Below are 72,089 nucleotides of genomic sequence, written 5' to 3'. Positions count from 1 at the left end.
AAATTTAAGGGCTCGGAAAGGATTCTACTATCCAGTTTAGTAGAATTCAAGTTCCTAGAGGCTAGAATATTATTTCAAAGTTTTTAATTGGTTTAGGGCTTGATGGATGTATATTATTATTTCATTGTGATAGGTTTTACCGCCAAGGGTCGGGTTTAGGGGATCGCACTAGTTAGTCAGCTCGGGACACAGGTAAGAAAATTGTTGTGCCCGTAGAGTAAGGCATGGCCCGATTATCTATGTCTAATGCTATGTGTGAATGCTTATAATTGTTATGTATGTTTGTATGATTATGATTGATCGACTAAGGTCAGGATCGATGAAGGCCGGGAACGACGATAAGCACGTTGAATGCAGGCAGAACGGAAACAAGCATGTTGAATGCAGGCCACCAGCATGGCCCTCTAGAGTGCTATACTCACCCGTTCGGTGAAGATTGTGAACCCAGTGCCTGGTAATGCACCTAGGTCAGGATAGGCCATTATGTGAATAGTCTGTTATCTGTTTAAATTTATGCATTTACTGGAATGAATTGTTATATGCTATGTGCGTGAGTTTCCTTGTTGGGCCTTGGCTAACGGTTGCTCTATGGTGCATGTAACGGCAAGGGAAATGTCGACCAAGCATGAGTAGGAGGGCATGGAGCGGTGTGTACATGTTTGGTGTAAACCATGTATCACTTTTATAACTTTAATGGATGTCCAAACCTTTTATACTTAATTTTCAGTAAATGATTCTTTATTCCGATTTAATCAAACTTTTCAGTCTAAAACCTAGATTAGCGAGCTAATGGCACATTTTACAATCATATGGTAACGAATCTAGGGTAGTAGGGTGTTACAGAAGGGTCCAGCTCGCTGCCAGGGAATGCTATAGCATTTCCATGGAAGATAATCACAGCCCGGGCAGTGGCCATTGTGATAATCAAAGAAAATTAGGATCCTTAGGCAATGGTAGTTGTTGAAGAGGCAGAAGAACCTTAGATAGAAGAAAATGAGGTCGCCCATCCAGAGGAAATAGACCCAAGGATAGGTGAGGACCGATCTGAACTCCAGGCGTTAGAGGAGAAAAAATAGGTAATCCTCGTTCCAGAAATACCTTCGAGAATTGTGAAGATTGAAAATAATCTAAATGTTGAATGAAAAAAGGATCTAGCCGAGTTTCTGTGGAAAAACCTCGACGTCTTCGCCTGGTCACATGTAGATATGGTACGAATCAGTCTAAATGTTATTATGCACACGTTGAATTTGGACAGAAATATGCCTGCAAAGCCACAAAAATGGAGAATTATTGGAAAAGAGTGCAGAGAAGCTCTAGAAGAAGAAGTAGCTACCCTACAAAAATGTGGATAGGGAGGAAAAATATCTGACCTGGATAGCCAACCCCATTCTCATTCTAAAACCAAATATAAAATTGACTACCTTCATTGATTTCTGCAACCTCAACAAAGCCTTTCCAAAAGACTATTTTCTCCTTCTAAGAATAGATCAGCAAGTTGACACCACGGCTAGCCATGAGCTCATGTCATTCATGGATGCATATTTTGTATACAACCAAATTGTGATGAACCTTGTGGACCAAGAGCACATTAGCTTCATGACTGAGCACAATGTGTACTACTACAAAGTCATGCCATTCGGGCTGAATAATGCTGGAGCAACATATCAGAGGCTGGTCAAAAAAATATTCGTTGACTAGATTGGAAAGAATATGGAAGTGCATGTCAATGACATCCTTGTCAAATTTAAAATTTTCAGTAACCATCTATCCGATCTGGAAGAATGTTGCAGCCTGCTGAGGAAGTACAATATCAAGTTAAATGCCCAGAAATGTACTTTCGAGGTCTCGTCGGGGGGGTTTTTGGGATTCATAGTAAACTCCAGGGAGATTGACGCAAATCTTTAAAAGATCAGATTTTTGTTGGAGATGCCATCAGTAAGATTGCATAAAGAAGTCCATGGCCTAACTAGAAAATTTGCGACACTAATCGGTTTGTATCCAAATCCATGGACAAATGTCTCCCCTTCTATAATATGCTCAAGGAACTGGACGATTTCAATGGACAGAGAAATGGGAACATGCATTTGAAGATCTAAAAAAGCATCTAGCTAAACCCCCAATCTATCAAAACCAGTTGTTGGGGAGTGTATATATCTATACCTAGCAATAGCGGAGAATGCAGTTAGCACCGTATTAGTCCGTGAAGAAAATCAGGCATATAAACTAGTGTACTACATAAGCAAGAGCCTTTTGTGAGATGAATCTCGGTATCCTCTGATTGAGAAGCTCGCGTTCTACCTGATTTTGGCCTCAAGGAAGCTTAGGTCGTATTTTTAGTCCCACACCATTTACATCCTAAACGATCAACCTTTAAGCCAGGTCTTCCAGAAGCCTGAAGAATCAGGATGTCTGTTGAGGTGGGCTATCGAACTCAGTCAGTTGGAGATAGTATATATGTAACTGTTTACCGAGTTTTTCGAAAACGAATACAAACAGAATAACAAAAAGATAAGAACTGTAGAAGTGCAGGAATATAATTAGACAAACAGGTTTTTTACGTGGTTCAGGCGTTAACGAGCCCTAGTCCACGAGTCGATGTTATTATACTTGTAGAGAATTACAGTAAGATGGCTGGTGTATAAGAACTTCACACGCTCACAATGTTTCTCTCGGGTTCTCTTGAAGAAGATGAAGCTAGAGAGATTTTGGTAGAGTTCTTGCTATGTAATTTGTTGGCCGTCCCCTCTATCGTAAAATGAGGGGGTTTTTATAGCTAGGGTTTTTTATTAGGGTTTTACTCTGTCCCATTAGTCTTAATTACACCAGCCACAAATAGGGGATACAATTACTGTAGTAGCATGGCTACAAGACTCTATGTGGGTATATTTACGTGAAAGTATGGGGAATACACAAAGTCAGCCGTCTTTTCCAAGTTGTCAGCGGAACAGTAGGCGAAATGGTACTTTTAGGCGTGCTGGGATGTGTGCGGCCTTGACCTGTCGGGCGTGTCAGGCGGGATCCTGTGTCAGGCGGATATCATTCCAACTATACCTCCTCCATGACTTGACCGCTTGGTCTTGTTCCGTGCGAGGCACGGAACTGTTTCCGTGAAGGCAACCTGAAGAGCTTCTCCTGGAAGGGGCTTCCTCGAAGGATATCCCTTCGGGATTCCGGGAGAGTTGACGAGCTTCCATGTCTTGTTTGCTTGAAAGAGTAAGCCGGACACTAAACGGGAGAGGTGAAGCCTTTCTGTCCATCCGCGAGCTCTGGTCACCTTCTGTGAAAGACTTTGATAATTCTGCTTCCCCGAGGATATCCATCTAACGCTATCCGGAAATCTGGATAACATTTACCCCCCAAGGTCACGGAGCTTTGATAGATCCGGGAGCTTGTACAGTCCTCCGGGTATTCTGGTTTCTAGATTAGGCGAGGGGTCACCTCCTGTGTTTCTGGAATGGTTCCTTTCTCCCGCCTGAGTGTTAGTATGAAAAAGAAAGGAAATTTCTTCAGTTTGAACTCAAGTACTCAAGTGTGGCAAGGGCCACGCGTCATGCCGGGAATGGCTCTGTGATCAAGACGTGTGCGTGAGGCGACTGGCTCAGTATGCGTGCGTCAGGCATCTGAGTAATGATTTGACGGTTTTTAATGGTACACCGGGCCCGAGGTGGTATAATGATGGGAAATAAATACTTTATTCCCATCCGAGGAGTCATAAATAGGATCGTCGCTTCATCTCCAGCCGTTGGATCTGATGCACACGGAATGGGAAGATCGGGACCGTCCCTTTGAGGAATTCGAAACGACTTCTTTCCTACTATAAAAACGAGGGAACGGACCTTTCTTCCTCTTTACGCTTTCAAATTCTCTATCCTTCGGATTTTCAGATTCCCAAACCTTCGAACTCTCAGGCTTCTAAGCTTCCATTCCTTCGCACTTGCCACTTCTCTTGGTAAGGAATCTAGAAACTTTTCTTTTGATTTGGCAGTGGGTTTATTCGCCGAAGTTCAGGGTTTGAAACGTCGTTCGTCTTTGCAGCTTTTACTTCTCGCGATCGTTCTGTGCAGTGATCCGGTTACTCCTTCAACCTTCAACTACCCGAATACCAGTAAGTATTTCTACTTTGCTCTTTCCTCCCAAACCTTAGGTTGTTGGTAGTTGTTAGAGTTGAGTTTTCTGCCAGTATCGCCTATGTGCATGCGTGAATAGGGCTTTGATAGGCATGCGATTGATGTGAGTCGATAAGTAATCTCTTTTGCATGCTTTGACGATTTGCGTTTGGAAAGTCGTTCCTTGTCTTGCTTGCGCTGTTCTGGTTTGCTGTTTTAGGGCATAAGCATGAACGCCTTTAGGGTGTCTTTCTCTGGAAAAACACTTCTCTCGGCGGGCTTAGGCTCGGAGTCTGAGTTTGGTTCCTTGCTGTCCTTCGGGTGGCATGGTGCCAACCCCTCGGCAAGCTCGGTGGGAGCCTCTCCAAGCAGTTTTCGGGGAGGGTCTCCCCGACGCCTTTGATACCGCTAGGGTGTGACAAGGGTGCTGACTTCATAGAGTGTTTTCTTCTTTGTTTCTTTTGTTCAGTGACGAACATCTCAAAGGAACAACTCATCGCTGCGGCAGAGGCTGATTCTGCCCAGGAGAAGGGTTCCCCTGTCGCCGGCGCAAAGGGGAAAGGAAAGGCAAAAGTGGTCGCGGCTAGCCCACCGACTACCAATAGTTCAATCTGGGAGATGGACCAGAAGCCGAACCTGTTCAGGAACTACGGCATGCTGGAGCTGTACTCCTCAGAGGCAGGCCTGAAGAACATCCCAAGCCTGATGTGGCACCATCTGTCCGTGCTGGGCGAGTCGGCTAGTCAGAGCCACGAGGGTTTTGGTGCCTAGAGCTGGGCACACATAGTGTGTGGGGCGCACTTGCCCCTAAGAAGTTACTTTGCCAATTTCTGTGTGAAGGCGGGGATTGCCCCCTTCCAGTTGATTCCCCCCAGCTACAAGCTCCTAGCGGGGTGGTTCATCTTTTGCAAGTCCCGGAACCTGGAGGCTCCTACGCCGGAGGAGGTGCTGTACTTCTACGGGTTGAAGTCTCAACCAATGAGAGGTCATCCAGACAAGGTGGGATTTTACAGGCTGGAGAGGCACCCGGACGTGATGTGTCCCACCTGTCATACCGCGAGGGTTCCGGACCTCCGGGAGTACTGGTTCCTGACGACTGGCTTCCCACTGAAGAGGGTGCCAGCCCTATCTTTGGACTTCAAAGTCCCTGGTAAGAGCTCCTTCCTCTCCTTCTCAACTTTGTTCTTTTACGTTTGATTTGCCTTCCAGGAGGATCTCTAATACTCATGTTTGAATTTTGCAGAAGCCATCCTGCGGACGCCTCGCTGTGCGGAGATGATAAGGAGGTCGCAATTCTACGAGGGGTTCTCGGAGGAAGAGCTGAAGGTGGAAGGACTTGTGACCACCGAATCTCTGAGAGAGTATGGGCTGCTCGCCTCCTTCCAAAATATTGGGCCAGTGAGTGGCAGGGGGCAAAGTCAGGTGTCCGCTGACGTCCGGGAGCAGATTGCCCTGGAACTGTCCATGGTGATCTGTCAGGCAGTCCAGGACGAGAATAATTTGTCCCCCAGTTGGGCGGAGAGGTTCCCCGACCCCCAGTCGGAGGAAGAAGAAATTGAGGCTCGCTACGCCGTGGCTTACCCCAATGAAGGGACTCCGGGAGCTGGCACCTCCGGGATAGGTAAGGCTAGCTTTCGATTGATTCACACCCCCAGCCTATCTGAGGTTTCTCGGACCTCTCAGATGGGGTTCGATCCCCGCTTCCTTAGGCTAGATCCGCGTAGGGTACCCTTTGACAGATATTGCGATAGGGTAGATGAGCTCCTCGGGTTTTTGAGTGACGGTAGTCTGTCAGAAGGTGTCATCATGGTTGACCCTTCTTCCCTCAGCATGTCATTGCCGGACTTCAAGGAGTACGGGAGCTTCCTGGAGCAGGAAGCGGTGTCTTGTTTCGCTCGGGGAAGGCCATCCACGTTTCTCGTGCATGGTCGTCCTTCTCAAACGTTTCTCTTTTTTATTCCTTGTTCTCTGCTGGCGGACTTGCTTGTGCTTTTATGTTGTTGGTTGCCTTGTCTTCTGCTTATCTTCTTTCGCATTGCTTGCTGGTTCGTTAACCTTGTTTCGTACGTTTCTTGCAGAACATCCCGAAGCAAAAATGTTGGGGAGAGCTACCTCGCTTATTAAGAAGGCTGCCACTAGCCAAGACCCGTCCAAGGGGAAAGGACGAAAGCTGCCACTCCCAAGAAGACAAGTGGCGAAGCGCAAGTGTCTCCGGGGGTAGAAAAGTCTCCTGCTGATGGGCCTTCCGAGACCATGATGGTCTCGAGTAGCAGCAGCGATGGGGAAGGACTTGTGTTTCCCGCGAAGAAGGCCGGGGTGAGCAAATGACCCGGAGGGGAGGCTGAGGGCGACAAGAGAAAACGCCTTAGACATTCTCCACCTGGAGGTGATGGAGATCTCCGGACTGCGCGCAGTCACCACCAGACTACCCCCACTCAGCAGGAAAAACAGCCCCAACAGCAACAACAACAACAACAACAACACAAGCAACTAACACCGCCACAACAGCAGCAAAATCAACAGCAACATCAGCTGCAACAACAGACCGGGGCGGTACTATCTTCGCTACCGTCCCTAGTACCCCGTCTTCCTCCTCCTCCAGCCCAAAGGGAGTCCACCCTTTCGGGGTCTCCTTCTTCTCAGCAAACAAACCTCCCTCTGCCTGGCCTGAAGTTCCACTTCCCTCAGAAACCAACCCGTTTCCCCGTTGCCCTCCTAGAGGGTGTAAGACGGGCCGATAATTTTTTGAAGAGGCGGTTGGAGGCCGAGAAGGCTGTTACTCAGGGAAGGGCAGACAACTTGTCTGCCGTGAAGAGAGCTGAGCTGGCCGAAGGGGTGAGATCCCTTCACCCGGCTGGAGCGGTTTTGGATGGCCCAGCCTTGGAGAAGAGGCTGGTGCCTAGGCTCGGACGTGCATTGGCGCCGTTCGGAGCGGAGATGATGGAGGACATGGCCCTGAGCTTGTGCGAGCTCAATTATGAGAAATGGGCCATCAGTAGCAGTAAGGATCCGCTGTTGCTAACACATGCCGTGAAGCAGCAATTGTCCGGGGTAAGCCGTCAGTTGTGTCTTGGGATCATCTGTCTTAGTGCATTTGGTTCTGCTTAACTTATTCTGTTGTCTTTCCTTGCAGGCCTCTCTCATCGCGGCACGCTCGTTCCGGGAGGTGGGTGCAGTTCTGGTTCAACTGGAGGAGAGCCAGGTGGCTCGCCAGGCCTTGGAGGCGGAGAAGCTGAAACTGACCCAACAGGTCGAGAGCATAAGGGGGGAGGCTTCGGAGAAGGCTGACCGGGCCCGGCGCACAGCTGAGGAAGTGGCGGACAAGAAATATCTTGCCAAATATCGAGAGTACCGGGCCAGCGCAGAGAATGACTTCAAACAGCGGTCGGACGACTTGAAGGCCGAAAACTCCAAGCTCCGGGAAGGGCTATCCCAAGCCAGGGTGGAGAAGGATACCTTGGAAGCCCGCTTGCAATCGAAAAATGATCTCCTCCTTAAGCAGCAAGAGGAATATTCCACTCTTCAGAATAAGCTGCGCGAGGAGGAGCAACTTCATAAGAGGAGCAGGGATCTCGTGTCTATGCTGGAGTTGGGGCTCGCCGAGAAGGATAAAGAGATCGGAGCCTTGCAATTCACTGCCAGGGGACATGTGACCGAGAAGCAATCCGTGCTGAAACAAAATAAGGAGCAGCGCAAGGAGATTGATTCTCTTAAGGGAGAGCGGGACGCCTCCAAGGCCGAGATAGAAAAATTGAGGGCTCAACTAGCTGTCGCGGAGGCACAACTGGCAACCTCCGAGGCCGAGCGCTTGAAGGAGAAGGAGGATGCCGAGGTGGTACTGAACAGGACGATTAATATATCGCATGTGGTCCTCATGCATCAACTCTGGAAAGCGAACCCGGAGGTATTAGGCTATTTGGGAGAGGATGCCGACGCCATGAGGGAGAAGCTACAGGTGTGGGATCAAGGCCCAGAGGTGTACGTCCAAACTTACAACATTGACGAGCCTGCTGGAGCCCCTGAGGCAGAAGTCCTTGAAGAGGCGGGGACCTCTGAACTTGCCACCGATGACGTTCCATCTTCCAATGAGCCGACTCCGCTAGCCCCAGTTGAAACTGCTGTCTCCGAGACCCCGGTCGAGGATGCCACTGCCACCCCAGTGCCTGAAGGGCTCTTATTTTCCGTGAAAAATATTCTTTGCTGATTATTATTTTTCATTTGTGTTTTTCTTTGGGGCGAAGCTCCCTGTACTCTTTTCTCATTGCAGACATATTTGCCATAATTATAGCATTCTCTTTTGTTTTCTGCTGAGTTCTCTGTTTAACTTTGCGTTTAGGGTAGACTTTTATACGGTAGAAACTGCTGTAGGGGCGCATGAGGTTTTGGTTCCAACGGCCAGAACCTATGCACTTCCAATTTGAAGCTCTACGGCTGATGTCTTTTCCCACGTAGTTTCTAGGTTACGAACGTTTCCTGGCTCCAACGGCCAGACTCCTTTCACCGTATTTCAGCTTTCCTAAGGCAAATAGCCAATCCCGGGACTTGCAGTTATACTGTTCGCTGGGATTGCTAAGGTGAGCCGTTCCATGGTGCTGGAACGGGAGTTCTCTTGGTGAGCGTCGCTAGACTTGAGGTTAGATCTTTGCGAAGCAAAACTAACTGTCGTTGCGGACCTCATGGTGGCTGACTTCAAGGGACCTGGCATGGAGCCCTGCGAGGCAGGGCTCGTTGCGGTCGGGGAAATTGCCACGCCCACCATGTGCGATCCTGGAGCAGGGGCTTTGCGAAGCAAGGCCTGCTGTGAATGGGGGATCGACCATATCTGCTCCTGGAGCTGAAGCTTGCAGTGGTCGAGGAGCTCGCCATGCATTATTTTGTGAGATCCGGAGTTGAAGCCTGCGAAGCAAGGCTTACAACGGTCGCGGATCTTGCCATCTTTCGCCTTGCGGGACCCGGAGCTGGAGCTTGCGAAGCAAAGCTCTATAGCGGTCACGGAGTATTTTTTGAAGGGCTTGCCCGGAGGTTGGGGGTGTTTCGGCGTAGCTCTCTGAATGTGCCCCAACCCCCAGTCCTGTTCATTGCTGGGCTACACAGGAGATAATTTTCATGATGCATAATGGCAGGCATTTCAATGGCAATTTTCACATAAACACATAATGCACACATGACATGTAATGCAAGCATGTTCATGGCAACAAATTAACCTAGGCTTAACAATTTAAAAATCTCAAACACAATGCTAGCACATAAGTGGTGTTCTATGTATGTTTTGTTCAAGGGGCGTATGGCTATGCCTTAGCCATGTATACCCCCCCAAGTGAGCGTGGGGTCCGGACGTCTCCAGACCGCGTGGTCACTTGTTAAAACGCAGCTTTGAACACAGGGATAAAAATTGCAGTAAATGCAGAGTGAATCTCTCCGTGTTTCATTAGATTAGCCTGTTAGGCACGTGTTTTACAGCAGAGAGGATTATTTCCACATTTTACACTTTTGCTACATCCACCAAGGACTTTCGACTAGATAGTCCGGGGCTTATTGGTAGTAACGGCGGAGGTGCTCCGCGTTCCAGGCGCGGGGGACTTTAGATCCGTCGAGTCTCTTTAAGTGATACGTCCCATGGCCCACTTTTTCTTGTACTTCATAGGGGCCTTCCCAGTTGGGTCCGAGGACTCCCACTCCCGGGTCCTGCGTAGCAGGAAATACTCTTCGCAGGACAAGGTCTCCAACTTCGAATGTACGGCTCTTGACTCTTGTGTTGAAGTGTCGGGCTATCTTGCCTTGGTACATTTTGAGTTGGACCTGTGACTGCTCCCGGAGCTCTTCGATCATATCCAGGGACTCCTGGAGAAGGGCGTGGTTCCGGGCAGGGTCGTAGGTGTCCTGCCTGTGAGATGGGATCATTGTTTCTACTGGGATGACGGCCTCGCAACCGAAGGTCATGGAATAAGGTGTGTGCCCCGTCGAAGTCCTCTCTGTCGTGCGATAGGCCCAAAGTACTCGCGGAAGCTCTTCCGGCCAGTGAGCCTTGCATGCTTGGAGTTTTTTCTTCAACGTGGTCTTTAAGATTTTGTTTACTGCTTCCACTTGCCCATTAGCTTGAGGTCTGGCGACTGCGGAAAAGCTTTTGATGATTCCATGCGAGGCACAGAAGTCCGTGAAATGTTTACTATCAAATTGCGTCCCGTTGTCGGACACAATTTTTCGTGGAAGCCCAAAACGACACACTATATTCCTGATGACAAAGTCCAGTGCTTTCTTAGACGTGACCGTGTTCATAGGTTCGGCTTCAGCCCATTTGGTGAAGTAGTCTACCGTGACTATGGCATACTTCACTCCACCCCTTCCAGTCGGAAGGGAACCTACTAGGTCAATGCCCCAAACGGCGAACGGCCAGGGGCTGGTCATTAAGGTAATTTCTGTAGGCGGCGCTCGCGGAACCTTTGCGTACCTCTGGCACTGCTCACACTTTCTGACATAATCCACACAATCCTTCTTCATGGTGGGCCAGAAGTATCCTTGTCGAAGGATCTTTTTGGAGAGGCTCAGCCCGGAGGTATGGTCGCCACAGAAGCCTCCGTGAATCTCATGGATGATGGTGCTGATTTCGGTTCCGGCAACACACCTAAGGAAGGGTATGGACAACCCCCTGCAGTAAAGCTTTCCATCCATAACCACGTATCGGGGAGCTTGATACTGGAGCTTTCTTGCGTCAGCTTTATCAGTGGGGAGTTCTCCGGTGGTGAGAAATCTGAGGATGGGTCCTATCCAGGAATGGGAATGGTCGATGATGGCATTTACCCTCTGTGTCTCGGTACTAGGTGCTTCTAAGTGCCAGATGGGCACCAGGCCATATTGCTCAATCTCCGGGTCTGTTGCAAGCTTGGCCAGTGTGTCCGCGAGTGAGTTCTGGTCTCGGGGGATCTGGCGGATTTGGTAGCCTTTGAAATGCTGCAGGAGGCCGCGGGAGAGAGACACGTAGGCAGCCATTTTTTCTCCTTTCGTCTGGTATTCCCCGGATATTTGGTTTACCACAAGTAGAGAGTCGCTGTATACCTCGATTTTTTGGGCTCCGACTTCCCTGGCCAGTTGCAATCCAGCTAGCATGGCCTCGTGTTCTGCCTCGTTGTTGGATGCTGGGAACGCGAAACGGATGGCGCTCTGGAGCTGATGCCCTTGGGGAGATACTAGGATGACCCCTGCTCCAGCTCCTTTTTCATTTGAGGCTCCGTCTACATAGACCTTCCATGTGGGAAGTTCCGGGACAGGATCTTCCGGGAGGTCATTCATTCCCGAGCATTCCACAATAAAGTCCGCGAGAGCTTGTCCTTTTATGGAAACACGTGGCTGGTAGTGGATGTCAAACTGGCTCAGTTCCATGGCCCATTTAAGCAATCTGCCAGAAGACTCGGGCTTCTGCAAGACTTGTCGGAGAGGGTGGTTGGTGAGTACTCTGATGGTGTGCGCCTGGAAATAGGGCCTTAGCTTCCGCGAAGCGATTAGCAAGCAGAGGAAGAGTTTCTCGATCATTGAATATCTGGACTCGGCGCCCAGTAACCTCTTGCTTACGTAATACACAGGGAGCTGGATACGCCCTTCTTCCCGGACGAGAGCGGCACTCACGGCGTGCTTTGTCATAGCTAAATACAAGAACAACGCCTCTCCTTCGACAGGTTTGGACAGAATGGGAGCTCGGGTTAGATGTTCCTTGAGGTGTTGGAAGGCTGCTTCGCATTCGGGGGTCCATTCGAACTTCTTGTTTCCTCGCAACACATTGAAGAAGGGGATACATTTGTCAGTGGCCTTAGATACGAAGCGGCTGAGAGCAGCTATCCTTCCGGTAACGCTTTGGACATCCTTATGCTTCCGGGGAGAAGGCATATCTATGAAAGCCTTAATTTTTTCAGGGTTGGCTTCCACTCCGCGGGAGCTGACAATGAAACCGAGGAACTTCCCAGACAAGACCCCGAAAGTACATTTCTTCGGATTCAGTTTCATCCCGTACTTTCGGATCACGGCGAAAGCTTCCTCGAGGTCGTCACTGTGGTCCCCGGAGGTCTTGGACTTTACCAACATGTCGTCTACGTACACCTCCATGTTCCTCCCTAGATGGTCCTTGAACATCTTGTTTACTAGACGCTGGTACGTCGCCCCAGCATTCTTCAATCCGAAAGGCATGACCACGTAACAGTAGACACCCTTGTCCGTGAGGAAGCTGGTGTGTTCCTGGTCCGCGACATGCATCTTGATCTGGTTGTATCCGGAGTACGCATCCATGAAGGATAAGAGTTCATACCCGGAAGTAGCGTCTACCATCTGATCGATTCGCGGAAGAGGGAAACAATCTTTCGGGCAGGCTTTGTTTAGTTCTGTGAAGTCAATGCACATTATCCAGGACCCATCGGGTTTCGGGACAAGAACTAGGTTGGCCAACCACATGGGATAGTGTGACTCCTGGAGAAAGCCTATGGACCTCAGCTTGTCCACTTCAGCTTTGACGGCTTCGGCCCTCACTGGGTCTAACGGCCTCCTCTTTTGGCGAACTGGAGTTGCAGATGGGTCTATGTTGAGTGCGTGGCACGCAACATTAGGATTAATCCCCGTCATATCAGCGTGGCACCATGCCAGGATATCCTGATTATTTCTCACAGTGGCCACGATCTTTTCTCGAATGGCCGACGGCAGGTTTTTCCCCACCTGAATGACTTTGGTTGGATCTCCCGGGTTGAGGATCACCTCTTCGACTTCCTCCATCGGTTCTATCGCTTTCTCGATCCCCACTCTAGGGTCGAGTTCGTCAAAGCATGCCCTTTGGGCACCCCCAGTTTCTGGTAATTCTTCCGCCAAAGGAACGGCTGCAACCGTCTCCTGGACCGTGTAGACGGATCGGACGGAGACGTTATAACAGCTTCGTGCACTTCGTTGGTCTCCTCGGAGGGTGCCGATACGCCCATCGTCGCATGGAAACTTCAAGCATAAGTGGCGTATCGAGGTTATGGCCCCACACTCTATTAGGACCGGTCGGCCTAGGATGGCATTATACGCCGTGGGGCAGTCGACCACCACGAATGTGCTGTGCTTGAAGGCACAAGCGTCGCTTTCTCCTCTGAGGGTGACCGGAAGTTGAATTTTGCCTAATGGCATGAGTGCATCCCCATTGAACCCTTGAAGCTGGATGGGGCATGGGGTCAGGTCTGTCTCGGTTAATCCGATCGCGTGGAAGGCCGCTTTGAAGAGGATGTTTACGGAGCTTCCGTTATCGACCAAGATCCGTGAGACCTTCTTATTGGCAATCTGGGCTTCCACCACGAGGGGATCGTTGTGGGGGAAGTGCACATGTCGGGCGTCGTCCTCCGTGAAGGTGATGGGAAGCTCCATCATTCGGGGACGTTGAGCAGGTGATTGAACCAAGGCGCACATCTCCCCGGTGTGTTCTAACTCCTTCAAGTACCTTTTCTGGGAGGTGCGCGTGCTTCCGGCAAGGTGCGGTCCTCTGGAAATGGTGGCTACGTGTCCGTCAATGAGTGGCGGAGCAAGGCCGGGCGGATATGGGTTGCCAGGTCCTGGAGCCAACAAGGCAATGGGTGCCGGAGAGGTTGGAGCAGGAAGCGCTGGGAACTGAGACCCAGGAGCTTGGGGGTGACCGGCTCCAGGAGCGCTAGTGGTCCCCCTCTGTCCCAGGGAATATGCAGCTCCGTGAACTACTCCCTGTCTGGGATAGATTATGGGTATCCTCACCCATTGACCGAGGTGTCCCACTCTTGCCAGGGACTCGATCTCATCCTTCAGCTGAAGGCATTCGTTTGTGGTGTACCCCACATCTCTGTGGAACTCACACCTCTTATTGGAGTCTCACGGACGCCTTCCTCCGTGAGACACTTTCGGGGGTTTCCTATAGTTGACCATATTACAGGTCGCCCGATAGACATTCTCTCGTGAATCTATCAAACTGGTGTACTCCGTGAACTTGGGTTCGTAGTTCTTCCGGGGTTTCTTTGAATGGTCCCCCCGGTTGGAGTTTCTTCTGCCTCGTTTATTCCGCGATTGGCTCAGATTTTGTTCTGGGCCTTCCGCTTGCGGTTGCGGCGGTCCGGGAGTGATACTACATCCGGTTTGTACAGCTCCGTACCCAGAGAAATGGGTTTGACTTGGCATCTGAGCAGACGCGGAAGGCCCATACACGCTTGGAGTGAACTGGGCTCCTGGAAGCGTGAGGGCTGGCGCGGGAGCTTGCGAAGCAAAGCTCGGCGCTGTCACGGAAGGCGTCGGAGCTGGAGGAACTCCAAAGGCCTGTTGGTAGGCATCCTCAAGGTTGATGATTCCCTGAGCTTTTGACATGAATTCGGACAAGGTTTCTGCCCGTCTCCGTTGCATTTCCCCCCACAGTAGGGAGCCGACGGTAAGCCCTGATTGAAGGGCGATCAACTTCATATCATCGCTGACTTTGGTCTTAGCAGCAGCTTCCATCATTCTTTGAATGAAAGCTTTGAGGTTCTCATTGGGTTGCTGCTTGATGTTGGTTAAGGAACCAACCTCCATGTCGTGGTCGCGGGCAGCAATGAACTGCCTCCTGAATGCGGACTGTAGCTCCTTCCAACTGTGGATTGATCCGGGAGCTAATCTTTTCCACCAGTCTTCCGCGGACTTGGTAAGGGTGAGTGAGAAGCACATGCATTTGGCGTCTTCACTGACGCGCGCTACTTGCATCATTTTGTTGTATTTAGCTAGATGGGTACGCGGGTCTGTCCTCCCCTCATATAATTCTATGTGAGGCATTTTGAAGTTATCCGGGAGGGACGTTTCCGCGATCCTCCGAATACATGGTTCCGGGTCTTCCTCCTCAGAGTCTGACAGGGCCCCACTTTTCTTCCGGACCAGCTTGGTCAAGGCAGCAATTTGTTCCTCGAGCCTCTTTGTATCACTCTCCGGGAGGTCACGTCCCCGGAGCTTGTCATTAAGATGATTTCGGAGGTCATCTCCGCGAGGCCGGGCCTTTTCTCCTTTGGCCTTTTCATACTTGGCCTCCAACCTTCTTCTTAGGTCCACCGTGGACCAGCTATCTTCGGAGTGCGAGTCCGCAGCCTGACCGTCCTGGTTGACGGAATCACTGGGGCGGTTGTTCCTTCCCCTAGGCCTTGGTGCCTTAACACCGGGCCCTTTAGGCACAGAGTGCCCCCTTGGGGCTGAAGGACGTCTGGGCTTAGGAGCGCCAGAGACCTTCTGCGCGCGGGGGGGGCAGTCGGCCTGGTGATTCACGCCTTTAGGAGGTGCAGGGGCGTCAGCGCGCACAGGCTCTCCAACTTTTTCTTTGCCCTTGTTAGGGGCGGCTTTGGATGGTCCAGCAGCGGCTGGATCCGGCATAGTGGCATCAGCACCACCTAAAAGAAAGGCGTCCTTGTCCGAGTCGCCTAGATCTCCGAACTTGCTTTGGAGGCGCTCCATCATGCGCTGCATTTTTTCGGAGATGCGCTCCTGCTCAGCAAGCTTGGCTTTAGTGACCGCCAGTTCTTCGGCTACTTGGACCAGTTCTGGATCCTTCTCGTAGTAGCAGCCGTCTTTGTAGTAACCGTCTTGGACATACTCTTCTTCGTCTTCTAAGTATGTCGTATCTTTAGTACTGACCCGATCCTGGCGGGATGTTGGGTCTTCACCTTGGTAGTCCGAGGGTTCGTTTTGTACCGTATCTTCCATCACAGTATCGGGGTTGACCCTAGCATTTTTGTCAACCGCGGATTTTCTCGTAGTCACCATCTTTTTAGCACGAAGTGAATACAAAAACGTACACAGAAAAAGAGCTGACTAACAACTTCCTATAGCTCTCAATGAAAGCACCAAAATGTTTACCGACTTTTTCGGAAACGAATACAAACAGAATAACAAAAAGATAAGAACTGTAGAAGTGTAGGAATATAATTAGACAAACAGGTTTTTTACGTGGTTCAGGCGTTAACGAGCCCTAGTCCACGAGTCGATGTTATTATACTTGTAGAGAATTACAGTAAGATGGCTGGTGTATAAGAACTTCACACACTCACAGTGTTTCTCTCGGGTTCTCTTGAAGAAGATGAAGCTAGAGAGATTTTGGTAGAGTTCTTGCTATGTAATTTGTTGGCCGTCCCCTCTATCGTAAAATGAGGGGGTTTTTATAGCTAGGGTTTTTTATTAGGGTTTTACTCTGTCCCATTAGTCTTAATTACACCAGCCACAAATAGGGGATACAATTACTGTAGTAGCATGGCTACAAGACTCTATGTGGGTATATTTACGTGAAAGTATGGGGAATACACAAAGTCAGCCGTCTTTTCCAAGTTGTCAGCGGAACAGTAGGCGAAATGGTACTTTTAGGCGTGCTGGGATGTGTGCGGCCTTGACCTGTCGGGCGTGTCAGGCGGGATCCTGTGTCAGGCGGATATCATTCCAACTATGCCTCCTCCATGACTTGACCGCTTAGTCTTGTTCCGTGCGAGGCACGGAACTATTTCCGCGAAGGCAACCTGAAGAGCTTCTCCTGGAAGGGGCTTCCTCGAAGGATATCCCTTCGGGATTCCGGGAGAGTTGACGAGCTTCCGTGTCTCGTTTGCTTGAAAGAGTAAGCCGGACATTAAACTGGAGAGGTGAAGCCTTTCTGTCCATCCGCGAGCTTTGGTCACCTTCCGTGAAAGACTTTGATAATTCTGCTTCCCCGAGGATATCCATCTAACGCTATCCGGAAATTTGGATAACAGTAACGAACAACAATAAATTACCAAGCGCTCGCTAATTTTGTAGCGGAATGTACCGAGTTTCAGGAAGAGCCTTTAAGGGAACCGATACAAGAGTTGTGGAAACTCTTCGTTGATAAATCATCTGACGAACATGGATCTCAAGCTAGAATAAACCTTATCACACATAAAGGGCATCACTTCCATACAACTCTCAGACTCAATTTCAATGCATCTAATAATGAAGCAGAGTATGAGGCTTTGTTGGCTGAAGTTGGGTAGCAAAGGAGCTGAAGGCAAAATCAATCCAATGCATTAGCAATTCTCAGGTAATAGTTAATCAAGTGTAAAGGGAGTCTCACGCTTGAGGAATCAAAATGGTAGCCCATCTAGAAAAAGTAAAAATCAAGCAGTCAGAATGTGAATTCTATTCGATCCAGCAAGTCCCTCGTAAGCAAAACACCAACGCAGATGCTCTAGCCCGACTCGCCACAACCAAAGAAGTGAACACATTGAACGTAGTCCCATTGGAGTTCTTAGGCAATCCAAGCATAGAAGAAGAGTAAAAAAAGGTCGGAATGATTTTTGAAGGACCAAATTGGATGACCCTAATAGTGGAATACCTCACGTTTGGAAAATTTCCTGAAGATCTCCAGAACGCTCGAAAGTTGTTGTACCAAGTCCCAAGGTATATTATGGTCGAGGGGATTTTATACAGATGAGGACATTCCATGCCTCATCTAAGATGTCTTTTTCTTGAAGAAGCACATGTTATCCTTTAATAGATCCACGAGGGATTCTATGGAGGCCAAGCTGGCGGGCAAAGCTTGGCCTTCAAGGTACTAAGGAAGGGCTTTTTTTCCTCCACTAAATGAGGACTCGACGTCATATGTTCTAAAGTGCAACAAGTGTCAGTACTTTTCCCCTATTGCCAGAGCTGCACCAATGGAGTTAACCATGATCTCCTCTCTCTGACCATTTTTCATCTTGGTAACCATGACCCAGGTTGGTTGCAACCTCTTTCTATAGTATGTTGCAGGTGGGGGAGACTAGTAAAATTACTTCACGGGATTCACTAGGTTCGATTTCTTCATCCGAGATGGGATAATACTCAGCCTGCCAAATGCCTAGGGAAAGGATTTGGCCTTCTCAAGTATAACAAGGTCGGAAATTTGTACTATACTGTTCAAAAATACTGGACCTAAAATGAAAGGTATTGTCTACTGCTACGATATATTTGGGGTACGCTAAGTCGTTGCGAACAATAAGGTGGTCAACACACAACTGCAATGTTACATCAAAAATCATGATCTTCAGGATGTCTACTCATGACTTCCCTTGGATTGAATCGGTTTAATAGAAAACTGGTAGCAGCTTGGTTTATTTCACTATCCTAATTACCTTGCCCGGAGGTGCTAGCAAAATGCCCCCAATACGACATGACCTTTGTCATTATACTACCCGCCTTCAACAGTGTTTCTCCTACACACCAACAACGCAACCTCCTAATCTTTCTCGACCTCCTCAATGACTTGAAGAGGCCTATTGAGAGGGCCTCAAGTCTTGATGCCCAAGTATTGACCTTCCTTGATCAGCTTGCAGGCCACCATGGTGGCATCATTCACCACTGCCCTGAACTCAAACTCTTTCTCCAAGGTAGGAGCATTGGCCAGAGTAGCACATTGACCCAAGACGGACTAAGATGCTTTCGACCTCGCGTAAATAGCTGCACAATACAGTAATTCAAACAAAATAAGTAAAACTTAGCAAAAAAGTAATTCATATAAGGATTTTAGGCGAAGATACTCATGAGGTCGGTTGAAGTAGCGATGTTTGCTAGTCTGAAACCCATTTGACATAAAGAACTGGTCCTTGTAGTCGATTCGGTGGCTTGAGAGGTCGATGATACTGGAATATTTTTGGAACAGGGTGAGGTAGTAAAAACCATCACCATCGATTTCAGTGTGTGGATTAGCCTTCAGACGAAAAAAATATAAAATATCCTCTGGAGTGGGTGTTAGGAGTGTGTCCTAAAAGCATGTAAAAGACATTTGTTTTTTCTGTGAATAAATAAATACAATGGTTTATTATTATTGTTATATTTAGATTGTTAAATTATTGTTTAAATAATTTTGTAAATATCAGAAAAATTCCATATTCATTATTGAGGATGTGATCTTGTATTAGTACGAGAGAATTAAGATCACATGAATGAATAAAAATAGTCAACAACGACAAATTAAAGTTATGGAATTCTTTAATTGGAGTTGTAAGTACGGTTTACTGAGTATCATAATGATACAAATAATCTAGATTCGAATTATTGATGTGGTAAGACATCTCGGTAAAGGTGCTTTATATAATATGATTATATATGACATGGACCGATATGAATTTAAGTCTTTATCCAAAAACCATTTAATAATAAAGACTTGTAATTCATATCATAACTAATGATCATTTATAGATCAACCTAAATCCTAAGTGTTCATGAACTCCTGTTCATGTTTATTAAATCTTTTGATTCATTCGTTAAGGTCTCTTCAAAGAATGAGGCTAATGACTTTTGTTTTGGAGATTTAATATCATGGATGGCTGGGAACATGTATCAACAATACGGAATCTAATCTTTTCTAATGGATCGTATATTAGTTCCCTTAAGGGTTAATTCTGGAACTGAATGATTTTGAGCTCAAATCTATAATTAGATTATAGATTAATTATTCACTAGTGAATTAATGGTACTTAAGGAATAAGAAGTAAATTAGAAAGGTTAAATGGTAATTCTTCCATTCTAATTTATGAACTAATTAATTAGAGGGTTGAACTATTGTAAGATGGTTATATCAATGGATGACTTAAGAAAAAGATTTCTGTAAAAGTATATCTATAACATAAAGAGTGCAATTCTGAATTTATAGTGGAGTAATATCATAATTAATAAATTAAATATTATAATTAAAGAGTTTTATTATTTAGTTTCAATTTATTGGAGCTTAATGTTATAGGTCCATGGTCCCCGAAATAGCTCAAACAAACACTGTCAAAGGCAAATACAAAAATGGGCAAAAGGACTTATGTGATAAGTAAAATATTTTTCTATGTATCAAACATAATTATTGTTTAATTATGTGTAATTAATTAATTAAGAATTAATTAATTATTTGATTTAACAAAAATATAATTAATTTTGAATTAATTTATTTTTGGGATTTTTGGTATTTAAATAATAATAAAAATTGGGAAAAATCACATGCCTGCACAGCCATGTGGTACACGTGTGGCACAGTGCACATGCACTGTGCTACACGCATAAGAGATGTACTGAGTCTCTTGATTCCACAATTTTAGTTATTTAAATATTAAATAAATAATGAGATATTTTAATATGATTAAAATATTATTATTTAACAAAAATCTGATAACTGATCAGTTATTTTGAATTTGTTTAAAATAACAAATATTTTAATATATTGGATATTATTAAATATTGGATATCAGTTTTTCACAGAACGTAACTTTTCAGGGATAGAAAAATATCTAGGAATCTCTCTCAGAGAAAGAGAACAGTGACAAAAACAAAGGTCATTGTTCTTTACAAAACCTAGGTCCAAACTTTATCAGATCTCATGTGTTGAGAACATCTTATAAATAGTTATTGCCTATTATTTGTATAGCGAGCCCACACTCGTTCTTTGTGTGCCTGAGAACATTTTGGAAGATCTTGGTGTGAGATCTCAAGGATTCAGCCATACGAAAAGATAGCAGCAAGGAAGGACCTGAGGTAATTTTTCTATTCATGTCCTTGATTCAATATATATATGAGTGTGAAGAAGTAAATCTAGAAATCTTATGGGATTAATCTGACAATTTGATTGTTGTTCCACTGTGCATAATCTCTGATTTGATCAATAATAACCAACAGTGGGGTCCTCCCACTCATTCTTGAGGAACAAATAATTTAGCCCCGCGAGGAGGCAATAGGAATTTCGCAGGAACTGGAATGGGGCAAGCTTTATGTAGTTCAAAAAATTTATGAAGTATGAATCCAGCGATAGGAAGGCACCTAACTGTAGGTGTTCATCACTCCAAGCTTTGAAGTCATCTTCCAATGACATTCAACTTCGCTCGCCCTCCATCGTAGGTCGAACTCAGAAGTTGGAGTTTGTCTCGATCCTGTGACTCCTCATTATTCCTTTCATGACATGATCCTCTCGGACTCGAAGAAACTATCAGGTTTCACCTCGACCTCATTCTCCACCAACAGACCAAAGTGGGAATAGGAGTCTTGGCGGCCTATTTATCTTTCTTCTACGAAGAGAAGCCTACGACGATCGTTTTCTTGAATTTTTCCATGATTAATGATGTCAGTTCGCCTGGTTACAAAATGACTCATTAGAGGGGACATAGGGATGTAATCTAGTAATAAGAACATCTTAAATGGCAACCTAAGATTCAAAGACTTCATTGATCAATATATTGTTTATATGGGTTGGATGCGTATTTTAAACCCCAATATGTGTTCCCACGCATGTCCCTAAGTCACTCACCCTAATCTCATAAAGGTACTGAAACCTAAGGATTCATGTGTCAGACTATTGGTTTTGAAGAGAATTTTAATGTAATACCTCTTTAGTACCATCTCTTTTAAACTACATGGATTTGAGCCTAAAACCCTCACTTTTAAGGCCAAAACTCATACATTCAACCTCTAAACCCGGAAAAACACAGGAAAAATTACCTATTTTTTTTGTATTTAACTTAAAAATTTATAGTCCTATTCGTTTTGGCTTAATAGAACCTAAACTAAGCCTATGCAGAACAAAAATCAGGTAAAAACACGCTGGAAAAATTTACAATTTTATTATAAACAAGAAAAAAGAAATTTAGACCAAAGAACAAGTTTAGCTATACATTGTTTCTTGATCAAGGTTGTAGAAAGGCAAGGAATGGTGAAGATTGTAGAAAATATGAGAAGTATTCGTTTGTGGAAGCTCAAGGTGAGAATGGATGCATAGGATTTTTGAGTGTTTCTAAGATAAGAGAAGAAAATGGAAAAATCAAATGCAAAGGCGGTGAACATAAAAATTTGCTCTCTTATTTATATGTAAAAATCAGGGGAAGAACTAGGCCACACAATTAAAGAAGTTTGAGATCCGAGGGTCAGAATTAAATGAATCAAATGGTGGCGAAAGGTTGACAAGATAACTGCCATAATACTTGAAACTTGAATAGATGCCTACAACAAGCGGACACGTGTCTTATACTCGAGTAAGTAGGTTGACACGTTTTCTCACAAATGGAGCAGAAAATCCCTACTGTGCATGTCAGAAGTGATGTCATCAACGAGCAGGGCTTCGGGGGCAAATGGTGTACCCTAAAAGTATGAGATTGATCATCTTGCTCAAGGTACAGCTGGCAAGCAATAAATGAAGGACATTTCTTTAACTCCAAATCAAATAGCTCAAGGTTATGCCACCAAGTTTGGGATAGCTTGAGAACCTCCAGATCCCCTCAAATGTTAGTGACAGAGATTGAGATATATGGTGTATAGATTTCCCTCATCAAGCTCCAGGCATGATCCAAGTCAGATTGTCATGTTCCCATAACATCCAGCTCGAGTAGCGCATCCATCTCGTGGATGTCTAATGCCAAATCGCAACAGACTCGGAGATTCTTCATGCATAATAAATTTTTATAATCATTATGTATCAAATGCCCGATATAACAATCATAGGTTTAATTATGCCATTTATGTATTTAATTCCTTGGATGTTACCCAATCCTATAAGCTACCTTTTATTGTACGGTTACTGTTGTACCCTGATTTTAGCATGAGTTCACTCACTCGGCTAGGGTACAAGTTGTAGGTAAATACGTGGAAAGATAACCAAGTAGAATATGTGATTCTTAACCATGTGAGCAGCTTGAGATTCATAATAGCCAGACCTAATGTTAGGCATCTAGAATTAATTATGAACTAAGAGTAAGATAGTTGTTAAACATGAGCTCGGTGTCAGATGGCTGTCAAAGCATGACCTCGGGTGAGATATGCAGCTAGTGATGAATTAGACAACACATACTGAAGGATCTCAAGAGTCAAGAATTCTTTATACGCTCATTAATGACCAGGTTGTATCGTATTTATTTCATTTATTACCCGAGATAGCAGGAATGTATTTATTATGTTATCAAATCATATCCCAATGTAAATGGGAATAATCTGTATTAATTATATATCATCTGTATAATTTCGCAGTTTGTGGACACGGTTACCCAAACCTGTCCACGGAATTCCCCTATAAATACTGGGAATATTGGGTAGGAAAGGGGAGGATTATTCTGTATTACTGAAACTCTGCCAAAATAGAGAGAGAAATAGTAATAATATTGGCTTGTGGACTAGGTGGATTTTAACCACTAAACCACGTAAAAGATCTGTCTTTTTGGGTGAGTTCTGGATTTTTCATTATGGTTTAATAGTAAGCGCTAATCTTCCCTTTTTTATTTCTTAATATATTGTTGGCGAAAAACAGAGTCAATAGTTTGGTGCTTTCATTGAGAGTAAATTAGTACTTCACAATTTCCAGTCAATCTTCATCATGGTGGTCACTCATTCGATGCACGATAATGAGGTAGAATGGCATGTTGGGTAGGAGGCCAATCATACTGTTGTTCCTAACAAAAGGGGTCTGGATGTTTAGCAACGTCCGGGAAAACAACCGGCGGGTCAGGGCGAGACTGGGAGTTCGACATCATTACCGTCGAACCCTAACCCAGGTTATCTAACTGCAATCGAGATGGAAAACATGCAGTTGAGGAGCCATCTCACTAGAGCAAACAAGCAGACTGAGGAGGTTTTGGCTCAGTTGCCCGCTCTTGCAACCGAAATTAATGTCAGAAAGAGGCAAAGTGGGTATCATAATTCCCACAGGAATAACAAGTCTAAACTTAGTCGATCTATCAGAACTGCCAGTCCAAGTTCTGTGCCTTCAGGGCTACACCACCAAAGTGATCCACTCATTGACCATCACATGGGTTATCAACATGTTAGTAGATCGGTCAGGACTGCAACCCCAAGTTCGGTGCCTTCTTCACAGATTCCCATAAACGCCCATGACAATCCACGAGGAGGGGCTAGGACAAGCTCACGAAGGTACAATGCTCCAATAAATCCCTCTGAACCACGATCGAAGTACCAGGCACAGAGACCTAGGGACATTGGAGTAGAACAGAGGTGGGCTAATTTAGTCCATCCTTATGGAACGAGGATATCCTCACAAGTAAGGCCTCCTCCGTCACCTGTAAGACATCTGACACCACCTCATCCTGAACGAGATATTCCAGCTTATGGGGATAGCAGGAGAAATCCTCCCCCATCTGCGAATAATTCTGCACCATGAATGCATGTTGAGAATCCAGGCCCTCAATCTCAATTGCGAGCTGGAAGCTTCGCAAATGAAAATTATTGGACAGAAATCCATCGTGGTGGCAGGTCCGAGAGTGTTCTAAGAAATCATTTGAGTTCAGCGTGGAGTCCTCGGTATAATCCACAGCCCGACTTGTGCGATCATCTAAACTCACAGAGAAGGTATCCAACCCGGGATGAAGATATTAGCTATACTCGACACGAGAGAGGTCCGTCCATAGTACGCAACAACGGGAATGCCCCACCTAACCAAGCTCGAGCTTGGAGAGACAATATCCCGTCAAACACATATGATAGGATGGGAGCTGTCGAACAGCCCCCAACAAACCTTGGGACTAGGGACCAAACCCTTGAGAGACTAGCTCTAAATGAAGAACAAATGAAGAGACTCTTGTCCAGGAAGGAAAAGGATGATTGCGACTAAGACGAGGAGCTCGAGCCTTTTGCTCCAAACATTGTAGCGACAATATATCCTATAGGTTTTAGGATGCCACACATGTTAAAGTTTGATGGAGATGGAGATCCCTCTGATCACCTTAGAATGTTTAACACCATGATGATGGCCCACAATGTCGGGCTCGATCTAAGGTTCATCCTGTTCCCTGCAACTCTGGTTGGCCCTGCCAGGCAGTGGTCTGAACAATACAAGAGGCACTCCATAAGCTCATGGAAGAAATTTTCTTCTGATTTTAAAAAAGCATTTCGTGATTCAAAGGTAGCTCGGGTTGAGGCTGATTCTTTGGCCAACGTAAAGCAACAACTTGGCGAGACGCTGAAGGCATATCTAAGCAGATTTTCCAACGTTGGTGCACGAGCAAGGGATGTTGATGAAAACTCTAAGCTCATGGAGATGAGGACAGGAATCCTCATCGGGGTGACCTATGGCAGGAACTCAAAAGAAAATGAGTGAAGATTGTAGACAAATTCTCGGCCCAGCTCAAGAGAGGATAAACTTGGAGAAGGCGCGTGCTTCTATCGCAGGAACCAGCTAGACCCCTGTCCAACCCATTGGAGCGTCAACGGATGTTGCAGCTACGGCTCAAACCGTTGTCCAGAATAACCAAGGGGGAAATAACAAAAGGAAGGGGAGTGGTGAGGGCAACCAGAGCAGGTCAAAGAAAAACAAATTCATGGAGAAGTTCAAACCTATCTACGCTACTTATATCGACCTAATAAACACCCGAGAGCACATTTTTCTTACAAATTCTAATTGCCTTCCATGGAAGAAGCCAGAACCATTGAGGAACCAGAGGGCGAAGAGAGATCCCTCAAAATTCTATCGATTCCATAATGACATCGGTCATAACACTGATGACTGCCGGCAACTTAAGGATGAAATTAAAACTCTCATCAGAGCCGGGCCGTAGTCCCAGTACACTCGAAATCGTGTGATCCCTAATCAGCCTGTAACGACCCAAATTTACTAATGAGGCTTAAGGGCCTAGATTAGTGTGTCGGGAGGGCATAATTGGAATATATGTGATTTAATGATTTAAAGCATGTTATATGACTATTTGAATATTTGAGATGCATGACTATGTGTATTAGTATGCATGTAGGCCCTGATTAGGTTAGAAGGGCATAATCGTAATTTTGGCCCGTTGTTGGCATAACTGTTTATATATGCGATAATTGTTGAGACCATATTATTATGTGGATATATCTGTGATCTGTGATTTGAGACGATCCTAGTGAACAGATTAGCAAAAAAGTCACGGCGGGGATTTATACCTGGCTCGGGGCGAGCCTAGGGGTATAAATGGGAATTTAGGGAATATATTGAGGTTAATTTTGATAATGAGGAATATAATTGGTGATTAATTAGGTATCGGGAAGTAAGCGAAAAATGTTAGAGACACTGGAGGAATTAGCGGGATTTGGGTAAAATGACTAAAATGCCCCTAAGTGGATTAAAGGATTTAGAATTAAAGGGGAGGGCATTATGGTCATTTGGTTTTTTTAGAGATAGGTATTACTGATGATTTATGCTCAGTGGAGTTTGTAGAATATAATAGAAGTCTGAAAAGAAAGAAAAGAAGGAAAGAAAAGAAAGAGAAAGAAGGTAGGGTCGGTTTAGGCTTTTTCCACCCTTTTCTTAAGGGTTCTTGGAGCAAAGTTCAGAGAAGAGCTAGATCAAGTTGAGCCATAAGGTTTCTGAGTTAGGCTTGAAGAGTTGGCAAGGGTTTAGCCAGAACAAACCTTCCACTTGAGGTAAGACTTTGAAGTTTCTTCAGTTCTGGTTTTGATTTTAAACTAAGGTATCTAAGCTGAATTGATGCGGAATTCTAGGGAAGTTGGAGCTAAGGATTGAGGAAGAGCAAGCTAAGCAGGTCTAGAGACAACCTAAGGTCGAATTTCCATCAAAGGTATAAAAATCTAAGCTTTAAACTTTGAAGGTTTGATTGTCTTTACTGAGTTTTTGAAGTCTAGGAGCAACTATGGTGAATTTTGAGATTAGGGATGCATGTGATTGGGTTTTGAGTATTTGGGATGCTTGGGATGAGTGGAGTGTGTTAAAAATCTTTTTTTTAAGTTTGGTTGAGAATTGCAAGAGTTTTGGTAAGGGTTGGCTCGGGGAAATCGCAGGAAGGAAAAGTGCAGCATTGGCTGTTTGGGACTAGCGCTACAGCGCTAGCCTTTGGGCGCTGTAGCGCTAGGCCAAGAATTCTGGGGGATGTTGGTTCTACTTGTAGCGCTATAGCGCCCTCCTTAGAGTGTTGTAGCACTACCCTGTTTCCAGAAAGGGGCTTTTGAGTTATTTTCAAGGGTTTTTGCCCGGGAATTCGGTGTTCGATTCCACTATCCCATTTGGTGGAATTGGGGCTTCCCGCGGGCTTGGGATTGGTCCCGAGGTTAGGTTTTGGACTTAAGGTTTGGTCATGATTCTGATCTATGGCTATGGCTAGGTGTACGCTAGGGCTCAAGAGGGATCGTGCTCAGGGATCTAAGTGATCAAAGCAAGCGAATTTAAAGGTAAGAAAACTGCACCTTGCTGTATGTTTGTGATAGGACTAAGAGCTCCCAATATTTGTATAAAGTCAATGATGGTATTATGCCATGGGACATGTGATAGCGGCCTAAGGGAGTCGTACACAATATTTGTGCGCAGGGCGCGGCTTGGCCACTGGTAGCTGAGGACAGCTTAATATTCACTGAGCTCGGTTTAAGCGGGCCAGAGTCAGTGGGATAACGGAGGGTGCAGCCTGAGGGCGCTAACCCTAGTTATCATTTGTTAATTTATGTATGATATGAGTTGATATGTTTGGTATGTTGAATACTTGGTTATTCTGAATTTTTAAATGGTTGAGAACATGTTTATGGAATATGTGATATTGAATTGTCTGTTGATTGCTTATGCTCTGTTATTGTGTTTTCTTGCTGGGCCTTGGCTCACGGGTGCTACGTGGTGCAGGTAAAGGAAAAGGCAAGTTAGACCAGTCCTGAGATGGAGAGCTGCGGGGCTGAATGTACATAGCCAACTGTTCGGTCGCCTTGGCCGAGGAGTGGATCAGGACAGGGATCGCTGAACTGTCTATTTTGCCTTAGTATGGCTAATATTGTATTTAGATCGTAAATCTTTTGTAAATGGTTTTAATTCTATTTGTTTTGGGATCCCGTGTAAACAGGAAATATTATTTAAAAGAAATGCGACTTTTAAGACCAAAATCTTTTAACCCTAGTTCCATTATAGTTTCAATAACACATTTTTAACTAAATGACTTGAATAGCAAGTCTAGCACTTTTATAAACACACAGTGTAACAATCTTGCCTATCCAGGGCGTTACACAGCCTGCCAGGAAGAACCCTCAATTTGTCCCTGAAGCTCCAATAGGCCAATCTGGAGCTCAGGAAAATCAGTTCAAACCTCCTCTGATAGTGGGGGGAGATATAACCACTATTGCGGGAGGACCTCATTTGGCAGACACGAGCAGCGGGGCCCAAAAGGGGTACATTAACGAGTTGAAGGCTCATAATGGGGTGGAGTTCGTCCCAGAGCAACAATTATCGAAACAACAGCTATTGGAAAAGCAACCAATCATTTTCATCAAAAAAGATGCTAGCCATGTCCAATACCCACAAAATGATTCGCTGGTAGTAACTATTTAGATAACCAACCGAAGGGTCCGAAGAACAGTAGTGGATAACGAAAGCTCTGTAAATCTGCTATTCAAGTCCACCCTGGACAAAATGGGGTTATCTGTAACCGATTTGAAGGCGACCTCGATGACCTTGTATGGGTTTTCGAGTGAAGGGTCAGTGGCCATCGGGACAATCGGACTGGTGGTTACATTGGGAGAAGAGTCACGAACTGTTTTAAAAGTACTCGAGTTTGTCGTAATCAATTGTCATACCGTGTACAATGCGATTTTGGGCCGACCTGTGCTAATGGCATTTGATGCCATAACCTCTATCTGCCACCTAGCAATGAAATTCCCCTCAGCTACTGGCATATGCACAATCTGAAGCGATCAACTCGCTACCAAGGAATAATATAACATTTCTATGAAGGGAAAATCATAACCTGGGCAGCAAGCGATGGCATAAATGACGGAGGTGAGGAGTCCAAGGAAATACAAGTTACTCGTGGGACAGAAGAACCTCAGCAGGAAGAGGAAAGTGAGGTCGCCCAATGCGACGACATTGACCCACGAATAGGAATAGACAGATTAGAGCTCAGCCATAGAAGAGCTCAAGGTAGTAAACATCGATCTCAAAGAAGCTTCAAGAGTCCTAAAGATTGGAAAGAATCTTGACGACAAAAGAAAGACGGAGCTGATTGATTTTTTACAGAGAAACTTAGACGTCTTCGCTTGGTCACATGAGGATATGGTGGGAATCAGCCCGAATATAATAATGCATACTTTAAATGTGGACAAGAATGTGCCTCAAAAATCCCAAAAATGAAGGCTTTTGGGAACGGTCCGAGCTGAAGACCTTGAGGAAGAAGTAACTCGGTTACTAAAATACGGGTTTATCCGGGAGGAAAAATACCCAATCTGGGTGCCCATTCTCTTGCATGTCCTGAAGCTAAGCTGGAAGTGGAGAACCTATATCAACTTCTCCAACTTAATAAAGATTCTCACAAGGATTGTTTCCCACTGCCTAGGATTGACCAGTTGGTAGATGCCATGGTAGGTCACGAACTCATGTCTTTCATGGACACATACTCTGGATATAACCGAATCGTGATGAACTCTGCGGACCAGGAGCATACTAGTTTCATGACCGAGCCTAACGTATATTGTTACAAAGTTATGCCATTCGTATTGAAGAATGTCGGGGCTACATACCAACGCTTGGTCAACAAAATGTTCGCTAACCAGATCGGGAGAAATATGGAGGTGTATGTCGATGACATGCTTGTCAAGTCAAAGACTGCCAATAACCATGTATCTGATCTGGAAGAATGTTTTGGAATATTAAAGAGAGATGACATGAAGTTGAACCCCTAGAAATGCACTTTCGGGGTGGCATCTGGAAAGTTTTTGGGTTCATTGTCAACACGAAAGACATAGAGGCGAATCCTGAAAAAATCAGATCGTTGTTAGCAATGCCTTCACCCAGGTCGTGAAAAGAAATTTGAAGCCTAACTGGAAGGGTGGCAACTTTGAATCGCTTCATTTCGAAATCCACTAACAAGTGTCTACCATTCTACAACTTGCTCAGAGGAAACAAGAAATTTGAATGGACCAGGGAGTGTGAGCAAGCATTCCATGACCTAAAAACGTATCTAGTCGAGCCTTCTGTATTATCTAAACCAATACTTGGAGAGTCTTTGTTCCTTTATCTGGCCGTGACAGCGAATGCGGTCAATGCCATGTTAGTTCGAGAAGAAAACCGTTCTCATAAACCAGTTTATTATGTCACAATACCCACCGGTTGAGAAGCTAGCATTCTGTCTCATTTTTTGCTTCCAAAAAGCTCCGACCATACTTCCAGTCCCATTCAATCAACGTCTTAACCGACCAACCTTTAAGCCAGGTTCTGTAAAATCCTGAAACATCGGGACGTCTTTTAAAATGGGCCATCAAACTTAGCCAGTTCGAGATATTGTACATGCCATGGACTTTAATCAAGAGTCAGGCCCTTGCTGATTTTATGGATAAATGCACTGGTTTTCAAGACGAGCTCATGATAGAGCCGACGAAGGAATTATAGAAAATCTTCGTTGATGGATCATCGAACGAGAATGGATCAGGAGCTGGAATAATCTTAATCCCGCCAGAGGGACGTCAATTCCATACAGCTATAAGATTCAAATTTGAGGCATCCAACAACACAGCATAATATGAGGCCTTATTGGTAGGGCTGAGGGTGGCAAGAGAGCTGAAGGCGAAAGCCATCCAATGCTATAGTGATTCATAACTTGTGGTAAATCAGGTATTGAGGGAGTACAAGGCTCGAGGCATAAAGATAGCAGCCTACCTAGCTAAGGTAAAGTGGGAACTTTCTGAATTTGAGTATAGCTCTATTGAACAGATTCCCCATGAGCAGAATTCTAACGCTAATGCTTTGGCACAACTTGCTACCATAAAAGAGGATGAAACATTAAATGTAGTACCAGTGGAGTTCTTGGAGAGCCCAAGTGTAACGGGAGAAGCAACAGAGGTCAGAATGATTGACAAAGACCGACCTAGATGACTCCTATAGTGGAATATCTCGCAACTAGAAAGTTACCTGATGACAAAAAAGACGCGAGAAAAATACTCTATCAAGTTCCACGGTACGTAATAGTCAATGGAACCTTATATCAGTGTGGTCATTTGTTGCCTCTCCTGCGATGTGTTCTTCCCGAAGAAGCCAAAACCATTTTGCAATAGATACGCGAATGTTTTTGTGGAGATCATGCTGGGGAGCAAAATCTGGTGCTGAAGGTACTGAGACAGGGCTATTTTTGGCCCACTTTAACAAAAGATTTTATCTTGTATGTTCAGAAGTGCGACAAATGCCAGCATTTCGCCATAGGTTCCCAAGCTGCTCTAGTCGAGCTAACAATGGTTTCCTACCCATTCCCATTTGCAACATGCACTACAAGAAAAATAATTTTTACCAACTAAAGTTTTAGCTAGCAAATATATTTGGTAGCAATTAATTATATTTTGCTACTAAATTATGGTAGCAAAAGAATTTAGTTGCAAAATCTAAAAATAGAACACCAAATATTTTTTCTACCAAAATTATTAGTAGCTAATGAATAAATTTAACTACTAATTTTCTTTTGGTAGCTAAATTTATCGGTGCCAAAATATAAATTTTTTAACTTTATATATTAATTGCTACCATGTTATTTTGGTAGCAAAACTCAAATTTTTAGCTACTAGTTTTTTGGTAGCAAAAAATTATTTTTTTAATTAGATTTTGCTACTAATCATTGTTGACGGTGCGAACTCGTCAACTAAGTTAAGTTGGAAAGAATTGCAATATAAAGATTATCAATAGAAAAGCCTTAGAAATTTAAGTATCAACTCTAAGAACAATTGCAGAAGAACAGTGGTAAAATAAGTTTTTCATTCACTATGGTGCACTTGCTACATTAAATTTTCCAACCCCCTTCCATGTGGAATTAGGGTTTGTTATATAGTGGGCTCTAATGGCCCTAGATACACTTTGGTCCAGGGGAACAGGCAGTACATAAGTACACTGTCAGGAGAGTGGTTTCAGAGGTAGTGGTGTTGCAACCAGTACATGGGCAGGGGCCAGGAGGATGTCTCCACCACTTGACCGTATGAATGTTAGATGAGTTGTGTAGGTCGTAGTGGTGTCGACTCTGACACCTGGTTGGGAGCATGCAGGCCATGTCCTCTCTCCTTGTGCTCCAACTACTTGTCTAGCATGAGTGCTATGGTCAAGCGTACGGGGTCTTAAATTCCGTACCCCGTACAAGATTGTACTAGCATGACCTTTCTGAATCATACTTGAGCTTTCACTCCTAGATGGTGGGATTTCCATAGGTCTCCGTAGGAGATGCCATCTCGAAGTGAAGGGTGCGAGATGCTCTCTCGCGAGGCCCTCATGGCATGACCGTGGCGTGGCGAGACATGGCCATGTCTCGCGAGGCCCTTGGAGGTGTAGCTCTAGAGGTGCTTAGGTGCATGAGATGCGAGGCGAGTGTTTGACGCGCGAGGCAGAGGTGGCCCCATATGATGCTGTGCGCACGAGGCTGAGGCGGCCTCGCCTGATGCTTGGCGCACGAGGCGGAGGCGGCCTCGCCTGATGCTGGGCGCGCAAGGTGGAGGCGGCCTCACCTGATGCTTGGCGCGCGAGGCGGAGGTGGCCTCGCCTGATGCTGGGCGCGCGAGGCGGAGGTGGCCCCGCGAGATGCTGGCGTGTGAAGTGTTGTGGGCGGCCTCGCCTAATGCTGGAATGCGGGAGGCGGAGGTGGCCTCAGGAGATGCTGGCGTGCGAAGCGTTGTGGGCGGCCTCGCCTGATGCTGGCACGCGAAGTGGAAGGGCCTCGCGATGCGCTGGTGCGCGAGGCCATCTGGGCTGCCGCATGAGAGGCGATAGTGGCTCGGGGTCACCCCAACTCATACATATTTTTGGATGTTTTATGGGACCTGAGCATACACTTTGAGTCTTTTAAGGGCGTGGAATATTGAGCATCCACACTTGCCCCCCAGTCTAGGAGAGGACCTTTAGGTGCTCTTGTAGACTATTCTCCTTGATTCTTATAAATAGGCCCTCACGCAAGGCTTATTATTTACACCTTACTTCCTTAGCTTAGTGGTTCCTAGACCCTTACTCCTTTCAAGAGGTAAGGGGTTCAATCCCCCACAACCTCACTTTTGCCATAGTTTCCTTCATTTGATTTTTTCATTTCATTTTATTTTATTTTTTTTACAAATGAGCTAATTTTTTGGTATGTCTATTTGGAGGCTAACACATCATTTTCGTCTATTTTTGCAGACGTGTATTTTCGACCATTTGGTGCTTTTGGCCCTCGACCTCCTTTTTTTGCCTCGACAGCCTCTAATTTCTACATCTTGAGGTATATTCTCTTTTTCCCTGGTTTTCATTAGGTCCAAATTAGCGTTACTCGGGATGGGGTACCATGGCCTGAGCTCGCAGTGAGTTTGCCCAGTTGCATACCCCTCTTTTTTATACTCTGTAGTGGGTCAATTAGGGCGTTTGCATCTAGAGGTATTAAACCTATTCCTTTGTGTTTTGTAGCCAACCCCTCATTTACATGTGAACCAATTTTTGCTTTTGGGACGAGGTCTCATGGCCAGTGATGGCCCGTCTGATATACCGCTGGGGGTTGAATTTATTTACCTGTCCTCAGACTCAGAGTCCCCTAAGGAAAACCCTTACCAGGACTATGACTCCTTAAGGCAGGCCCGTATCTGCCATCTTGAGTACATGACTGAACTTAGGCGTAAAATTTGGGTGGTGGATAGCGAAATTGACTCGGTGTCGGGAGGAGACGGAGCACCTTTCCCCCCAGACCTTAGTGACCATGTAGCGGGCCTTAGGGTTACCCTTTTAGAGTTGCAGAGGGAGTTGGAGTTTATGGAGGGACACCTTCCGCCGGAGCCCTCCAGCCCCTCCTCGCCTGATGACTGTCATGGGGCTGCCTCTGCTTCTCCTCAGCCCCTAGTTTCGGTTTTTCCTAGCTCAGCACTTCCGCAGTCGCTCCCTCGATGGAAGACTCTTGCTAGGAAGAAAAAATGGAGGATCAAGTGTTCTGTCTCTTTCTCACATTTTTCTTTTGATTTTGCAGATATGTCGAGGGCACGACGACAAGTGGCTTCCAATGAACCGGACGATGCTCCTTTACTGGAAACTGAACTGGTGTCGCGTGTGTCCTAAAACAAACTGAGGGACATCGTGGATCATTATCGCGTCCCTCCAGAGTACGCGTTATATGTTCCTCAGGAGACATGCCGGGCTAACAGTCCTAGGCCCGGCTTCGTGGCCCTCAGCGAGCACATCCTGAAGGCGGGTGGTACCATCCCACTACACCCATTCTTTGTTGCGGTCCTCAACTACTTCGACCTTGCCCCGCTTCAGCTGGCTCCCAATGGCTGGCTGACTTTAAGCTGCCTTTTCATTGCATTTACGAAGCTGTTTAAATGCACTCCTACAGCGACAGAGGTGCATTTCCTCTACAACCTCATGCCCCTTCCCAAGTCCAAGGGCTTTTACTATTTACAAAAAGAAAACAACGAGGCCTCTTTGATAGAGGGCTCGGTGTCCAACCCAGGGTCCTGGAAGCAGGACTTTTTCTTCGTGGAAGGCCCCCTCTCGGTCTGCGAGGACTTCCGGGCCACTCTCAGTAAGTACCCTGAGCATCACTTTCTCTCTTTTACTTTCTTACAACTTATTGTTTAATGACTTACGTTCATATTGACCATGGCGTGTATTATGCAGAGCAATTCACTGAACCCACAGTTTTCGGGTCAGAAGCGAGAGACATGAGAACGTTCCTCAGCGCTGACCCCGCTATGAAAAAGGCAGTGTGCCTATTCACCGTGAAGAATTTGAACCGCCTTAAATTGTCCCCTATCTCAGACCCCAAGTTACTGTGGACCATCTCTGGGTCCACGAAGATGAAGGGGGCCGTGGCCGAGCCTTGCCCAGATGAGGATGAGGATGAGGATGAGGAAGAGCCAGAGGAAGCCCCCCTTGACCGTGGGGGATCTCACCAGCTGCCTCCATCTCCTGGGGGATGTCCTCCATGTGCCTCCTATGATCCAAACATAGCCCCTCATTCTCAAGACAAGCAGGCCGTTTCGGGGTGTTATGTTTGCCCTGACCCTGAGGGCTACAACGCCCTCACTCAGGCTCCTCTAGACCCTGGACCATCAGGGACATATTTCGTCGACCTTCTGGAGCCTCCCTCTGATCTACCAGATCCTCAGTTTTCCACTTTCACCGCGCCCCCTCCTGTTTCGACGAGCGGGTGTCTGTCCTCATCCAGCCAGGTGCCCCTGGTGCGGATGGGGAGCCCTCGGTGACTTGGATGGCGACGCCTTACGGGCAGTGATACATCCAACTTGCCTCGAGCCTCCCCGTATCTGACTGGAACAGTATTGGGAATGTTTCTCAGTCGGACCTTGGGGAAACCCTAAGGCGCACCATGACTTGGGTGAGTTCCTGCACCTCGCGTCGGCCCTATTATGTATAGGTGTTCATGCATATATTTTTTGTTTTTGTCACTCATTGTTGCTGTTGTTAACTTTCTTGCTGCAGGACACGGTTACCAAGCTAGAGAGCGAGCTCCAGGTTGCCCAGGCTACCGCGGCTGCTGCACAGGCGAGGGTCTCCTCCCTTGAGATCGATCTTGAAGCTGCTAGGGCTGAGGTTGCTGCGTCGCAAGAGAGGGTTGCCTCTTTAGAAGCAGAGAGGGCGACTACTGAGCATAGGTCTATACCTCTATGGCGTATGGAGGCAGGACCCCAATTTTGACTTCTCGTCCTTTGGCGAGTATGCCGTGACCCGGGTGGCTGGGTGGAGCGCCCAGGGCAGGAGGCCCTGAGGTTGCTATTTCATTACCTCCGCCAGCCCGTAGTAGATGTATGCTCGCTTGAGTCGTTGTAATATTATCGTTCTTACTATTTTTCTTTTGTAACTCTTGTACTGTCTTCAAAACTTTCTTTTTCAATGTATTTATACATGTGTTGCTATTTATCTCTTATTCTACTGTATTTGAGGTCCTTTTGAGCCTGTATGATGGGGTTTGGTTGGTTCCCCTCTTTTATTTACCAGGCTGGAGGTCCTTTGGAGCCCATGTGAAAGGGTTCACTGGGACCTTTTTTTTTTCCTCTTGATTACTTTTATAAGGATATTTTGACCCATTGGGTCCTAGCTATCCTTTTATATATTCTCGCGCGCGCTTATTATTTTTTTTGTGAGAAGCGTCCTTCTCGTCGTTATTCACAGTACTATTTTTGCAAGGGTCTCTTTTAGGACCCTTTTTGGCTAGACGTCTTGGTGGCCACTCTAGACTTATTATTGTCGTTACCATTTTTTTTTTTTGTTAGTCCTTATGGCCTCCTTGATGTTCACAAGGGTAGCTAATCCTTGTGATCCCAGGGGATGCCTTGTAAGGACTTCGCTTAAGGCCCTGATATAGGGGGTCCCTCTGGGATCCCCCGTTAAAGGGTTCGTTTTAGGGTCATGGTCCCTTTTGGGTCCTCCTGATGGAGGTTACTTCTTGGGATTCTCCCCTTTGTTGTGTGCTTTATCTTCACGGGCATGGCCCCTTTTGGGTCCTCCTGATGGAGGTTCCTTCTTGGGATTCTCCCCTTTGTTGTGTGCTTTATCTTCACGGGCCACTATTGCCCCCCAAGTGTCTGGTGAAGTTTACTTCGGCAGGCACTTTGATTGATGCTCACGTAAAGTAAAAAAAAATGGAGTGCGAAGGTGTAACTAGTTTCATTCATAGAATTCCGGCTACAGCGATACATATAAGATTCTCATAGGAAATAAAAAAAAACTTACACCTACTCAGGAGGTTATCTAAGTAACCTCTTTGATTCTTCTCTACCATACTAAGATAACATGCAACACTTTTGAAAACCTATCCTTTTAGCACTGGGCGTGGGTGCCTTACTGGTAGTACTTCCTAAGGTGCTCCGCGTTCCATGCTCGAGGTATGATGGTGTCGTCCATGCGCGCCAGCTTATAAGTGTTTGGGGGTATGCACTGAGCAACCTGGTAGGGCCCCTCCCAGTTCTCCCCAAGCACTCCTGCCCCTGGGTCTCGCGTGTTGGGGAGTACCTTCCTTAGCACCAGGTCGCCAACTCTGAAAGTTCTCTCTTGCACCCTCGAGTTGTAGTACCTTGCTGCGCGCTGTTGGTATACCACCACCCTCATTTCTGCTTTTTCCCTTCTCTCTTCTAGCATGTCCAAGCTCTCAGCCAAAGCTACGCGATTGGCCTCGTCTTCATACGCCTGTACCCTGAAGGAACTCACCTGCATCTCCACTAGGAGGATGGCCTCACACCCATATACTAAGGAGAATGGGGACTCTCCAGTGGTCGTGCAAGGGGTGGTTCTGTAGACCCATAGCACATTCGGCAGCTCTTCCACCCAGGCTCTTTTCATCTTTTCTAACTTGGTTTTCAGGTTCTTTTTAAGAACTCTGTTAATGGCCTCCACTTGCCCATTGGCCTGTGGGTGTACTACTACTGAAAAACTTCTCTTTATCCCCCTTCCCCTACAATATTCGTCAAAGGCTCCCCCCTCAAACTAGGTGCCGTTGTCAGAAATAATTTTGTAGGGCACTCTGTATCTATAGACAATGAATTTGTTGATGAATGAGGTGATGTGTTTGGCAGTTATCTTCACGAGTGGCTCCGCTTCAACCCACTTGGTGAAATAGTCTACAGCTACTGCGTACTTCGCCCCTCCCCTACCCGCAGGAAGGGCGCCGATCAAGTCTATTCCCCAGATAGCAAAGGGCCAGGGGCTGGTCAGGCTAGTTAACTCATTTGGGGGCCTCCTAGTGTAGTTAGCGTGTTTCTGGCATTTGTCGCATTTCTTGGCAAAGTCGTTTGCATCTTTCTCCATTGAGGGCCAGTAGTACCCTTGTCTTATGGCCTTCCTAGCCGTTGAGGGTCCGCTCTCATGGTTACCACAATCTCCTTCATGTATCTCATGCAGTACTTTTAACGCCTCCTCCTTCTCTACACATCGCAGAAGTGGCATTGAGAACCCTCTCTTGTATAGAACCCCGTCTATCAAGGTGTACCTAGCCGCCTTATACACCAACCTTCGGGCCTCTTTCTTGTCCACAGGCAAGGTTCCTTCCTCCAAGTATCTTTTAATCAGCTCCGCCCATGACTCCTTTGGGATACTAACCATATGTATGCCCACGTTTACGATGTTGGGTTTGGGTAAGTACTCCATGGGTATCGACTCCAGGATATCCCCATCCTTGGTGGAAGCCAGATTCGCGAGTGCATCAGAATGGGAATTCCTTTCTCTGGGGATCTGCTCTATGCTATATGCTACTAACCGTCCCAGATAGCCTTTCACCCTTTCCAAGTAGGCTGCCATCTTGGGTCCCCTCGCCTGATATTCCCCCTTTACCTGGTATACCACCAACTGAGAGTTGCTAGAAATACGAAGGCGCATCACTTTTAGCTTCTGGGCTAAACGCAAACTAGCCAGGAGCACCTCGTACTCCGCCTCGTTATTGGAGGCCTGAAACCCGAACCAGATTGCACAATACATCTTGTGTCCCTCGGGTCCTGTCATCATGATACATGCTCCAGATCCTCCTTCATTGGATGCCCCGTCCACATGCAGACTCCATTCCTCAAGATCCCCTCGTTCTTCCTCTATGACAAGCTGCTCCCCTTCTTCACTTCTTCCTCCATTCGGCTGACGGGTGAACTCCACTATAAAGTCTGCCAGCACCTGTCCATTGATGGAAGCTCTTGGGGTATACATGATATCGAATTGACTCAACTCGATCGACCATTTCATCAGCCTCCCTGAGGTCTCAGGTTTATGCAAGACCTGCCTTAAAGGACTATCCGTGAGAACTTCAATTGTGTGCGCGTGGAAGTACGGCCTCAACTTCCTCGAGGCCACAACTAGTGCATAGGACAACTTTTCAATCTCTGGGTACTGGTTCTCCACGTCCACCAAACGCTTGCTGATATAGTACATGGATTGTTGCTGCTTCTTCTCCCCTTTAACCAAGGCTGCGCTTATGGCATGTTCAGACACTGCCAATTATAGGTATAGCTTCTCGCCTTTCTCAGGTTTCACCAACAGGGGTGGCTTCCCCAAGTGCTCCTTCAGCTTGATAAATGCCTCTTCACATTCCTCATCCCAAGCAAACTTTTTGCTCCCTTTGAGGATGTTAAAGAAGGGGAGGCACTTATCAGTTGACCTTGAAATAAATCTATTAAGGGCCGCCACCCTTCCCGTTAAGCATTACACTTCTTTCTTGTTCTTAGGCGGGCTCATCTCTATCAGGGCCTTTATCTTATCAGGATTTGCCTCGATGCCTCTGGAGTTGACCATGAAGCCCAAGAATTTTCCTAAGGATTCACCGAAGGTGCACTTGATGGGATTAAACTTCATTCGGTACTTCCTAAGTGTGTCAAACATCTCACCAAGGTCCTTGTTGAGCTCTGTTGCATTCTTGGTCTTTACTAACATATCATCAACATACACCTCCATGTTCCTTCCTATCTGGTTAGCGAACATCTTATTGACCAACCTTTGATAGGTGGCGACCGCGTTCTTCAACCCGAAGGGCATCACCTTGTAACAGTAGAGCCATGTATCCGTAATGAATGACGTATGCTCTTCATCTGCAGAGTTCATTGGAATCTAGTTGTACCCCGAGTCCTGCCGTCGCATCTACTAACTGATCTATCCTTGGGAGTGGGAAGCTGTCCTTAGGACAAGCTTTATTCAGGTTTGAGAAATCGACGCAGGTCCTCCATTTCCCATTTGGTTTTGGGACTAGTACTGGATTCGACACCCACACAGGGTAAAAAGACTCATGGATAAACCCATTGGCCTTCAGCTTGTCAACCTCTTCCTTTAAGGTCGCGTACCTTTCTGGGTCTAGCGCCCGCCTCTTCTGCCTAACGTGCCTCGCTTCAGGGGAGATATTCAAATGGTGGCACATAACACTGGGGTCTATACCCACCATATCTTCGTGATTCCATGCGAATACATCTAGATTATCCTTCAAAAACTTTATCAACTCCTTCTTCACGTCACTCTGCAGGCTTCTTCCTACCTTCAGTTTTCTCAACGGTTCTTCCACTACTATAACCTCCTCTACTTCCTCCACTGGTTCTGCTCTTGACTCCTCCACGAATCGAGGGTCTAGCTCCTGCGGACTCCCCGCGGGCACACGTAGCACCTCATGTATCACCATGGCCATTGGTTCCCGCGGTTTCACAGGCGCACGGAGTGAGGTGTTGTAGCACTCCCTTGCTTCTTTCTGTTCTCCCTTCATACTAGCGACCCCTCCTGGAGTTGAGAACTTGAAAACCAGGTGATATATAGAAGTTATGGCTTTCAATTCTCTTAGGGATGGTCTCCCCAATACCGCATTGAAAGCTGACGCACAATCTACTACGACAAAGTTAGCCATCACTGTAGTCTGCCGGGGTTGCTCCCCCAAGGTGAGTGCCAATTCGATCATCCCTAGGGGTTGCACTGAGTCCCCCGTGAATCCGTATAGGGAAGATTGGCAGGGGTTTATATGATGAATGCCATTCCCATCTTTTCCAAGGCAGGGCGATACAGGATGTCCACCGAGCTCCCATTGTCCACTAGGACCCGATGCACACACATATTTGCCAACTGAACTATCAACACCAGTGGGTCGTTGTGGGGAAAATGTACCCCTCGCGCATCCTCCTCAGTGAATGTGATCGAGTCATTTTCCCCCTTGAAACTTTTTGGGGGTCGTTGTTCCAAACTCATGACGCAGGGTGGTGGACTTGTCGGGCCTCTCTTGCATATCTATCTCGCCCCTTTCGAGAGTCCTCCCCAAATCCTGGACCTCCGAAAATGGTTCGGACCTCTCCCTGTATTTTTGTGGATAGCCCTTGCATCTGGGGTATCGCAGGCTCGTCCTCTGGCTTCGGCCTTTCTCTCCTGACATAACGGCCTAGATGCCCCCTGCGGATGAGCTCCTCAATTTCCTCCTTCAAGTGGATACACTCCGCCGTGGTGTGCCTGATATCCTTGTGGTACTGGAAGTATCTACTGGGATCCCTTTTGGACCGGTCCTTTCACATTGGTGGGGGATTCTTGAAGGGAACTCGGTCTTCATTGGTGAGGTAAATATGCTCCCTGGTATCTGTAAGGTTCATATAGTAAGTGTAAGCCGCTTGCCTATGATCACTCCCCCATTTGGTCTTTCTCTACTGATCATCTCTCGATCCATCATACGCCCTTTTCTTCTTTGTTACATTCGACCCATCGTTAGTTGGGGGCTTCGCATTGGACTCGTCCTTTCCTACCTTTAGGTTTGCGTGGCCATCCTCCACACGAATGTATTTCTGCGCCCTCTCGTAGAAGTCATCTAAGTCGGTGACTTCCCTCTTCAGCATGTTGTCCCACAACTTGCTTCCTGGGCGCACCCCGGCTATAATGGCCATTTTTAACTCTCGGTGGGTTATGCTCCCCACTTTCGCGGCCTCCATATTGAACCTGTGAATGTAGCTCTTCAGGCCCTCATTTTCCCCTTGCTTCACGTTGGCCAGGCTGGTGCCTGGCATCGTGTAGTCCCGCACGGCGTGGTACTGTTGGAGGAATTCATCAGAAAACTGCTGCCAGGACCTGATGGACCCCAGCCTTAATCTTTTGAACCATTTGTAGGCGGGTCCTTTCAAAATGACGGCGAAGCAGTGGCATCTGGCTCCACTACCAATTCCTCTCAATTTCATCAGGTCGTTAAATGCGTCTAGGTGGTACTTTGGATCCGTGCTTCCTTCGTAGGGGGTCATATTGGGTTCCTTAAAGTTGGCAGGGAGCTGGATGGCCTGAATCTCCCTCACGAAGGGCGACTCATGGTCAAACTCTTCCTCAAAAGCCTGACCGCCAGAGGCGGTGACGATCTTGCTTCGCAGGCTCCTCATTTCTGTGTCCAGGTCCTACCTCCTCTTGCTTAGAGAGTCCCTCAAAGCGGATAGGTTAAGATCCGCCTTTCCCTTGCCCTCTCGAGGTGCCATAGGGGGCGTGGTCCCTTTACCCGCCATCTATTTATTGAGCTCCTCCCGTAAATCCGAGGGTGCTCTTTTAGAGGTGACCTCGCCTCGTTGCGAGGGGCAGCGTTGGTCCTTGGCTCTGGTTTCTGGGCCTGCTTCGGTGGTTCAGGATGTTTGCGTTGCTTCGCTCGAGGGGTGTTACTGGTAGAGTGTCGGGTCCTCCCATCATCTACTGGTACGGTGGTCTCTACCCCCTCCCGACCTTTCTTCTTCCTCTTGGGCAAGGTCACGCTTGACTTACCCTGCAATAGGCCATTCAGCACCTCTTGCATATTCTCCAGGGTGGTCTCCAACCTTTGGTTCTTACGGTGGAGCTCACGTATTTCCTCTTCATAGAATCAAGATTTCGAACTCGAGCTCACGGAATGGACCCGGGGATGCTTATCGTGCCTACGCGTAGAGGGGCCTGGGTCCTGCAGGCCGGAGTTCAGTACTTGGGGTGGTCTAGGGAGCAGGAACTCGTTAGCATTTCCTGGTGGTGCTCTTGGAGGACTCTCTACAGGCGGGACGCCCGGTGACGAGGCCTCTTTATCACCCTCGTGAACCTCAGGGTCCATTGGGGGCTCCACCTCTCTGGGTGGAGGGGGATCCTTCATGGAGGCCTTCAGCTGGACTCCGTTAAGGTGGACCTCCACCTCTCGTGGCTCCCTGAGTCGCTTTGAACGTCTTGGCATTTCTTCTTGCTGGAAGTAATGGTAGAATAGTAGCTTGGAACTTAAATTCCCACAGACGGCGCCAAACTGTTGATGGTGAGAACTCGTCAACTAAGTTAAGTTGGAAAGAATTGCAAGATAAAGATTATCAATAGAAAAGCCTTAGAAATTTAAGTATCAACTCTAAGAACAATTTCAGAAGAACAGTGGTAAAATCAGTTTTTCATTCACTATGGTGCAGTTGCTACAGTAAATTTTCCAACCCCCTTCCATGTGGAATTAGGTTTTGTTATATATTGGGCTCTAATGGCCCTAGATACACTGTGGTCCAGGGGACCAGGCAGTACATAAGTACATTGTCAGGAGAGTGGTTTCAAAGGTAGTGGTGTTGCAACAAGTACATGGGCAGGTGCCAGGAGGATGTCTCCAACACTTGACCGTACGAATGTCAGAGGAGTAGTGCAGGTGGTAGTGGTGTCGACTCTGACACCTGGTTGGGAGCATGCAAGCCATGTCCTCTCTCCTTATGCTCCAACTACTTGTCTAGCATGAGTGCTATGGTCAGGCGTACGGGGTCTTAAAAGCCGTACCCCGTACAAGATTGTACTAGCATGACCTTTCTGAATCATACTTGAGCTTTCACTCCTATATGATGGGATTTCAATAGGTCTCTGTAGGAGATGCCATCTCGAAGTGAAGGGTGCGAGATGCTCTCTCGCGAGGCCCTCATGGCACGGCCGTGGCGAGGTGAGACATGGCCATGTCTCGCGAGGCCCTTGGAGGCCTAGCTCCGGAGGTGCTTAGGTGCATGAGACGCGAGGTGAGTGCTTGACGCGCGAGGCGGAGGTGGCCTCGTCTGATGCTGGGCGCGTGAGGCGGAGGCGGCCTCACCTGATTCTTGGCGCGGGAGGTGGAGGCGGCCTCGACTGATGCTTGGCGCGCGAGGCGGAGGTGGCCTCACCTGATGCTGGGCGCGCGAGGCGGAGGTGTCCTCGCGAGACGCTGGCGTGCGAAGCGTTGGGGGCGGCCTCGCCTGATGCTGGCACGCGCGAGGCGGAGGTGGCCTCGCGAGACGCTGGCGTGCAAAGCGTTGTGGGCGGCCTCGCCTGATGCTGGCACGCGAAATGGAAGGGCCTCGTGAGGCGCTGGTGCACGAGGCGCTTAGGGGCGTGAGGCCATGTGGGCTGCCGCATGAGAGGCGATAGTGACTCGGGGTCACCCCAACTCAGCCATATTTTTGGATGTTTTATGGGACCTGAGCATACACTTTGAGTCTTTTAAGGGCGTGGAATATTGAGCATCCACAATTATTTTGTAGCAATATAAGTATTTCAACCAATAATATTATTCTACTAAAATATCTATAGTTAAAAGTATACAATATAAAAACTTAATAAATCATATTTATTTTAAACATATTAATAATTCATTTTTTATAAGATAATTATATATCCATATTTGAACCATCTAAATTTATATATAATAATACATATATATACACATCCATATAAAATTTTGTATTCGCATATGATAAAATAAATTAACTATAATTTTAAATATATATTACTATTAATATAAATACATTATTATGTTAATAAAAGATAGCTAACCATAAATCTGTCTATTACTTGCACACTCTCTCTCACACACTTTATCTCCACTATCACTAACACTATCTAACAACCGCTTGCATATATAAATATATATGTTGGGAATTAATTATAGTATTATCACTGCAACCTTAGTTTTCTTTCTCTTTCTCTATTATCATTTCCTGCAACGTTTCTTTCTCTCTCTCTCCCTCTCTTTCATTTATTCATTTGATACTTAATAATTGAATTTGTTTTTTCTTTCTCTTTTACAGGTTTCGCATAGAACTTGAGCCATTGGAGTTTAGAAGAGAGATCTATTTTATAATTTGGAGTAAAGCCTACACTGTGTACCATCTTGTACTTTTGTATCAATAATACAATTTTAGTTTGAATCTTCAAGCTATACCACATTTGTATTTTGTAATTTTTGTGTTAATCAAATCAATCTTAACTTCTTCAATGTATATGTGAAATTTGTATATGTATCCAATATATATTTGTTTAAATATTAAATTATATTTAATTTTAATATTTTTCATTATCATTTATTATTTACATAATAATAATTAATATATTATAATGGGTTTTTAGTATAAGATTAACTAAAATAATTAATACACTAATTACCAAACAATAACATTTATCCATTTGCTAGTGTAAATTATTTTATTAGCTACCAATTTCAAAATATTTAGCTACCAAATTTTACTAGTAAAATAACATTGTTAATTATTCTAATAATAAAATAAACTAATTAACCACAAAATTATGGTAGCAAAAAAAAAACATTGGACACAAAAATTAATCATTTTGCTACCGGATATAATAATTTTTGCTACTAAATATTTAGTAGCAAATAAAGAACATTTGCTACCAAAAAATTTGGTAGTAAAAAACTTTTAGCTATGGGGATTTAGCTACATCTAGCTACTAAAAATTTTTGTAGCAAAAAGTCCATTAGCTACCAAAAATATATTATTTGCTACTAATTTTTTTTGTAGCTAAATTACATTTTTTTTGTAGTGATGGGGAATTGTCGTGATAGGTTCCCTACCTATGGGAAAAGGGCGATCAATTACTTCACAAAGTGGGTAGAAGAAAAACCTCTGGCAACCATCACCTCGAAGAGAATCGTGGATTTCATGGTGAAAAGTATCATCCGTCGATTTGGACTCCCTAAGAAGAACGTGTCAGATAATGGGACGCAATTCGATAGTGATCTCTTCACAAACTTTTGTCAAAAATACGACATAACGAAGAGTTTCTCATCGGTAGCATACCCACAAGCCAACGGGCAGGTCGAGGCTATAAATAAGACCCTTAAGGTGAGCTTGAAGAAGAGGTTAGACAAAGCTAAAGTATTATGGCCTGAACAGCTCCCGCAAGTACTTTGGACCTACCGAACTTCTCATAGGACCTCCAAGGGGCATACTCCTTTTTCCCTAACTTTTGGAAGCAAGGCCATGCTTCCAATTGAAGCCATGGTAACTACTCACAGGCAAAGGACGTTTGATCAGGAACAGAATAACAGGCTACTTAATGCATCTCTCGATTTGATCGAAGAAAATGAGAGGGATCGCACTTACAACTCGCCCATTATCAACAAAAGATCACTCGCTATTTCAATTCAAATGTCAAGGGGCGTAGACTTGGATTAGGCTACCTAATTCTTAGAAGGGTATTTTTAACGAACAAATACCCCAAGGATGGTGTGTTGGGCCCGAACTAGGAAGAACCATATCAGATCGTAGAAGTCTTACGCGAGGGAAATTTTAAGCTAGCTCCACTGAATGGGCAAGTAGTCCCACGGACCTGGAATGCTCTTCATTTGAATAAGTATTGTCAATAGTACTACCGTCAATGTAAGGATTGTTTATAAGAGTCATTTCAATTAAATAATATATGGATTATTAAATAACCATTTCTTAGTTTTATTATTGCGAGCTCATGTTCTCATAATTGTAAAAGCAACCAGGAAAATTTATACTTCCTAGTTACTTGGGGCACACATAATCGAGGACGGTGAGTTTTTTGAAAAAATTAAGCCTAGTCGGATAAGATTAAAAATATAGAAGCTGGGAAAAATTGATTATTTAACGGCTTTTTAAAGCTCGAGTTTTCAATAAACCTAGCGGGAACTAAGTTTAAATCGTCTAAAACCCTGGATATAACTAGGTCCGAAGCTTAGAGGCTTGGAGAAATTGATTTTTCAACGGATCTTTAAAGCCTGAGTTTTCAATAAATCTAGCACGAACTAAACGTAATTTTTTTAAAAAAAAAACCTGGATATAGCAAGGTCTGGGGCCTGATTCTCAACTAGTATAATGCTATTAAGCTTATTAAAATACCCTAGATATAACCAAGTCTGGGGCCTAATTCTCAACACGTATAATGCTATTAAGCTTATTAAAAACCCTGGATATAACTAGGTCCAAGGCCTGATTCTTAACAAGTGTGATGCAAATAAGCGAGAAAACTCTTGGATGCAAACAAGATTGATATAATCTATCTCCATCTAAAGTCGATCCTTAGGATTTCGAATGTGTAAAAGTCTAAGGATTCATAAACATGAGAAAATAATAAAGGAAAGACAAATAGATCACAAGTTAGATGTATATTCAAATAAGAAAAAATCTCGTCACATTAAAGAGAAAAAACCTTGCGCTAAGGCTGAAGGAAATTGTTTTAATCCAAAGGGATTGTTAGAAAATTATAATGATTACAAAAGAAAATCTTAAATAATGTCATTGGGCTCTATCAGCTCGCCCTGCTGAAGTAACCTCCTCAACATCTCCCTCAGCTGCTGCAGAAGCCTCACCAGTTTTCGAGGGTTCTTGCAAAAGTTGAATCTTGAATTTAGCAAGATACGGATCCCACAGCCCGGGCTCCATGAAGGAGAAGTTCATGTCCTGGTTAAAATTCCAGCAATGCTAAAGCATTTCCTCCATTGTTGACGATGACAGTGCTGCTTCCTCCTTGGCTTTGACTTCGACCTCGATGAGCTTCGCTTTGAGTTCGTCACTTTTGGCATGAAGCTATTCAGCACGACGGTTCGCCTCTGTGACCTAAGACTAAGAGGCAGACAATGCGGTCTTTGCAGATTGCTCACCTTCTTGAGAAGAGACAAGAGCAGCCTTAGCAGAATGCTCACTCTCTTGAGCAACTATTAGGGCGGCTTTGGCGTCATGCTCACTCTCCTGATCAGCATTTAGGGCGACTTTGGCAGCGGCCAGCTCGAGTCGGAGCTCTTCATTTCTGACCTTAGTACGAGCTATCCTTTGGTATAGGGCCAGGATGGAATGCAGAATAACGAAGCAAGTCAATAAAAAAAGAGAGGAAGAGCACATAGTAAAGAAAAAATACTCAGAGGTGGGAAAAGGACTCATTGTGAGGTTCATCCCCATAGCAGACTCGAGGACATCCTCCAGGCCGCGCTCCTCTATGGCCCTCATATCCCTAGCATTAGCTTTATATTCATAGTCCACCATGTGACTCGCAGTCTCATACACGATACCTCAAAAGGCCTCGGGGATCTTGTCCAAATCGTGTGGCTCAACTAGTATCTGGACGACAAGGGCCTCGATTTGAATTACTTGGGGGTGTGAAGGAGGCATATGTCGAGGAAGGGGAGGAGGAACTTGCCGAATGGTGACAATTTTCACCGGAGCTGGCTCTCGAGCAAAGCTTGCATCTTTACCCTTAGAGGGGGATTTTGTAGTATACCCCGTTTTAGGGGCGGCCTTCTTCGCCACCCTTGGCATTTTCACGACGGGACCAGTTCCAGACCTTTCAGCCTAAAAGGCACTCCTTAAATCAGGAGTTCCTATCGATTCCATCTTTTCACCTGAAAAGAACAAAGAGGAGTTAATTCACAGGGGTATTATTTCAAATTAATAAATATATGTATATAAAGAACAAGGATCCTACCCTCCAGGTTAGGGAAGGAATCTATTACGATCAGTTCGGGTGTATGGACTGGGCTAGGCACGACCTCCAACTCTTGGATTAACAGAGGGGAGGGGGAATAAAAGGTTACAATTTCTTGGATCCTAGGGGGTTCAGGTCCCTCCTTGGGGCTGGATTCACCTACGTATTGCCTGAACCCAGGAGCAAATGCACCTTGGAGCAAAGAAGGCCAAGTCTTACGGTTAGTCCCATATTCTTTGAAGATACTAGTTCTAAATTTTAGTGTGTTATCAACTACAACGGTGCCTCTGGGATAGTTGTGGTCATTGCGCACGACCAAATGATCCATGCATTGGAGGAGGGTTACGTTTAGATCTGGATTGGTGGGATGGCAGCTAACGAGCTGGTTAGGATTAAAACGTATTAACCTAAAGCTGGCAGCAGCTCGATCTAACTCTCTAAAGAGGTATGGGTTACCTTGGCTAAAGGGACCTGCTGCTGCCCAGACACAGCTCAATCAGGATTGGGCCCCTGATTGGATTTGGGAGCTCATCTTTTTCGTACACGTGGCGCCATGTCTTCTTCATCTTCAGTCTCCTCAGTGGCTGGCAAGGCCTCTTGAGAAGAGGGGAGCTCAAGGATAATAGGGTGTGGAGCTCGGGTCCTCAGAGCTAATGTCTGAACCTCACCAATCAACTTGCATGGCAACATTGTGGCATCATTCACGACCTGGCATTAATCTTTTTCCGCAGGTGGGAGATGGGACAAAGTCTTGTACTAACCCCCGAGGGTCTCAGGTCATTCTGTCCATGCGAATATAGTTGCATAAGGAACAAACTTAATCAGAATATATATAAAAAATTATTTACAATTAAAGGGATAAAAATTCACGTGCTGAGTTTACAAAGATAGAAGACTTCTGAGGTCAATTGAAGTAGCGATGTTCGCAATTTCTGAATCCATTCAACATAAAGAATGAATCTTTATAGTCATTTGGATGGCTGGGGAGCTCGATTACGAAAGCAGAGTTCGGAAATTGAGTAGGGTAGTAGAATTCATCACCTCGTCCCTTCTGGTCAGGGCTCTCTTTGAGGCAGAAGAAATATAAAATGTCTGCGGGAGTGGGGATCTCCCACTCATACCTTAGGAATAGATGTTTCAGTCCTACCATAAGTATATAAGAATATGGGGGGAGTTGGAAGGGAGTCAACTTGACGTAGTTTAAAAAATCTACGAAGTATTGGTCCAATGGATGGAAAGCAGCAGCCTTCAGGTGCTCGTCAATCCAAGCCCCATAATCATCTTTGAATGTGGCACAACTCCGCTCTCCTTCAAAGGCAAGTCTGGCGAGGAGACCGTCAGCCCCTAGCTCAATGTTATGACTACGCAGAATTTTATTTACTCTCCCCTGAGTCGTAATCTTTGAGAATATATGTTCAACCTCGAAGAAAGCTCTAGGGTCGAAGATGACCTCCCTCTCCACCATAGGACCAAAATGTTGGATAGGAGATTCGGAGGCGACCTATTTTCCTTTGTCCTTATGCTGGGTAGATGACCTCGCGCCGGGCTTCTTTGGAGGTGCCATAATTCAGATCGCCTGACAACAAAGTGGCCTAGTTAGTAGGTGACCTAAGATAGTCTATAATAATGGTCGTGGAGGTATTGAGGACTAAGAGGACTACTATCAACATTTGAAAGTTTATACTAGCTAAAGTTTGTCCTAGCCTCATCGTGTGATGCCACGCGATATCCTAGGCTACGTGCCTTGGTTTCATAAAATCCCCAGATACTTCAGGATCTACGTGTCAGAAATGTCAGGCCCACTACTTTCCTTTGGAAAGTTGTTTAGTGCAAACTGCCTAAGGAATCGTAACCCTTAAGCTACCTGGTATTAAACCTAAAAACCTTTCGGTTTCTATACCCCAAACATGTATCCTTTGAACCGATTTTCCAATAGGGCTACCCCAAATTAACCCTGAAATTTTCCCATTTTTATAAATGTCTTATTCCTAAAATACGTTTGGGCTCACTTAAGGAACCCAAATTGAAAACTATTTCCTATTAGCACTTAGAAATAGCCTAACGATACCGAACAATGAACATTGCTAAGAAAAAAAATCTCAATGGATAATGAAGAATAAAAAAAACTTCTCAAACCAGGGATGAAATAATTACAGGAAATATGTTCGATTCGGAGAGGGTGTAGATACGGCCACGGGAAGCTCCTGGAAAGTTTTGAAGGTCTGGGATATGATGAAAAGTTCTGGGGATTCTGGAGAAGAAGAAAGGAAGCTTGAGAGTTTGAAAAGGGAGATTTTTTTTTAATACAAAGGTGGTGAAGTGTGAGGATTGATCACCCTATTTATACGTAAACTATAGAAATTAATCTCGGCCATCTGATTGGGTTAGCTCGAGATCCAAGGGCCAAGATTAAATAGACCATATGGCGGCAAAACGTTGACAGGATAGTTATTTTAGTCCTCAAAACCCAAACGGACGCCAATCGTAGAAAGCCACATGTCCGGTACTTGAGTAATAGGCAGGCACGATTTTATGTGACAAAAGTCTAAAAGCCCCTACTGTGTATGTCAGAAAGTGACGACATCAAACACAAGCAGGAGCTTGGGGGGCAAATGTTGTACCCTGATTTTAGCACGAGTTCACTCACTCGGCTAGGGTACAGCTAGCAGTTAAATACGTCGAAAGATAACCAAGTATAATATCTGATTATTAACCATGCGTCCAGAATTAATTACGAGCTAAGAGTAAGATAGTTGTCAAACATGAGCTCGGAGTTAGAAAGCTATCAAAGCATGAGCTCGGGTGAGATATGCAGCTAGTGATGAATTAGACAATGCTTACTGAAGGATCTCAAGAGTTGGGGATTCTATATACGCTCATTAATGACCGGGTTGTATCGTATTTATGTCATTTATTACCCGAGATAGCAGGAACGTATTTACTATGTTATCAAATTATATCCCAATGTAAAGCGGAATAATCTGTATTAATTATATATCATATATATAATTACGCAATTTGTGGACACGGTTACCCAAACTTGTCCATGGAATTCCCTATAAATACTAGGAATATTGGACAGGAAAGGGGAGGATTATTCTGTATTAAAAATACTCTGCCAAAAAAAGGGAGAGAGACAGTAATAATATTGACTCGTGGACTAGGTGGATTTTAAGCACTGAACCACGTAAAAGATCTGTGTTTTTCAGTGAGTTTTGGATTTTTCATTACAGGTTAATAGTAAACGCCAATCTACCATTTTTATTTCTTAATATACTGTTGGCAAAAAACTGTGTCAATAGTAACCAAATATTGTCCACAACAATTCCCTATAAATGTAGAGGGAATTGATAATGAAAGGGATCGACTTTTTTCATGCTAAAACTCTGTAGAAATTGTCATAAACACTTTCTCCAAGAGTTCCTAAATAAAAATAAAAGTGACTCATGGACTAGGTGAATTTTAACCACTGAACCACATAAAATCTTGTGCATCCATAATTTCGGTTTATTATAAGTCTAATCTCTCTATTTCATATTTCTTAATTCCCTGTTAGCAAAAAATCGCGTCAACAATTGTATATGATCTTGATTCTCTCGTACTAATACAAGATCATATCCTCAAAAATGAATATGGAATTTTATGATATATATACAAATTATTTAAATAATAATTATAACTATTGACGCGATTTTTCGCGAACAGTGTATTAAGAAATAATAAGGTCAGATTAGTGCTTAATGGTAAACCGTAATGAAAATATCAAGAATTCACTCAAGAACACAAAGCTTTGACGTGGTTCAGTGGTTAAAATCCACTTAGTCCACGAGTCACTATTATTATTGTTTCTCTCACTACTTTGGCAAAGTTTCGATATTACAGAATAATTCCCTCTTTCCTGTCCAACATTGCTAGTATTTCATAGAGGAATTCCATGGACAGGTTTCGGTAACTGCATGAGTCAATCACGCATTTACATAATGTCTATGTTCAATACAAATAATTCCCCTTTATATGGGGATATGATTTGATAACAGAATAAATATGTTCCTGCTATCTCGGATAATAAATATGACAGCCTAGTCATAAATAAATGTATAAAAATATCCCGAGTCTCTGGGGATCCAAGAATATGCATTATAGGTTAATCGTCACGAGCTGGATATCTCCTCCAAAATCATGCTTCGACAGTTATCTGATTTCAAGCTTGTGCTTAACAACCATCGTGTTCTTAGTCCGCGATAAACTCAAGATGCCTAACACCATGTCTGATATTTATGAATCCCTAGCTGTCCACATGGATAATAAGCAAATATTCTACGTGGTTATTTTTCCACATATTTATCTGCCAGATGTACCCGAGCTAAGTAAATGAACTCTTGCCAGAAGTAGGATACAACATTTGCCCCCCAAGCTCCTGCTCATGTATGATGTCATCATTTTCTAACCTACATAGTAGGGGCTTTTAGACTTCTGCGACATAAAAACATGCTTGCCTACTACTCGAGTACTGGACATGTGGTCTACTGCAACTGGCGTCTGTTTGGGTTTCGAGGACTGCAATAATTGTCTTGTCAACTTTTTACAACATCTTGTCTATTTAATCTAGGCCCTTGGATCTCGAGATACCCCAATTGGATGGCCCAGATTAATTTTCATAGTTTACGTATAAATAGGGTGATTAGATTTCAAACCTCATCACGTTTGCATTTGAAAATTTCCTATTTCTAAACTCTCAAGCTTCCATTCTTCTTCCACAGATTCCCCAATTGGGGCATAGAAATTGTAACATCTCTAGATTAAATACCAGGTAGCTTAAGGGTTATGATTCTTTAGGCGGTTTTGCACTAAACGGCTTTACAGAGGAAAGTAGTGACCCAACATTTCTGATACGCGGAACCCTAAATATCAGGGGACTATTAAGAAACCGAGGCGCGTAGCTTTGGATATCGCGTGGCACCATGCGATGGGCTTCGGTTAACTTTAGCTAGTTTAACGAGAATAACCCATTTCATCATTCGTACCCTCGCTACATAGTTATAGATCATCTTAGGTCGCCTACTAACTAGGTCGCTTTGTCATCAGAAGATCTGATGGAACCTCCCAAGAAGAAATCTGCGAGCTCATCTACCCAACACAAAGACAAAAGGAAGCAGGTCTCTCCTGACTCTCCTATTCCACGCTTTGGTCCGGTTGTGGAGAAAGAAGTTCTCGTCGACCCCAATGCATTCTTCGAGGCAGAGCACATGAATAAAATCATGTTGAGTCACAACATCGAGATGGGAGCTAGCGGTCTCCTAGCCTAACTTGCATTCGAAGGGGAACAGAGTTGTGCCCCTTTCCAAGATGACTACACAGCCTGGAGTGATGAGCATCTGAAGGCTAGGGCCTTCCTTCCCCTGGACTAGTATTTCATAGACTTTTTAAACTACGTAAAACTCACTCATTTCCAGCTCCCCCCAAATTCATATAGACTTTTGGCAAGGCTAAAATATTTGTTCTTGAGGCACGAGTGGGAGGTCCCCTCTCCAGCAGATATTTTGTTCTTTTTGTGTCTCAAAGCAAGCCCTGATTAGAGAGGACGCGGTGACGGGTTTTACTACCTTACGTAATTTCCCAGCTCTGCCTCAGTCATTGATCTTCCCAGCCATCCAAACGGTTATAAAGATTTGTTCTTTAAGTCGAATGGCTTCAAGAATTGCGAACATTGATACTTCAAACGACCTCGTAAGTCTTCTACCATTGCAAATTCAGCACATGAATTTACATTTACATATTTTTTAACACGTCCTGATTAAGTTTTTTTTTCATGCAGCCATATTTTCCAGGAAGAAAAAATCCCTGAGTATGAGAAATTGTCTAGACATCCCCCGCGGGAAAAAGATTATTGCTAGGTTGTGAATGATGCCACGATTTCGGCCTGCAAGCTAATCAGTGAGGATCATACATTGGCCCTGAGGACCCGAGCGCCCCTTCCAGTGATCCCTGAGCATCCCTCCTCTCAAGAGGCTTTTCCAACTGCTAAGGATGCTAACGAGGAAGAGGCCGAGGTACCTCTTGTTTGGAAAATATGGGCTCCAGAAGCCGATCAAAGACCTCATCTTGCTCGAGCTGCTTCTATGCAATAGGTGGCCCCTTCGGCCAAGGTAACCCATACCATTTTAGGGAGTTAGACCGGGTTGCAGCTAGCTTTAGGTTAATTCGTTTCAACCCCAACCAGCTAGTTAGTCACCACCCCCACCGATCCAAACCTAAATATAACTCTCCTCCAATGCGTGGACCATTTGGTGGTACGCTACGACCATAGCTATCCCAAAGCCACCATTGTTGTCGAAAATACAATGTACTTTAGATTGTTTATCTTCGAAGAATATGGAACCAACCTTAGGGCATGGCCCCTTAGCTCCAAGGGGCATTTGCTCCTAGATTTAGGCAATATGTAGATGAATCTAGCCCTGAGGAGGGACCTGAACTCCTTAGGATTTTAGAGATTGTACCCTTCGATTCCCCCTCCTCTCTGTTACTCCCAGAGCTGGAGGTGATGCTTAGCTCGGTTCATACACCCGAGCTTGTGATTATAGATTCCTCCCCCAGCCCGGAGGGTAGGATCTTTATCGTCCCCATTTTATTCTTCTTTTTATATCTTTGAGATGTTTCTTTTATGAATTAACTCTATTGTTCTATTCAGAAGTAGAGATGGAATCAACAGAAGCCCCCCACCTGAGGACTACCTTTCAAGCTAAAAAGTCTGGCACGGGCCCGTTGTGAAGAGGCCTAGGGTGGTGAGGAAGGCCACCCTTACAATGGGGAATACTTAAAAATCCCCTGCTAAGGGTAAGGACACGAGCTCAGCTCGGGAACCAGCTCTGATGACCTCTGACACCGTTAGGCAGGTTCCCCCTCCCCCACCGCGACTCATGCCTCCTCCTCAAGAAATACAAGCCGATGCCCCCACCGTCTGAATACCAGTTGATCCTCAAGACCTGGAAAAGATCCCTAAAGAATTTTGGGGTATCATATCTGAGACAGTGACTCATGTGGTGGGCCACACCTATAAATCCAGTGCGAGGGGCCTGAGAACCATAGAAGAGCGCAGCCCGGAGAATTTCTTTGAGTCTGCCATGGGGATGAACCTCACTGTGAGTTCTTCTCCCATATTTGGTGATGAATTTTTTTTTTATTGTGTTCTTCATCTTATATTTTTGACCTGTTTAGTTATTTTGTAGTCCTTCCTGGCCCAATACTGAAGCATAACTCGTGCTAGGGCCAGAAATGAAGAGCTCCGAGCTGAGCTGGACGCTGCCAAAGTCGCCTTGAATGTTGCTGAGGATGGTGAGCAGGTTGCCAAAGATAACTTGACAGCTGCTCAAAAGAATGAGCATGCTGCTAAGGCTGCTCTTACCTCTTCCCAAGAAAGCGAGCAGACCACAAAGACCGCACTATCCACCTCCCAAGCTCAGACCGCAGAAGTGAACCATCGTGTTCAATAACTTCAGGTCGAGATTGGTGAGCTCAAAGCAAAAATACTCGAGGCTGAAGTTAAAGCTAAGGAGGAAAGGGCAACTCATTATCATCCATGGTGGAGATGCTATACCATTGATAAGTTTCAACTAGGACAGGAACTTCTCTTTTATGGAGCCCAGGTTCTGGGATCCGTACCTTGCTAAATTCAAGGTTCGATTCTTGCAAGAACCCTCGGAGACTAGTGAAGTGTCCGGAGTGGCGGAGGGAGATGGCGAGGAGGTCACTTCAGTGGGGTGAGCTCACGGGGCCCAATGATTTTATTTATGATATTCTTTGTAATTGTCTAACAGTCTTTTAGTATTAAACAATTGCCTTCAGGCTTTGCTCGAGGTTATTTCTCCTCGATGTAATATATTTGTTTGTTTATTTCAATATATATCTAACTTTTGATCCATTTGTCTTTCCTTTATTATTTTCTCATGCTTATGAATCCTTACTCTTGTACATTTGAGGTTTCAGGAATCGACTTTTAGATCAAGATATATTTTATCGAACTTGGTTATATCCAAGTTTTTCTTTGCTTATTTGTATCATACGTGTTAAGAATCAGGCCTCGAACCTGGTTTTATCCAGGGTTATTAATGATTTAAACTTAGTTCGTGCTAGGTTTATTGATAACTCGGGCTTTAAAAAGCCCTTGAATAATCAATTTTCCCAAATTTCTATGTTTCAGACCTAGTTATATCCAGGGTTTTAGATGATTTAAACTTAGTTCGCACTAAGTTTATTGAAAACTCAGGCTTTAAAAACCCCCTGAATAATCAAATTTTCCAAGCTTCTAAGTTTTTAATCTTATCCGAGTAGGCTTAATTTTTCCAACCTCGGTTATGTGCCCCCCAAGTAACTAGAATGTATAAACTTTCTTCGTTGCTTTTACAAATATGAGAACACGAGCTTGCAATAACAAGACTAAGAAATGGTTATCTAACAATCCATCTATTAATTAATCAGAATGGCTTTTATAAATAAGCCTTACAATGATGGTGGTACTATTGATAGTACTTTTTCAAGTGTAGAGCATTCCAGGTCTGTGGAACTATTTCTCCATTCAGTCGAGTTATCGTGAAAGTTTCCTCGTGTAAGACCTCTACAATCTGGTACGGCCCTTCCCAATTCAGGCCTAACACACCATCCTTAGGGTCTTTATTCATCAAAAAGACCCTTCGGAGAACCAGATCGCCTAATCCATGTCTACGACCCTTGACTTTTGAATTGAAATAGCGAGTGACCTTTTGTTGATAATGGGCGAGCTGCAATTATGATTCCTCTGGTTTTTCTTCGATCAGATCGAGAGATGCGTTAAGTTGTGCATTATTCTATTCTTGATCAAATGCCCTTTGCCTGTGAGTAGTTACCATTACTTCAATTGGAAGCATGGCCACGCTTCTGAAAGTTATGGTAAAAGGTGTATGCCTCATGAAGGTCCTGTCAGAAGTTCAGTAGGCCTAAAGTACTTGCGAGAGCTATTCGGTCTATAGTCCTTTTGCTTCGTATAACCTGTTCTTCAGGCTTGCTTTAAGGGTTTTGTTTACAGCCTTCACCTGCCCGTTGGCTTGTGGGTATGTTATCGACAAGAAACTCTTTGTTATGCCATATTTTTCATAGAAGTTCGTGAAGAGATCACTATCAAATTGTGTCCCATCCTCTAACATGATTTTCTTAGGAAGTCCAAATCGACATATAATATTCTTCACCAAGAAGTCCAGGACTCTTTTTGATGTGATGGTTGCCAGAGGCTTGGCTTCATGAAGTAATCAATCACCACCACCGCATATCGAACTCCTCCCATTCCCATAGGTAGGAAACCTATTAGATCGATTCCCCACGTTGCAAATGGCCATGGGGATGAAATCATCGTTAGCTCGACTGGAGCAGCTCGGGAAACTATGGCGAAACATTGGCATTTGCTGCACTTCTGATCATACGAGAACGAGTCTTTCGTTAAAATGGGCCAAAAATAGCCATGTCTCAGTATCTTTAGTACCAGGTTTTGTCCCCCAGCATGATCCCGACAAAAGCCTACGTGTATTTCTTGTAAAATGGTTTCAGCTTCCTTGGGCGGAACGCATCGCATGAGAGGTAAGAAATGACCATGCCGATATAAGGTTCCTTTTACTATTATGTCTCGCGGAGCTTGATAGAGTATTTTTCTCGCGTCTTTTCTATCATCAGGTAACTTTCCAATTGCGAGGTATTCCATTATAGGAGTCATTTAGGTTAGTCTTATGTCGATCATTCTGAATTCTACCATTTCTTCCGTCACACTCGGGCTCTCCAAGAACTCCACTGGCAATACATTTAACATCTCAACCTCTTTTGTTATAGCAGGTCGTGCCAAAGCATCAGCGTTAGAGTTCTACTCATGGGGTATCTGTTCAACAGAGCTATACTCAAATTTAGAAAATTCTCCCTTTACCTTAGCTAGGTAGGCTGCCATCTTCATACCTCGAGCTTGATACTCTCCCAATACTTGATTGACCACGAGTTGGGAATCGCTATAGCATTGGATGGCTTTCACCTTGAGCTCTCTCGCTACCCTCAGCCCTGCCAGTAAGGCCTCATATTCTACTTCATTGTTGGACTCCTCAAATCTGAATCTCGAAGCTATATGAAATCGATGCCATTTTGGTGAGACTAAGATGATCCCAGCTCCTGATCCGTTCTCGTTTGACGATCCATCATCAAAGATTTTCCATAATTCTTGCACCAGCTCCCTCAAGAGCTCTTCTTGAAAACTGGTGCATTCAGCCATAAAGTCAGCAAGCACCTAACTCTTGATGTGAGTCTGTGGCATGTACAATATCTTGAACTAGCTAAGTTTGATGTCCCATTTTAAGAGACGTCCTGATGTTTCAAGTTTTTGCAAAACCTATCTTAAAGGTGGGTCGGTTAAGATGTTGATTGAATGGGACTAGAAATATAGCCAGAGCTTTCTGGAAGCCAACATCAGACAAAATGCCAACTTCTCTATCGGTGGATAACGTGACTCAGCTCCAAGAAGTCTCTTGCTTACATAATATACTGGTTTCTGAGCACAGTCTTCTTCTCGAATTAACAAGACACTGACTGCATTCTCTGTCACGGCCAAATAAAGGAACAGAGATTCTCTAGACGTAGGTTTAGATAATGATGGGGACTGGGCCAGGTGCATTTTAAGGTCATGGAATGCCTTTTCGCACTCCTCAATCCACTCAAATTTCTTATTTCCTTTGAGCAAGTTGTAGAATGGCAGACACTTGTGATTCGATTTTGAAATGATTTGATTCAAAGCTGCCACCCTTCCAGTTAGGCTTCGAACTTCTTTACGTGACCTGGGTGAGGGAATTTCTAACAACGACCTGATTTTCTCAGGATTCGCCTCAATTACCCTTGTGTTCACTATGAACCCCGGGAATTTTCCAGATGCCACTTCGAAAGTACATTTCTGGGGATTCAGCTTCATGTCATACCTCCTTAATATTCCAAAACATTCTTCTAGATCAGACACATGGTTATTGGCAGTTTTTTATTTGACAAGCATGTCATCGACATACACCTCCATATTTCTCCCAATCTGGCTAGCGAACATTTTGTTGACCAAGCATTGATATGTAGCCCTGACATTCTTTAGCCCGAAGGGCATAACTTTATAATAGTATATGTTATGTTCGGTCATGAAGCTAGTATGTTCCTGGTCCGTAGGATTCATCGCGATTTAGTTATGTCCAGAATATGCATCCATGAAGGACATGAGCTCGTGACCTACCGTGGCATCTACCAACTAGTCAATCCTTGGCAGTTGGAAACAATCCTTGCGACAAGATTTTTTTAGATCGGAGAAGTCGATACAGGTCCTCCACTTCCCGTTTTGCTTCGAGACCAGCACGGGATTAGCGACCTAGATCGGGTATCTTGCCTCCCAAATAAAGCTGCATTATAATAACTGAGCTACTTCTTCCTCAAGGGCTTTAGCTCAGACCGTTCCCAAATGTCTCCATTTTTGGGATTTTCCAGGCACATTCCTATCCAAATTTAAGGTGTACATGATTAAACTTGAACTTATTCCCACCATATCTTCATGCGACCAAGCGAAGACATTCAGGTTCTCCTGTAAGAAATCAACCAGCTCCTTCTTCCTTTTATCGTGAAGATTCTTTCCAATATTTATGACTCTTGAAGCTTCTTTGGGGTCGATGTTTACTTCTTCAAGCTCTTTTATGGCTTGGACCTCTGATCTTTCACTATCCCCTTTTTGCTGAGGTTCTTCAATCTCGTGAGTAACTTCTACTTCTTAGGACTCCTCTCCTACGTCATTTATGACCATCTCTTGCTGCCCGGGTTGTGATCTTTCCTTCATAGAAATGCTATAGCATTCCCAGGCAGCGAGTTAATCACCTTTGAAGGTGCATATTCCTGCAGCTGAGGGGAATTTCATTGCTAGGCGGAGGATAGAGGTTATGGCATCAAATGCCATCATTGCAGGTCAGCCCAAAATCACATTGTATACAGCTGGACAATCGATTACCACGAACTCGAGCAACTTGGAAATAGTTTGCGACTCTTCTCCCAATGTCACCACCAATCCGATTGTCTTGATGGCTGTCGACCCTTCAGCAAAAACCCATACAAATTCATCGAGGTCGCCTTCAAATCAATTACGGATAACCCCATATTTTCCAGGGTAGACCTGAAAAGTAGATTCACAGAACTTCTATTATCCACTAGTGTTCTTTGGACCCTTCAGTTGGCGAGCTGAACGGTTACCACCAGTGGATTGTTATGTGGGAATTGGACGTGACCAGCTTCCTCTTCTGTGAAAATGATTGGTTGTTTTTCCACTAGCTACTATTTTGATAACCGTTGTTCTGGGACAAACTCCACCCCGCTATGGGACTTCAGTTTGTTAATGTACCTCTTTTGGGCCCCGCTGTCATGCCTGCCAAATGAGGTCCTCCCGAAATGGTGGTTATATCTCCCCCAATAATCAGAGGAGGGTCGACCTAATTTGCTTGAGCTCCAGGTTGGCTAGTCGCAGCTTCTAGAACAGGTAGTAGGGTCTAACCAACGGGGTGACATGGATTCACCCGATTTCGGATGTACTGGGCCAAAGGTCCTGCCCTAATGAGGGTTTCAATCTCATCCTTCAGCTTCCGACAATCATCAGTGTTATGACCGATGTTGTTGTGGAACCGAGAGAACTTTGAGGTATCCCTTTTCGCCCTCTGGTTCTTCAATGGTTTTGGCTTCTTCCATGGAAGGCGACTTAGAATTGGCCAGAAAAATGTGCTCACGTGTATCCGGTAGGTTGGTATACGTGGCGTAGACAGGCTTGAACTTCTCTGCGGGCTTATTTTTCTTCGTCCCACTCTGGTCGGGTTCACCATTCCCTTTTCTTTTGTTATTCCACCCTTGGTTATTATGGGCAATAGTTTGGGTCGTAATGGCCGCATCCGTTGCTGCTCCAATGGGTTGGATAGGGGTCTGGCTGGTTCCTGCAACAGAAACTCGCGCCTCCTTAAGATTTATCCACTCTTGAGCCCGAGCTAAGAATTCATCTACGCTCTTAACTCCTTTTCTTTGGAGTTCCTACAATAGGTCACCCCCAACAAGGATTCTCGTCCCCATTTCCATGAGTTTGGAGCTGTCATCAACATCCCGAGCTCGTGCAGCAACATTGGCAAATCTACTCAGATATGCCTTCAACATTTCGCCAAGTTGCTGCTTTACGTTGGCCAATGAATCAGCCTCAACTTGAGCTGCCTATGAAGCTCGGAATGCTTTTTTGAACTCAGTGGAAAACTTCTTCCACAAGCATATGGAATGTCTCTTGTATTGCTTAAACCACTGCCTGGCTGGGTCGACCATAGTTGCAGGGAACAAAATACACCTTAGGTCGAGCCTGACATTGTGGGCCATCATCATGGTGTTGAACATTCCAAGGTGATGTGACAAATCTCCATCTCCATCAAATTTTGACAAGTGTGGCATCCTAAAACCCACAAGATATGTCACTGCCGCAATATTTGGAGCAAAAGGCTCGAGCTCCTTGTCTTAGTTGCAATCATATTTTTCCTTTCTGGACAAGAGTTTTTTCATTTTCTCTTCCATCAAAGCTAGTATCTCGAGGGTTTGGTCCCTAGTCCCTAGGTTAGCTGAGGGTTGTTCAATAGATCCCATCCTATCATGCGTGTTTGATGAGTTATTGTCCCTCTTCGAGCTTGGTTTTGCGGGGCATTCCTGTTATCGCGTACTATGGACGAACCTCCCTCTTGTCAAGTATAGCTAATATCTCCATCCTGAACGAGATACCTTCTCTATGAGTTAATATGATCGCGCAAATCGGGTTAAGGATCATATCGAGGGCTCTGTGCTGAACTCAAATGATTCCTTAGGTCACTCTCAAACTTGTCGCTTCAATGGCTTTTGGTCCAGTAACTCCCATTTGCAAAGATTACAACTCGTGGCTGGGGCCGAGGACTTGGATTCTCGACATGTGTTCTTGGGACGTAAGTATTGGCTGATGGGGAAGGATTTCTCCTACTGTCTCCTTGAGCTGGAATATCCCATTGAGGACGAGGTGGTGTATGATGTCTTATAGGTGACAAGGGATGCCTTATTGGTGAGGCTATCCTTGTTCCATCAGGACGGACTAAATTTGCAACGACCCCGAATTCCCTAATGAGGATTAAGGGCCTTGATTAGTGTGCCGGGAAGGCATTATTGGGTTAAATCTGATTTGAATGATTTTATTGACTTAAATGCATAATTGTATGGTTAGAATGCGTGTATGATTATATTGGTATTAATGTGATATATATGGTAATGTGAGAACCACATTATTATGTGGGTAGGTTTGCAGAGCACGACTCGAGACGATCCTAGGGCTAGTTAGCGGGGAAAAGTCACAACAGGGCTTAACAGTTGACTTTGGATAAGTCAAGGGTATTTTAGGTATTGGATAGTTATTTAGACTATCGAGTTATGAAAATAAATATATGGAGATATATTTGAGGTTAGGAAGTCTAGGCGGGAATATTGGGGAATTTTACTGTTTTGCCCTCGGGGACGTTTCTGGCACACCGAGCCTCGGGATTGACTCAATGGGATAAGATTAGACAGAAACTTAAGGAAAACAGTATACAAAAAATTAAACCGACCTTTATTTTCAGCCTCTCCTCTCTATTCTCTCTCAAGGAAAAACACTGAAATCTTAGGGGAATTCAGCTGGAATTCAGTGGATTGAAGGAGTGATTTAGAGGCTAAGTTCAAGAATCAATCAAGAACTTCATCAGGACTAAGGTCAGCACTGAATTTCCTTTTTTGTGGTTAGAAATTTTGGTTTTTGGCTGGGTTTTGAGGTAAATGTGGTTTTGATGTTTAAAGGCAGAATTAAGGAGGAAAGCTTGGAGAAGTGGTTCAGCAGAAGAGGTAAGTCTCAATTCATAATTTGGAGGCTTTAATCTAAGTTTGTATGGTTGATTGTAGTGTTTCAAAGTTCTTGAGTTTCAGAAATTGAAAAGAGATTTTAGTGTGTGTTAGGCTGGGTTTTTTTGTGGAATTATGTTGTTTAAGTCATTCTAAAGGTGTTGGGATTAATTGGTTTTGAATTAGGGAGCTTTGGGATGGCTTTGGATGAGGTTTAGATGTTGGAAATGATGGGTTTTCTGGGCATGAAGGGAATGGCTGCGGCTCTGTTCTAGAGCACTGCGGCCCTAGGATGAAGATGAGCCAAGAAGGCTCGGCCAAAGGTGAGCGTCGCGGCACCCAAGGAAAGGGCCGCAACACATGTCTCCTTCCAGGCAAGCCCTTGGTTCTGTTTTGAGGGCAGGGCCGCAGCCCTTGGGTGCAAACTTGAACATTCGGGGATCTTAGGCATGGGAATGTGGTCTTGAATGCTCGGGATCGATTTTACCACCCTGCTTGGTGGAATTCGGATTCCCGGAAGTTATTTTTGTATCCAGAAACCCTTATCTAAATATTAATGGAACCCTATACCTTGGTTGTGAGTAGGTGATAAAAGCATAGGCTCGAGATCGGATCGTGCTTGAAGAGCGTTGATCGTAATTTCGAAACAGCAAAGATTGAAGGTAAGAAAACTGCACCTAGTTGAATATCTGTGATAGGACTAAGGGTTCCCTATTATGTATGCTTGAAAGGATGGTATTATGCCATGCAAGCTAATTAGTGAACCAACGGCCTAAGGGTGCCAAGGGTTACACTAGCGCACAGGGCATGGCTTGGCCACTGGTAGCCGAGGGCAGCTTAATATGCACTGAGCTCGGTTTAAGTGGACCGGAGTCAGTGGTATAAACAGTGGGTGCAACCTAAGTTTTCAGCCATGATTATTATGTGATATGAATGATTAATGTGGATTATATGATGAAAGTTCATGCTTAGGGAGTTTGTTATCTGTTATTACTGCTTGTGTTGCACATCATGTTTTCTTGCTGGGCCTTGGCTCACGGGTGCTACGTGGTGCAGGTAAAGGCAAGGGTAAATTTGATCAGCCTTGATATGGAGAGCTCTGCGAGCGGAATGTACATGGCCAACTGCACAGCCGCCAAGGTTGAGGTTTAGGCAGGGACGCGAAACCCGGAGATTGTCCATTTTGCCTTAGTATGGCTAAAAAAATTTTGTATTATTTTAGGAGTCTGTAATCCAACTTTTAAACTCTATTACTTTTGGGATCCCATGTATATAACTGCTTATTTATACAAAATGAAACTTTTGAGACCAAAACCTTTTCTAACCCTAGATCATACATGTTTAGTGACACGTTTTTAAACTAATGACTTGATTAGCAAGTCTTGCCTTTTTATAAGTTCACAGTGTAGCGGTCCTGGCTATCCTAGGTTTAAGGGTCCCTGAAAACCGACTGGACATGTACATTCGCTGCTAGAGACAAGCTCAAATCAGGGTTCGGTAATGTGTATATGTGTTTATGTGCTTATGTTCCTGAAATGAGCTATGAATGTTGTTATTTACTGGATTAATAGGAAGCATGAGATACTGATAGGGCCTGGCCCTTGACTGTTGTGTGAGAATATTGGGGAATGTTTATTAGCATTGTCGTGCATGTAAATGAATATATGGATGATTAATTGTATATTGTGCATGGATGAATGCTAGTTTTATAGCTATTGTGTAATGATATTAGAGGCGTGCTTATTAGCAACCAGTGCATGAGGATGGATGCCTAAATGTTGATTGTTTGTGATTGGTTATGTTCTATTGGTGGATCTTGGAGAAGTTTTTACCCTGCCATCATGGTCTGACTATCGAGTCATTATTTGCAGATTGACTTGGATAGTTATGCATCCAGGAAAATCTACACGACTAGTCGGCACTAGGTCCGGGACCGGTGGTGATGACCAGGGCCAGATTCCTCCGCCAGTCCCTGAGAACTGGCAGCAGTTAATGGCAGATATGCAGGGTCGATTACAGAGTCAGGATGAGCTGATCCGTATTATGCGACAGCAGGCTCCATCAGGGAGTGCTGCCCCTATTGTACCACCAGCAGTGGTACTAGTTGTGCAGTCAGGGGAGGTTGGTAACAGATGGGAGCTGTTGTATGAGCGGTTCAGGAAACAGCAACCCCCAATCTTTGAGGGTGGACTGGATCCATTGAAAGCCGAGCAATGGCTAACTATGATTACCACAATTCTAGATTTCATGAGGATAGAGGGGCATGATAGGGTGGCCTGTGCCACTTATATGTTGAGGGAGGATGCCCGCATCTGGTGGGAAGTGGCATCGCAGACCAGGGATTTTACTACTTTGAGTTGGGAAGGTTTCAGAGACTTGTTCAGTCAGAAGTACTACAATGTTGCCGTCAGGGCAGCAAAGGTCAATGAGTTCGTGAGTCTTGTGCAAGGCAATATGACTGTTACTGAATATGCCCTAAAATTTGAAAGGCTTGCGAAGTTTGCACCAGATCTTGTGCCTACTGATGCTGCTAGGCAAGATCGATTTATCAGTGGGCTTAATGCTATGATAGCCTAGGATGTTAGGATCACAATGGTACCTGGAGGAACAACTTATGCCTAGGCCGTTGAGAAGGCTCTTACCGCTGAGGAAGCGGAGAACAAGATATGGAGGGAAAGTATGGTGAGGCATGAGGGCCGCAGAGTGGTGCCTCCTTATTCAGGGGCAGGTAGGGGCGGAGGCCCCAGTGACTTCAAGAGAAAGGCTCCTGACACTTCGACCGCTGCTGGTCCTGATAGAAGGGGTCGAGGCCATCAGGGTGGCGGTGAGGCATGGTGGACCTATCCGGAGTGTCCAAGGTGTAGAAGACACCATCTGGGTGAGTTTCGGGCCAAGGCATGCTTTGTGTGTGGAGCGGTAGGGCATCTCAGGAAAGATTGCCTAACGGTGAAGAAAGGAGAAGCAGGAAAGGTGGATAGCTTGACTCCAGCTCGAGTATTCACCTTGACTCAAGCAGAGGCCGAGGCTAGTCCCTGGGTAGTGACAGGTCAGCTTTCTAGTGTTGGCTTTCCTTTTACAGTATTGATTGATTCTGGTGCTACACATTCCTTTGTTTCTAGTAGAGTGATTGATAGATTGTGTAGACCAAGTGAGTATCGGACTGCAGGGTTTGGGACTTTATTGCCTACAGGGGAACTAGTAGTTTCTAGGAGATGGATTAGGGCACTACCAAAGATGGTTGATAGTAGAGAACTTTTGGTGGATCTGATTGAGTTAGATATGGAGGATTTTCATATGATTTTGGGGATGGACTGGTTAGCTAGATATGGGGCTACCATTGACTGCAGGAAGAAGATGGTTACTTTTGAGCCTGAGGGCGAGGACCCTTTTGTCTTTGTGGGTGCGATATGTGGACCCCACGTACCCATGATTTCAGCGTTGAGAGCCAGAGATTTGTTGCAGGGGGGATGTATAGGTTTTTTGGCTAGTGTGGTGGATACTACTAGGGTCATGCCGGCAAGGCCGGGAGAGACCAGATTGGTGTGTGAGTTTTTGGATGTATTTCCTGAGGATCTGCCAGGGTTGCCGCCGCGCAGGGAGATTCAATTTGAGATTGAGTTAGCACCGGGGATAGAACCAGTATCTAGGACACCTTACAGAATGGCACCAGCATAATTGAAAGAGTTGATGATACAATTGCAAGAACTTTTGGACTTGGGATTCATCAGGCCTAGTTATTCTCCATGGGGCGCTCCAGTGTTGTTTGTTAAGAAGAAGGATGGGACTTTGAGGATGTGCATAGATTACAGAGAATTGAGCAAGTTGACTATCAAGAATAAGTACCCTCTACCAAGGATTGATGACTTGTTCGATCAGCTGTAGGGAAAGACAATGTTCTCAAAGATTGATCTTCGATCTGGTTATCACCAGCTGAGGATCAAAGATGAGGATATTCCAAAGACGGCCTTCCGGACACGGTATGGGCATTATGAGTTCTAGGTCATGTCTTTTGGTCTGACTAATGCCTCGGCAGCTTTTATGGGTTTGATGAACAGGGTGTTCAGAGACTTCTTGGATCAGTTCATCATTGTCTTCATCGACGACATCTTGGTTTACTCCAGTTCAGAGGCAGAGCATGAGCAGCATCTCCGACAGGTTCTACAGAGGTTAAGGGAGCATCAATTGTACGCAAAGTTTAAGAAGTGTGAGTTTTGGTTGCCAGAGGTGACATTTCTTGGGCATATAGTTGGGGCAGAAGGGATTAAGGTGGATCCGTCCAAGGTAGAAGCAGTAAGGGATTGGCCGAGGCCAAGGAACGCCTGGGAGGTGCGAAGTTTCCTTGGACTGGCTGGTTATTACAGACGATTCGTAGAGGGGTTCTCAAAGATTTCTTCACCGATGACAGAGTTGACAAGAAAGAATCAGAAGTTTGTTTGGTTAGAGAAGTGTGAGAACAGTTTTCAAGAGTTGAAGCGACGACTTATTTCTACACCTGTGTTGAGTCTTCCTTCGAAGGAAGGAAAGTTTGTGGTCTATTGTGATGCATCGAGGATGGGTTTAGCCTGCGTTTTGATGCAGAATGAGAAAGTTATAGCCTATGCATCTTGGCAGCTGATGGAGTATGAGAAGCGGTATCCAACTCATGATTTGGAACTAGCAGCAGTGGTATTCACACTGAAGGTGTGGCGTCATTATTTGTATGGGGAGAAGTGTGAGATATACACTGACCATAAGAGTTTGAAGTATTTCTTTACACAGAAGGATCTGAACATGAGGCAGAGACATTGGTTGGAGTTGGTTAAGGATTATGATTGCGATATCCTTTACCACCCTGGGAAAGCCAATGTGGTGGCAAATGCGTTGAGCCGGAGGGGCCCAGGATAGTTGTATAGTTCCACACAAATCTCCAGGGAATTAGCTGATGAGATGGTCAGAGCAAAGATAGAACTGGTGGAAGGCCAGTTAGCTAATATTACCTTGCAGTCGACCCTGTTAGAGCGGGTCAAGGAGAGTCAGTTAGTGGACACGCAGTTGCAGGAAGTTAGGCAACATGTCTTAGCGGGGGCAGCTAAGGATTATTCTGTTTCTGAGACAGGTTTGCTTCGATATCAGGGACAGATTTGTGTTCCAGCAGATGAGGGGATCAGACGAGAGATACTAGAATTGTCTCACATTACACCATACTCACTTCATTGGGTACCACGAAGATGTATCAGGATCTACGGACATTATATTGGTGGCCCGGGATGAAGAAGGATGTGGTAGAGTATGTGGCTAGATGTTTGACATGTCAGCAGGTTAAGGCTGAGCATCAGCGACCAGCGGGATTGCTTCAGCCTTTGGGTATCCCAGAGTGGAAGTGGGAGGACATTATGATGGATTTCGTGGGAGGATTACCCAGGACAGTTGGACTTCATGACTCGGTGTGGGTGATAGTGGACAGATACACCAAGTCAGCTCATTTTCTACCAGTGAGGTCGACCTATATAGTGGAACAGTATGCAGAGTTGTATGTGAGGGAGATAGTTCGTCTCCATGGGGTTCCGAGGTCTATTGTATCTTATCGAGACCCTATCTTTACCTCCAAGTTTTGGGGAGCTCTGCAGAGAGCCATGGGGACTTAGCTAAAGTTTAGCACAACTTTTCATCCTCAGACTGATGGACAGTTTGAGAGGACAATTCAGGTATTGGAGGACATGCTTAGGGCATGTGTGATTGATTTCGAGGGGTCTTGGAGTAAGTATCTTCCATTGATTGAATTCTCATATAACAACAGTTATCAGTCCATGATTGGAGTGGCCCCTTATGAGATGCTATATGGGAGAAAATGTAGATCACCCATACATTGGGATGAGATGGGTGAGAGGAGGTACTTAGGGCCAAACATGGTTCAGAAGACTAATGAGGCTATTGAAAAGATTCGAGCTAGAATGCTTGCTTCGCAGAGTAGACAGAAAAGCTACGCTGATCCTAAGCATAGGAATGTGGAATTCCAAGTTGGGGACAACGTGTTTCTGCGAGTTTCACCATTAAGAGGAGTGAGGAGGTTTGGAGTGAAGGGCAAGCTGAGCCCTCGGTTTGTTGGACCTTTTGAGATCCTAGAGAGGATTGGACAGGTGGCTTATAGGCTGGCCTTGCCACTGTCGCTATCAGGAGTTCACGATGTTTACCATGTCTCCATGTTGTGAAAGTATGTTTCTGATAAACATGTGCTAAAGTATGAGGACTTAGAGTTGCAGAAAGACTTGTCCTATGAGGAGCGACCAGTTCAGATTTTGGACCGGAAGGACAAAGTCTTACGGAATAAGATAATTCTGTTAGTGAAAGTATTGTGGAGAAATAGCAGGGTCGAGGAAGCGACCTGGGAGTTAGAGACAGTGAAGCGGGATCAATATCCCGAGTTATTCAGGTAAATTTCTTGCACGAAATTCTCATTAGGAGGGGATAGTTCTAACGACCCCAAATTCCCTAATGAGGCTTGAGGGCCATGATTAGTGTGCCGGGAGGGCATTATTGGGTTAAATCTGATTTGAATGATTTTATTGACTTAAATGCATAATTGTATGATTAGAATGCTTGTATGATTATATTGGTATTAATGTGATATATATATATGGTAATGTGAGAAACACATTATTATGTGGGTAGGTTTGCAGAGCACAACTCGAGACGATCCTAGGGCTAGTTAGCGGGAAAAAGTCACAACAAGGCTTAACAGTTGACTTTGGATAAGTCAAGGTTATTTTAGGTATAGGGTAGTTATTTAGACTATCGAGTTATGAAAATAAATATATGGAGATATATTTGAGGTTAGGAAGTCTAGGCGGGAATATTGGGGAATTTTACCGTTTTGCCCTCGGGGACGTTTCCGGCACCCCGAGCCTCGGGATTAACTCAATGGGATAAGATTAGACAGAAACTTAAGGAAAACAGTAGACTATAAATTAAACCAACCTTTATTTTTAGCCTCTCCTCTCTATTCTCTCTCAAGGAAAACACAAGGAAAAACACTGAAATCTTAGGGGAATTCAGCTGGAATTCAGTGGATTGAAGGAGTGATTTAGAGGCTTAGCTCAAGAATCAATCAAGAACTTCATTAGGACTAAGGTAAGCACTGAATTTCCTTTTCTGTGGTTAGAAATTCTGGGTTTTGGCTGGGTTTTGAGGTAAATGTGGTTTTGATGTTTAAGGGCAGAATTAAGGAGGAAAGCTTGGGAATTAGCTTGGTTTTGGCTTGGAGAAGTGGTTCAGCAGAAGAGGTAAGTCTCAATTCGTAATTTGGAGGTTGTAATCTAACTTTGTATGATTGATTGTAGTGTTTCAAAGTTCTTGAGTTTCAGAAATTGAAAAGAGATTTTAGTGTGTGTTAGGCTGGGTTTTTCTGTGGAATTATGTTGTTTAAGTCATTCTAAAGGTGTTGGGATTAATTGGTTTTGAATTGGGGAGCTTTGGGATGGCTTTGGATGAGGTTTAGATGTTGGAAATGATGGGTTTTCTGGGCACGAAGGGAAGGGTCGCAGCTCTGTTCTAGAGCACTGCAGCCCTAGGATGAAGATGAGCCAGGAAGGCTCGGCCAAAGGTGAGCGTCGCGGCACCCAAGGAACGGGTCGCAGCACGTGTCTCCTTCCAGGCAAGCCCTTGGTTCTTTTTTGAGGGCAGGGTCGTGGCTAAGCTTCAAGGGCCGCAGCCCTTTGGTGCACACTTGAACATTTGGGGATCTTAGGCATGGGAATGTGGTCTAGAATGCTCGGGATCGATTTCACCACCGTGCTTGGTGGAATTCGGATTCCCGGAAGTTAGTTTCGTAATTGGATACCCTTATCTAAATATTAATGGAACCCTATACCTTGGTTGTGACTAGGTGATAAAAGCTTAGGCTCGGGAACGGATCGTGCTTGAAGAGCGTTGCTCGCAATTTCAAAACCGCAAAGATTGAAGGTAAGAAAATTGGACCTAGTTGAATATCTGTGATGGGACTAAGGGTTCCCTATTATGTATGCTTGAAAGGATGGTATTATGCCATGCATGCTAATTAGTGAACCAACGGCCTAATGGTGTCAAGGGTTAGACTAGCGCACAGGGCGCGGCTTGGCCACTGGTAGCTGAGGACAGATTAATATGCACCGAGCTCGATTAAACAGGCCGGAGTCAGTGGTATAAACATAGGGTGCGGCCTAAGTTGTCGGCCCTGATTATTATGTGGTATGAATGATTAATGTTGAATATATGATGAAAGTTCATGCTTAGGGAGTTTGTTAACTGTTATTACTGCTTGTGTTGCACATCATGTTTTCTTGCTGGGCCTTGGCTCACGGGTGCTACGTGGTGCAGGTAAAGGCAAGGGTAAATTTGATCAGCCTTGATATGGAGAGCTCTGCGAGCGGAATGTACATGGCCAGCTGCACAGCCGCCACAGTTGATGTTTAGGCAAGGACGCGAAACCCAGAGATTGTCCATTTTGCCTTAGTATGGCTACAGATGTTTGTATTATTTTTGGAGTCTGTAATCCAACTTTTATACTCTATTACTTTTAGGATCCCATGTATATAACTACTTATTTATACGAAATGAAACTTTTGAGACCAAAACCCTTTTTAACCCTAGATCATACATGTTTAGTGACACGTTTTTAAACTAATGACTTGATTAGCAAGTCTTGCACTTTTATAAGTACACAGTGTAGCAGTCCTGGCTATCCAAGGCGTTACAAAATTAGCCTGCCTCTATTCTACTCCATTATCTCTAGATCTTTATGCCTGGTGATCCAATCGCAGCGTAGGAGGATTTGTTGGAGCATTTTGTCTTTGTGAGCCTGTTCCAGCCCCTCCTCGTGGATTTTCATGGGCATTCCTAGGGAACTATAAAGAAGACACTGAACTTGGGGTGGCAATCCTAACTGACCGACTAACCTTCTGACGACCCCTATGATGGTTGTTGGGTCGAGCATTCTGGTAATCTCGCCCCACAGCTACAGAACTTGTAGTGGCGGTTCTGACTGATCAACTTGGTTTGGATCGATTATTCCTATGAGACTTATGAGACCCATTTTGCCTCTTTCC

This window comes from Humulus lupulus, chromosome 5, assembly GCF_963169125.1.
Source record: "Humulus lupulus chromosome 5, drHumLupu1.1, whole genome shotgun sequence".
NCBI lineage: Eukaryota > Viridiplantae > Streptophyta > Magnoliopsida > Rosales > Cannabaceae > Humulus > Humulus lupulus.
The sequence above is the reverse complement of the archived record's forward strand: the minus strand, read 5'-3'. Positions refer to the sequence as shown.